General features: G+C 39.2%; 2 protein-coding genes, 1 long non-coding RNA gene and 1 pseudogene across 3 annotated transcripts; all 4 read left to right on the top strand.

The window, feature by feature from the left end:
* Positions 23,524 to 41,232, top strand: LOC109832088 (annotated as a pseudogene).
* LOC109834635 lies at positions 41,831 to 54,491 on the top strand. The gene is made up of 6 exons (XM_020402668.1): positions 41,831 to 41,988; positions 42,109 to 42,160; positions 50,818 to 53,225; positions 53,308 to 53,571; positions 53,648 to 53,750; positions 53,841 to 54,491. Exons 1-6 carry the CDS (start codon positions 41,831 to 41,833, stop codon positions 54,489 to 54,491), a joined length of 3,636 nt encoding a protein of 1,211 aa, XP_020258257.1.
* Positions 54,579 to 55,137, top strand: LOC109832089. The gene is made up of 4 exons (XR_002244634.1): positions 54,579 to 54,687; positions 54,774 to 54,833; positions 54,907 to 54,990; positions 55,060 to 55,137. It is a non-coding gene; the product is annotated as an uncharacterized LOC109832089 (long non-coding RNA).
* LOC109834636 lies at positions 55,485 to 58,095 on the top strand. The gene is made up of 6 exons (XM_020402669.1): positions 55,485 to 55,631; positions 55,715 to 55,921; positions 55,986 to 56,093; positions 56,176 to 56,277; positions 57,765 to 57,866; positions 57,988 to 58,095. Exons 1-6 carry the CDS (start codon positions 55,485 to 55,487, stop codon positions 58,093 to 58,095), a joined length of 774 nt encoding a protein of 257 aa, XP_020258258.1.

A 72,089-nucleotide genomic window follows, 5' to 3' on the forward strand; every position in this document is an offset into this window, starting at 1 on the left:
TATAGAAGTGAAGAAAGATGTATTTAATTGTTATGAAGTCTATAAACAATGAATGTAGTATTTTATCAAAATACACATATAATGTACTAAAACATGATTTCATTGAACTAAATAAAATTGATATTAATGAAATCATATATATGCATATAAGTATGAAACTAAAATATGTTTTCTAATTATATTTAATTGTTTCATAGTAAAACTTGAAAACTACCAAACCAAAATATATATGTATATATATAACTATATATATACATGGAAACCAATAAATGTGTGTGTATAATATTGAGCTTAAAGTACTAACACACATAATATAAACCTAAACTAACTATTACCCAAGCTTGATCTTGATCTTCATTGTAGCTCAACTTGGTAAACTTGGATGAAGCTTGTAATTGGATCTTTAACTTGATAGCAAGGCTTCACTCCACTATTCCGCCAACCTCCATTGGATATTATCGTTAAAGCGCAATCCATCCAACCTCCAACACGTTATTTGTCTAGAATAAATACGAAAACACAAATACTAGACAAACAATATTAGGAGTAAATTGTTTGTTAAACATCATCAAATCAAGAAGGCCAACAAATAGATCCAAAACTAAAAAGATAGAGTCTTTACCAAAAAGATCCAACCTTTATCACCAAACGAAGCCCTAGGCGAGCCTCCAAAACGACCTACTCCTCTAAATAGCCCAAGCGTAGCCCGAGCTCTGATATCACTTGTTATACGCTGCGGAAGCCAAACAACCAAACCAACATGCTATGAGAAATCAAATCAAACGAACATCGAGAGAAGACCAAACGAACCAAATCAATACCACAAACACAAACAACCAATTTTAACGTGGTTCGGCAAGTTGCCTACGTCCACGGGGTAAGAAGGGGATAGAATTTTTCACTAATAGAGAAGAAGAGTACAAACTGAGATTACAAATCACTCAAACTCACCAATTAATCTTACCAACAAATCTCCAATTCTCTCCAAACGAAACCCTAACCAATAGCTCAGAAAATACCTCTTTTCTGTGCTCTAAATATCCCCAATTTTCTTCTTAATTTTCTCTTTCAATTGTTCCATATATATAGAAATCCTAAAATCATAAACATACTAGGAATTCTAAAATAAAAAACAAAACATATTAAGAATCCTAATAACCTGTTACCAAAACAGATTTGGAATCATGTTACCAAAACAGATTTGGAATCATGTTACCAAAACAGATTAGGAATCCCAATAACCTGTTACTAAAATAAATTAGGAAACATATTAGGAACGTGCTATCCACACACACCAAAAAAAAAATCAAATGTAGTGAAATTAACAAAAATTTCACCCCCAATCTCACGCATGACTCACTCAAGGAAGATCTCCATCAAATCTTTCCTATTTTGGCGCTAATATAGAGCTTGTTGAAGGACATTAGGACTTTTTTGTGAACGAATGGATGGTGAAGATGAATTTCTTAGCTTTGGATTTTAGGCTAAGTGGGTTGTGGACTTAAACCCTTTAAGAAACATGGAAGTGTCATCATAGATGAGGGTATAATAAGGATTTCACCTAACTATTATAGTTGAGGAAATATTCCCTTCAAAACTAACTTATATTAACTAGATGTCAAAATTGCAAGAGCTTTACAGATTTGACGACTGATGAGCAACAATATAGATTTGATGGAGTAATATAGAATTATGGAAGATTTAAGAGACTAATATCTAAAAATAACCCAATAAAATAAGATGATAATCTAGTTGGGAACCAAAAATGAGAAACTCAGCTCAAGATCTATCGTCTCGTTTGGTACAGAAGAATCAGATCAAGTAAGAATGGAATGAAGCAAGGAGTGGAATGGAATGAGAGTGGGAATAGAATACTCATTTCTATTCTAATGTTTAGTTCAATTAGAGAATGAGGTGGGAATGCAATTTTTTTTATTTTTAGTATGGATAATTATTAAAAAACATGACATATTTGGTATTTATATTAATTTTTTTTTCATTTCCACTTAAGTGAGAATGTCCATTTCCTACCAAGTCATTGGGAATGCCCATTCCCAAAAAGTGAGAATGAAGTAGAAGTGAGAATAAATATTCTAGCTTTGAAAAACATGGTGTGTTTAGTATGCATGAATGACAAGTGAGAATAAGCATTCCTTTCCTGTTCATTCACGATTACTGAAGGAGGACTATGTGATAGTAGGATAAATGAAATGCGGAATAAACAATACAATATTAATAACAACACAAACTAAAAGAAAGCATGCTCCAACCACAACTCGGGGCTACGTTTGTAAGCAAGTAGAAAATTTTCGACTATACTAACAAGAAGTGTCAAGCTACAATGAAGAAATACAAGACATACATGTAATACCATACAAGCTCTGAAATCTGCAACCCGCATATAGTACCTTGCATGCTCCAAAATCCACAACCAACTGAAGAAAATTCATCCCAACAAAGAATCAAATCTTGTAAGGATTCCAAGTGTTAACAACACAATGGATGAGTAAACCAAAGATTGATAATATTAAAAGGAATGAAAACCCAAGGGAATAATCACAGAGACATAAAGATATATAAGATGCAGTCATGTGATTCCCAAAGTGTTGTGTATTTCAAGTACACAAAGGCAAAAATGTTTAGTCCCACATTGGAAAAAGAGGTGGGGTGTTTGTTATTTATTTTGCAATCTTTAGTTTTCCCAAAGTTTTTCAACTTTTGGTGTTCCCAATGTTTTTCAACCTTTGGTATTCCTAAGAGTTTCAACCTTTGGTTTTCCTACAGTTTCAATTTTTATCTATAAATTGAGACTTATTCTCCTCAGTTGGGAAACTTAAAACCTTCTGTGCTATATCTTCCTTCCTGTCAGAGAGAGAACTTTGTTGTTATTTGTAGAACATGTTATTAGAGTGCATCTTAACCTGTTGTCTGCCGTAGAATCCTGTGAGGAAAGACGTCACTGCATCCTTTTGCACCAAGGAGGGTCTAAATCTTTTCTTAAGGACAGTGATTATATGCCTCAGCAGTTCGCACACCTTGTGATTTATTCCAGTCATAAGCATTTTTCACCAACAATCTTAAGAGAAGATTTGTCCAATGGCTGGTTCAGAAGATTGTGTCACCAACCCCGATGTTGCAACCACAAACATCAATGGAGTCTCGACCGTCGTTCTGTAGAAGAATTTTTTATCTGGACGACTCTCCCAAATACGTCGAAGATCAAACAATTCTAGAGAGATCATTTTAAGCACTAGAAGGAAAGGGTTTTTGATGCCCTTGATGTTCTCAACTATGCTAAATATCTCACCGAAAAGGAACCTCTACCAGGTTCAATAGGTTATGAAGCAAAGCTAGCGGCTTGGCAAAAAGGTAACAAGGTATGTCGTCATACCATTCTATCTACCTTATCAAATGAGTTCTTCGATATTTACTACTCCTATAAGAATGCACATAAAATACGGGAAAATAAAAAACAAGTATATTATCGAAGATGCTGGTACACAGAAATATGCTATAGGAAGTTTTCTAAAATTCCAGATGAATGAAGAGAAAGATGTCTCCGCTCAAATTCATGATTTTCATATACTTATCAGTGATTTGAAAACTGAGGGAAATACCTTACCTGATTCCTTTATTGCTGGATGTTTGGTTGAAAAACTCCCTGAGTCCTGGGATTATTACAAAAATCATGTGAAACATAAGTGGAAACAAATGTCTCTTGAAAATATGATTGTTCACATCCATATAGAGGAAAAGAACATGACTCAGGATGTTAATTTAGCTAAGGAATTTGATTCCAAGCTAATATTGTTGTTGATAAACCCAACAACAAGTTCAATAAGAACAAAAAGAAGCCATTTAGCAAAAATGTACCTTCAAGAAGAAAAATAAAGGTAATTGCTATATGTGTGGCAAACTGGGACACCATGCTTTTTAGTGCAGGTACAGGAATGATAACAACAGAGATAAAGATGACAACAAAATTCCTCCAAAAGCATATTTTGCTCAAGGAGATGTTTTCGTGGTTGTTGTCTCTGAAGTAATCTAGTTGCTGGGGAGAAGAACTGGGTGGTAGACTCTAGAGCTAACCGCCACATTTATGGTGATGAATTAGCCTTCTCAGCATACACTAAAGTCAAGGACGGAGAAGAACAAGTCAACATGGGAGACTCTCATCATGTTCTTGTTAAAGGGAAAGGAAAGATCAATCTTAAGTTGACTTCTGGTAAAACCCTTGCTTTGACTAATGTCCTTCATATTCCTGAAATTCGCTCAAACTTAATATATGTTTCTTTGTTGGGAAAAGCTGGTATTAAGGTGGATTTTGAGGCTGATAAGTTTATGCTAAGTAAGAGTGATACTTTCATTGGTAAGTGTTACTGTAATTAGGGACTGTTTGTTTTGAATGTTTTTGATGTTATAAATGAAAAACCTTCTTCTTCTTACTTGCTTGATTTCTTAGAAATGTGGCATAGTAGATTAGGAAATGTTAATGTTCAATACTTAAAACGGATAAAAGCAAGTGAATTATTGTCTAAATTTTTTAATATCAATTTTGATAAATATGAAGTATATGCTGAAACAAAATCCATGAAGAACCCTAGCAAACTTGTTTCTAGAGATAAAACTGAGTTGCTTACCCTTATTCATACTGATCTTGGTGAATTTAGGAGTACTATGTCTAGAGGAGGAAAGTTTTACTATATTACATTTATAGATGACTTCTCTAGGTATACAAAAGTTTATCTTCTAACAAACAAGAATGAGGAAGGAGACATGTTTTTGAAATATAAAGCAGAAGTTGAAAACCAATTTGACTGTAAGATAAAGAGACTTAGGTTAGATAAGGGAGGAGAATATGAATCAAATCCATTTCAAGATTTTTGTGATAAACATGGCATCATACATGAGACCACTCCTCCATATTCTTTGGAATCTAATGGAGTCGCTGAAATAAAAAATAGAACATGTTATGCTATTCTCAATCACTAAAGTGCAGCGCTTCACCAGCAGCAGTACAAGTATACTTCTGCCCGCAACGTCCTAACTAGATTGGCAGCCAAGTTTAGCAAGGATCTCCCCTCAGCTGACTCGCCGAGTCGACATCCCCTTAGGAAAACTCAAGAGGCAGAACTTATCAACCCCTCTTTGTCGAAGACGACTCACCACGAGTCCACTCGGCCGTTTGCTTGAAAATATGATTGTTCACATCCATATAGAGGAAAAGAACATGACTCAGGATGTTAATTTAGCTAAGGAATTTGATTCCAAGCTAATATTGTTGTTGATAAACCCAACAACAAGTTCAATAAGAACAAAAAGAAGCCATTTAGCAAAAATGTACCTTCAAGAAGAAAAATAAAGGTAATTGCTATATGTGTGGCAAACTGGGACACCATGCTTTTTAGTGCAGGTACAGGAATGATAACAACAGAGATAAAGATGACAACAAAATTCCTCCAAAAGCATATTTTGCTCAAGGAGATGTTTTCGTGGTTGTTGTCTCTGAAGTAATCTAGTTGCTGGGGAGAAGAACTGGGTGGTAGACTCTAGAGCTAACCGCCACATTTATGGTGATGAATTAGCCTTCTCAGCATACACTAAAGTCAAGGACGGAGAAGAACAAGTCAACATGGGAGACTCTCATCATGTTCTTGTTAAAGGGAAAGGAAAGATCAATCTTAAGTTGACTTCTGGTAAAACCCTTGCTTTGACTAATGTCCTTCATATTCCTGAAATTCGCTCAAACTTAATATATGTTTCTTTGTTGGGAAAAGCTGGTATTAAGGTGGATTTTGAGGCTGATAAGTTTATGCTAAGTAAGAGTGATACTTTCATTGGTAAGTGTTACTGTAATTAGGGACTGTTTGTTTTGAATGTTTTTGATGTTATAAATGAAAAACCTTCTTCTTCTTACTTGCTTGATTTCTTAGAAATGTGGCATAGTAGATTAGGAAATGTTAATGTTCAATACTTAAAACGGATAAAAGCAAGTGAATTATTGTCTAAATTTTTTAATATCAATTTTGATAAATATGAAGTATATGCTGAAACAAAATCCATGAAGAACCCTAGCAAACTTGTTTCTAGAGATAAAACTGAGTTGCTTACCCTTATTCATACTGATCTTGGTGAATTTAGGAGTACTATGTCTAGAGGAGGAAAGTTTTACTATATTACATTTATAGATGACTTCTCTAGGTATACAAAAGTTTATCTTCTAACAAACAAGAATGAGGAAGGAGACATGTTTTTGAAATATAAAGCAGAAGTTGAAAACCAATTTGACTGTAAGATAAAGAGACTTAGGTTAGATAAGGGAGGAGAATATGAATCAAATCCATTTCAAGATTTTTGTGATAAACATGGCATCATACATGAGACCACTCCTCCATATTCTTTGGAATCTAATGGAGTCGCTGAAATAAAAAATAGAACATGTTATGCTATTCTCAATCACTAAAGTGCAGCGCTTCACCAGCAGCAGTACAAGTATACTTCTGCCCGCAACGTCCTAACTAGATTGGCAGCCAAGTTTAGCAAGGATCTCCCCTCAGCTGACTCGCCGAGTCGACATCCCCTTAGGAAAACTCAAGAGGCAGAACTTATCAACCCCTCTTTGTCGAAGACGACTCACCACGAGTCCACTCGGCCGTTTGCCAAACGACTCGAAAGGCGTTACTTCTTGACCAAGTCAGAGGACAACCTCTTCCTCGAGCTTATCCTTGCTGACAATGTGTCAATATCTCATCAATGCTTGTCAGGCATCATCATGGCTCTGCCCCCGACAAACTTCATGACTTTGGGTCATGTTGTGCTTAATGCGCCACACATCACATCATGTCAGCATCGATCACACAGCTAGTTGAATGATGGTTCTACCCCTTATATCAACAGGTATAAATAGAGGTACTATCCTAACTTATAGGGGGGATCAGATCTCAAGATCCAAACCCTCAACTTAGATCTGATTTCAGTCCAACATCGGACTCTGGGGATTCTCCACGAATTCCTTTGCATCTTACTACACACAAGAACTTTCACATATCTTCTCACCGCACTCAAATTCACCAGCTGACTTAATCATTGGAGGTATCATGGAGATCCAAGCCATATCCTCTCACGAGTCTTTTACTGGGCAAGTTGCGCAACTCCCCCTACTCAGAACTAGACATAAATTTGGAGAAGAAGGCGACCCCTCGTCTATCATCATCATCTCGTCCCATCGTGGATGCAATTTAGCTATTTAAACTCCAGCAGCATCAATAGTTTGGTGTCCACCGTGGGGACTTTTTTCCTTTTTTGAGAAAACATATCAAGTTTTGAACAAGGGTCTGATCAGCCTCACCCCATAGAACAACATCAGAGTTACGTTACTCAAGCTTAACTTGAGGAAACAGCTCACAAGCTCTCACAGTCTTTCAAAGAACAATTTGCTGTCCTTACAGATGAATTTCTCAGCCGGATTCCACAGCCACAGCGAGCTACCTCAGCTCTCCCTCTACCTTCTAGAGATCAACGGTCGGAGACTCATTCTCCTATCGGGGCCCAGCGAGTAGTCCAGCCTCGGACTCCTCATGTCACTGTCAAGCAAATGGGGGATCGCATTGAACGCACAGCCCCACCGCCTCGTCGACCGGCTCGTGCTGACGAGTCTTGTCGACAGCTTCACCATTATCAGGAGACCTCAGACGAGAGTCCCGGCCCAAGCCAGCATAAGGGGCACGCTAAGGGAGTAGTCTCCAAGGCTCCCTGTTGTCATGCCTCTCTAGCTCCTTCAGCTACCATAGGACTTCCGGATATGACCAAGTGTACAAACCGGTCGCAGATGCCATAGGGAGAAATACCCTATCTCCGATGACCTTATGAATACCCCATGTGAGAAATTTAAGATGCCTCATGTGGAGAAGTACAAAGGTGAGAGATACCCCTCCGAACATGTTCAGAATTATTATGATGTGATGAGCTTGCTCTAAGCATAAGAAGCTATCATCTGTCAATGCTTCCCCATCACTCTTTCAGGGAATGCCAAACTCTGGTGGAATGCTCTTGAGAAGAAGTCCATCAGCAGCTTCCAACAGCTCAGCTGGATGTTTATCCAACACTTTCTAACTGACAACAAGCAAAAACTCCCCCCTCATGTATTAATCCAGATGAGGCATGGACCAAAAGAGAGCCTCCGAGCCAACTTTAAGAGGTTCTAGGCGAGGAGGCTAGAGGTCAATGACCCAAGGAGTGCAGTTGCTATGTCAGCGCTCGTGGCCGGCCTGCAGAATAATGAGTTGGCCTACTCTCTTGCTAAGAAGCAAGTCACCAATTATGCGCAGCTGATGGCCAAAACTCACAGGTACATGGACATGAAAGATGCCTGAGCCTACAAGGTGGTAGCCAGGGCTACAGAGACCTCTACAGCCACAATTTTAGCACGAGCTCTGGCGCCAGCCCTTGGTGCCTTCTCAAGGTAAACCCAAGGTACTCTTGCCCTTCGGTCGGTCGACTCCCACATTTTCCACTCAACCATCACAGCAGGGCCTATAAGCCATCGGTGCCTTTTTAGGAATAAACCTAAGGCACTCACCATATGGTCGACTCCCACAGTCACCTCTTAACCATCATGGCTATATTGAAGACCCAAACCTAACGCAATTCCTTAGCACCCAACCTCAGGGTTGTCATATTACCTAACTACCATTGTAAGGACCATGAATTTTTAATACTAGTTAAAATAATTGTTCGGTATTTTAAATATTTAATTATTATTTTTAGAAGAGTATTTGTATTTTCTCGGCCTTCTAGAATTTTCTATGATTTAAAAGTTCAAATTTTATGATTTTAATATTTATAAAAATTATTTTGTGCGGTAAAAATTTCTAGAATTAATTTGTTTTGTTATCGGTACTATTACGTATTATTTTAAATAATATTTTGTATTATTAATATTATTACGTATTATTTCATATAATACATGGTATTATTAATTACGTATTTTTGGTATAATTTGTTGTATTATTTCTACTGTTACATATTATCTGTCGTATTAGTATAACTAGTACGTTTTACTATGTATATAATTATCCCATAATTATTTGATTTTAAATATGAGTAAATGTATTTTTATTATTAATTATTCTTGTTTATTTGTATAATATGTGTATAATTCGACTATTTCGTATCAACTATTGTATTAGCACAACAAGTACTTTTTTATTTGTAGAATTTTTTTTTGTAATTAGTTTAATTTTTAAATACCGTAATTGATTATTTTAATTAATTTATTGATTTAAATCTAAACCCTACCCTATGTAAATACACAGTATACAACCCCATCCTCGTTTTCATGCCCACGTTTTTCTCTCTCTCTCTCCCCACGTTCTCCTTCTCTCTCCATCACGTCACCATCTCCTCTCACCCGTACCCTCCTTCTCTCGCCTCTCTTATTCAGCCTCTTTCTTTTTTTATTCTCTCTCTTCTCCCCAAGAAACCCACAACGAAGCCAACCCCCCCTCTCTCTCTTCGTTCTTCTTCTCCCTCAACTCCAAACCACCGAACTTGCCGCTCCTCCCTCAACCATCCCGACAATCCGCAGAGCCAGCTCAACACCGACCTCCTCCTCTCTGCACAACCCGAGCTCGCCGCCCGAAACTACGTCACCTCCATCTCCTTAGCCAGCACCGACGACCCCCACAGCGCCACCCTCAGCCCCTCCTCATCAACTGTCCTACCATCCCTAAGGACGCCCGCTCTTTCCTTCCTACCGGTCCCAGGCTCGTCTCCTCCTCAGAAACTCCACCTCACCTCACTCACCACCTATGACCGCCAACACCAAACACACCGCCAGCTCCGCCACCTTTATCGATACTCGGCCATCCTGACCCGGTTTCTCTCCGTCGCCTGCCGCCTAACCTAGCCATGCCCTGCCGGTCAGCCATGCTGTTTGCTCCTCCTCTCTACCCCCGAAGCAACCCACCGCCAGCACGAGCCTCCTCTGTACCATAACGTCGCCACCCACTCCCCCAACTGCGACACCGCTTACCCCTCCTCAGCCCCAGCTCAGACCCACGGCACCTGAGTTCGCGTTCTCCATCCTCATCCCGCCGTTCAGCCCCGACCACATTCATCCCAAAACATCCGATCCCCTGCTTCTGATACGTTCTACGCCGCGCCTCCACGACGTCGACCGCCAACTCCTGTTCGAATCCCGATCTCCGAGTCGCTACCTTCCTCCTTGAGCTCATTCGAAGGGCTCATCTTGCACCAGGGGGCCGCCGACGCCGCTAGCCACACTCGCAGCTAACTCGTCGTAGGCAAGATCCCCTATCTTGTCTCGTATTAAAATTATTTTGATTAGTTAACAATAATTGTTAGATTATTTTATGTGATAATTATGTGTGGAATTACTTGTTGAATGATGATTAACAATAAGAAGAGTTTCGAATAGAAAGAACACTGAAGAATAATATGTTTAAAAAGAGTATTGTTTGGACAGTGCCTGAGTCAACCCGACCTGATGTGTCGACACGCGTGAGTCGACACGAAAGATGGAGTGTGACGACCGATCTTCGAGTTGACGTCGTAAGTCAACTTGAAGGGCGGAGAGACCCGGCCCGACAAGTCGTAGGATTTTATTAGGAGTAATGTCGACATTTCATGTGTATAAATACTACTAATTATGATCCCTCTTATATTGTTCATGTATAATGTATTGTTCGTAGTTCTAATCGCGTTTTATAATCTTTATTTTATTGTATTAGTATTAATTACTTGTTGTTACATGCAGTGATTGAGAAACTTTGTAGTTCATGACTTAGTGGCCTTGTGCGTCATGAACAGACTTATTGACATGTGTGGGTGTGTTGACTGAGTTTAGGTGGTGGACCAGAGTTTTAATTTGACTTAGAAACCGAGAAGAGTTGGGATGGGGAATTCTTGGTTCATGTGATCGGATGTGGATGTTTATGTATTTTTCCAAGCTCGCACCAGTGGATCGTTTCACTCTGGGGTGGGTCTGAGGAGCAGTGATATCGTGGTTGTATATCGTGGTTGTTGGTTATTTTCCAGGCTCGCATCAGTGGATCGTTTCACTCTGGAGTGGGTATAAGGAGCAGTGATATCGTGGTTGTATATCGTGGTAGTTGGTTATTTTCCAGGCTCACACCAGTGGATCGTTTCACTCTGGGGTGGGTCTGAGGAGCAGGGATATCATTGCACGCAGAAGTGAGTTTTGGACCAGTGGCCTGTTATAGGATGGCTAGTTACATGACATTGTTACTTAGATGATTATGGATTCTTGTGAGATGAGAACTAGTTATATTTCTTTTCATACATAGATCGGGGTCAATATTTAATTATCTACAATTTAAGACATATGGTATATACATGAGGGTTTCCTTTTTAGGATTATTTCGTTCGACGTACTACGTCTCTTGTTGTAGATTTTTAAATATTAATTCTATCTATTGTATGACCTTGTTGCTTGGATGGTTTCTGATCGCTACCTGCATGATCTTGTTACTTGGTTGATTTTTGGATTCTTCTGATTATTAGTATTCCAGTTGCATGCCTCTATCGTTATTACTATCACATCACATGTTCTATTTCTATTTCTATTATCGCATTGACCACACATATATTATCATTACTGTTATTGTATTTGTTCCTGCCTTAGGGGATCTTGTCGTGTGTTATACACGCTGACGTACTCCTATTTTCTGGGTGTACGTCTGATTTAGGAGACAGACAGCCTTAGTTCAGAATCGTACAGGAGCCAGATGATTCTCAGTAGGAGCACCTTGCAAGTGGAGTAGAAGAACAAGCTGAAGCGTAGTAGTTTTCTTCTGTACTAGCTGATGAACACTAGAACTCTTTTATAGTATATCTTTAGTTTGATGATGAATTTAGTTATTTTATCAGTACTTTTTATTATGGACTATGTATTTTATTCCTAGTTGGACCGTTTTTGTAATAAGGATATGTCTGACCCATATTTTATGTCTGGGATGTTTTAACATGGATGATATGTTAATTTCTTATTCTGGATTGTCTTTATATTCTTACTAATTGTGATCGGGGACCTGTGACTTCGCATTGTATTTATTTCTAGACGCTTAGCATATTGGATTGAGAAGAAAAGAAAAAAATAATAGTGTATATTTCTTCTCAATCTAATACGTCGCGGGCTTGTTCACATTCCGATTCCCGGGTATTTTGGGAAGCGGGGCGTGATAGGTTTTTTTTGGTGGCCCATGCAGGTCACGGTCCCGAGTCCACACTAGTAAGGATATAGTAGATAATTTAGATACATATTTCATCCGTAAGACTACAATTAAGTTCTTATATTATTATTTTTTACTACAATTAATTTCTTATACTATTATTTTAATAACTATGTTTTAGTTCTTATTTCCCCATATATTGTTTTGATTTTAACCTTAGTTTTTCTCTTGATCCTCGTTTTCCTTCAGAACCATGGTGGGTACTCGTAGTAATGGTAACCCATCCAGTAGCAGTGGTCAGATGCCTGAAGCAGATACGCAGCAGCTTTTAGTGATGATTCAGGGGCTTGTGACGAACCAGCAGCTCCTAGCAGGACAGCTACAACGAGAGTCTCAGCCACAGCATCCCCCTCGCTCGGGGCCTGGTGTTAGAGAGTTCCGGTATATGCGGCCTCCTTCATTCTCTGGTGCCGAGGGACCTTTAGCAGCAGAGGAGTTCCTCAAGGTTACGGAGACTATCCTTACAGTGACTTGTATTCCCCCTATAGAGTGGGTAGATCTCATAGATGTTCAGCTCACGGATACAGCTCGGATTTGGTGGACTGCAGAGAAGACTCATTTGGAGAGGTCGATTTCGTGGGAAACCTTAATAGACCGTTTCAACAGGAAGTACTTCCCTCAGTCGGCTCGGGATGAGCTTTTGCTTAAGTTTGTTGAACTCAAGTAAGGAGGTCGATCCGTTGATGAGTATGAGGCCGAGTTTTCTTCCTTGAGTCGATATGCTCCTCATCTTGTTACAGACCCCACTATCAGGAGGCATCAGTTTCAGAAGGGTGTGGACAAGTATATTAGATTGGCTCTAGCTGGTAGAGCACTTGTGACCCACGACGCCGTGTTGGATGCAGCATGCGAGATCGAGAGCGTTCAAAAGGAGCCTGAAGACCCTCATGTGATCCAGAGCAGGACACAAGTAGCCCCAGCTTGAGATGACGAGTGTCCACCTTCGAGGCAGCAGCAGAATCCGCAACGACATTATGTATCCCTATCAGCACCCTGGAGTGTAATCTCGTGGCCAGTCTTCGGTGAAGTGTTCTTATTCTGGGTATAACGGGCATACCCAGTAGGAATGCTGCAAGCACCTTCGTCTGTGCTTCAACTGTGGGTCCCCCAACCATCTCAGTTCGAACTGTCCTCAGAAGCAGCAGGTTCGTTTGCCACCTCCTCCAGTCCGAACAGCTCTTACAGCTCCCCCTCTATCAGTCCTAGCAGCTCCGGTTCAGCGTGGACCCTATCCTCGAGCAGGGCCTCTTCCTCAACAGCAGCAGGTTTATCAGGAAGCGCAGAAGCAGCAACCACCACGTCAGACATTCATGATGATGGTCATGGAAGCTGAGGTGAACGACCAAGTTATCACCGGTAAGAATAGTTCATTCTTAGTTTTATTTGCATATGAACTTTCTTATTTCGTATTGCCTTATGATATTATGATAGGATTTGTTTATGAGTTATAGCTTAGATGTATGTTCCTTCTATACTAGATAAGGTTCTTGTTTATTCCGTCCTTGCTTTATCACCCTTTGACTCTGGAGCTTCCCATTGTTTCTTATCTCGTCGAGTTGCGAGTACCCACTCTCGTTCTATATCTCTGTCCTTGGGTTTAATTCCGAGGACGGAATTTGTTTTAAAGGGGTAGAATGTAAGGACCATGAATTTTTGATACTAGTTAAAATAATTGTTCGGTATTTTTAAATATTTAATTATTATTTTTAGAAGAGTATTTGTATTTTCTCGACCTTCTAGAATTTTCTATGATTTAAAAGTCCAAATTTTATGATTTTAATATTTATAAAAATTATTTTGTTTCTAGAATTTTCTATGATTTAAAAGTCCAAATTTTATGATTTTAATATTTATAAAAATTATTTTGTGCGGTAAAAATTTCTAGAATTAATTTGTTTATTTTAATATTTATAAAAATTATTTTGTGCGGTAAAAATTTCTAGAATTAATTTGTTTTGTTATCGGTACCATTACGTATTATTTTAAATAATATTTTGTATTATTAATATTATTATGTATTATTTCATATAATACATGGTATTATTAATTGCGTATTTTTGGTATAACTTGTTGTATTATTTCTACTGTTACATATTATCTGTCGTATTAGTATAACTAGTATATTTTACTATGTATATAATTATCCTATAATTATTTGATTTTAAATGTGAGTAAATGTATTTTTATTATTAATTATTCTCATTTAATTGTATAATATGTGTATAATTCGACTATTTCGTATCAACTATTGTATTAGCACAACAAGTATGTTTTTATTTGTAGAAAATTATTTTATAATTAGTTTAAATTTTAAATACCGTAATTGATTATTTTAATTAATTTATTGATTTAAATCTAAACCCTACCCTATGTAAATACACAGTATATAACCCCATCCTCGTTTTCACGCCCACGTTTTTCTCTCTCTTCCCACGTTCTCCCTATCTCTCCATCACATCACCATCTCCTCTCACCCGTACCCTCCTTCTCTCGCCTCTCTTTTTCAGCCTCTTTCTTTTTTTTATTCTCTCTCTTCTCCCCAAGAAACCCACAACGAAGCCAACTCCCCCTCTCTCTCTTCGTTCTTCTTCTCCCTTACCTCCAAACCACCGCCACCTTGCGCTCCTCCCTCAAACCACCCGACAACGCCAGAGCCAGCTCAACCCGACCCCCTCCCTCTCGTCGTAACCCGACTCACCGCCCCAAACTCTGCGACCTCCATCTCCTTAGCCAGCCGCCCGACCGAACCCCCACAGCACCACCCTCAGCCCCTCCCTCACTCAATCGCGCCGCCCACCCAAGGACGCTGCTCACCTCCACTGGCCCAGCCTCTCGTTCTCCTCTGCGGAAAACCTCCACCCACCTCGTTCACCACCCTAGTGACCGCCGAACACCACACACAACGCCAGCTCCGCCACCTTCACGAACTCGCCACCGACCCACGTTTCTCCCGCTTGTCACCGCCTGAACCCTCGCCGTGCCGCCGTCAGCAGCTTCGCTCCTCCTCCTCTGACCCCGAAGCAACCCACCTCCAGCACGAGCTCCTCCCTCGTCACCGCCCAACTTCCTAACTCCGACCACCGCTCACCCTCCTTAGCCCTAGCTCAGACCTACGCCACATGAGTTTGCTCTCTGCTCCTCATCTCACCGTTCAGCCCCGACCACATCATCCCCGAACGCCCGCAGCCCCTCGCCGGAGATCCCTCCGACGTCATGCTCCACCGACTTCGACCACCAACTCCATCGGACTCCCGAGCTCGTTGCCTTCCTCCTGAGCTCAGTCAAAGATACAATATAATACACCCGCCGACGCTGCTAGCCACACTCGCAGCCGACTCGTTGTAGGCAAGATCCCCTATCTTGTCTCATGTTAAAATTATTTTGATTAGTTAACAATAATTATTAGATTATTTTATGTGATAATTATGTGGGGAATTACTTGTTGAATGATGATTAACAATAAGAAGAGTTTCGAATAGAAAGAACAGAAAAGAATAATATGTTTAAAAAGAGTATTGTTTGGACAGTGCCTGAGTCGACCCGACCTGACATGTCGACACGCGTGAGTCGACACGAAAGACGGAGTGAGACGACCGATCTTCGAGTTGACTCCGTAAGTCAACTTGAAGGGCAGAGAGACCCGGCCCGACAAGTCGTAGGATTTTATTGGGAGTAATGTCAACATTTCATGTGTATAAATACTACTAATTATGATCCCTCTTATACTGTTCATGTATAACGTATTGTTCGTAGTTCTAATCACATTTTATAATATTTATTTTATTGTATTAGTCTTAATTACTTGTTGTTACATGCAGTGATTGAGAACCATAGTAGTTCATGACTTAGTGGCCTTGTGCGTCATGAACAGACTTAGTGACATGTGTGGGTGTGTTGACTGAGTTTAGGTGGTGGACCAGAGTTTTAATTTGACTTAGAAAGCGAGAAGAATTGGGATGGGGAATTCTTGGTTCATGTGATCGGATGTGGATGTTTATGTATTTTTCCAGGCTCGCACCAGTGGATCGTTTCACTCTGGGGTGGGTCTGAGGAGCAGTGATATCGTGGTTGTATATCGTGGTTGTTGGTTATTTCCAAGGCTCGCACTACTGGATTGTTTCACTCTGGGGTGGGTCTGAGGAGCAGTGATATCGTGGTTGTATATCGTGGTTGTATATCATGGTTGTTGGTTATTTTCCAGGCTTGCACCAGTGGATCGTTTCACTCTGGAGTGGGTCTGAGGAGCAGTGATATCGTGGTTGTATATCGTGGTAGTTGGTTATTTTCTAGGCTCGCACCAGTGGATTGTTTCACTCTGGGGTGGGTCTGAGGAGCAGGGATATCATTACACGCAGAAGTGAGATTTGGACCAGTGGCTTGTTATTAGATGGATAGTTACATGACATTGTTACTTAGATGATTATGGATTCTTGTGAGATGAGAACTAGTTATATTTCTTTTCATACATAGTTCGGGGTCAATATTTAATTATCTACAATTTGAGACATATGGTTTATACAATTTGAGACATATGGTTTGTACAGTGATATGGTTTCTACGTCTCTTGTTGTAGATTTTTAAGTATTAATTCTATCTTTTGTATGACCTTGTTGCTTGGATGGTTTCTGATCGCTACCTGCATGATCTTGTTACTTGGTTGATTTTTGGATTCTTCTGATTATTAGTATTCCAGTTGCATACCTCTATCGTTATTATTATCATCACATGTTCTATTTCTATTTCTGTTATCGCATTGCCCACACATATATTATCATTACTGTTATTATATTTGTTCCTGCCTTAGGGGATCTTGTCGTGTGTTATACACGCTGACGTACTCCTATTTTCTGGGTGTACATCAGATTTAGGAGACAGACAGCCTCAGTTCGGAATCGTACAGGAGCCAGATGATTCTCAGTAGGAGCGCCTTGCAAGTGGAGTAGAAGAACAAGCTGAAGCATAGTAGTTTTCTTCTGTACTAGCTGATGAACACTAGAACTCTTTTACAGTATATATTTAGTTTGATGATGAATTTAGTTATTTTATCAGTACTTTTTATTATGGACTATGTATTTTATTCCTAGTTGGACCGTTTTTGTAATAAGGGTATGTTTGACCTATATTTTATGTCTGGGATGATTTAACATGGATGATATGTTTATTTCTTATTCTGGATTGTCTTTATATTCTTGCTAACTATGATCGGGGACCTGTAACTTCGCATTGTATTTATTTCTAGACGCTTAGCGTATTGGATTAAGAAGAAAAGAAAAAAAAATGATAGTGTATATTTCTTCTCAATCTAATACGTCGCGGGTTTTTTCACGTTTTGATTCCCGGGTATTTTGGGAAGCGGGAAGTGACAACCATCAACACAGTCCTCCTTAGGGCAAAAGACCTAGTCAACTTCAGTAAGTTCTAGGCATTCGACTTCGGTTGAATTCTGAGCCTTTGGTGCCTTTTCAGGAATAAACCCAAGTCACTAACCATATGGTTGACTCCCACAATCACCACTCGACCATTATGGGGATACCAAAGAGCTAGGCCCAACGTAAGTCTTGGGCACCCAACCTCCGGGTTGTTATTTTGCTAAAAGCCATTGGTGTCATCTTGAGTAAACCCAAGGCATGAAGTTCAATCACCCGATCGTCTTTAGCAAAAAGACTTAAGGTACTTCAACTTGCCAGTCTTCATCGATAAAAAGACCCAGACATCTCACCCAGAAGAGGCGTGATATGAGCCAGTCGTCTCGTCCCCTCAACATTCAGGTCGACACAACACGACCGACTCAAAGCAATTGCCACTTGGTTCTTCCAATCAGAACAATGCTACAAGCAACCAGTAGCCCCAACTTCAACACATGTAGGTGTTAGGACCACCCTCTCTGTTCTAAGGGGGGAGAATTGTTAATAACGACGACCTCTTTCGACCGAACAACTAAGACGGCCGACTGTTGCTCTTTAGACTTGTTGGCCTAGACCAACCCAGTCGACCTGCTGGGAATGCACACCCACATCCATCTAGAACTTCATTCATTTTACTCGAACCCGGCTCAAGCTGACTCCAAGAAAAAGGGGCCAACTGTTATGGTGTTCTCAATCACCAAAGTGCAGCCCTTCACCAGCAACAGTACAAGTATACTTTTACCTACAACGCCCCAACTAGATTAGCCTCCAAGATCAGCAAGGACCTCCCCTTAGCCGACTCGCCGAGTCAACATCCCCTTAGGATGACTCGAGAGGTAGAATTTGCCAACCCCCTTTGTTGAAGATGACTCACTACGAGTCCACTCGACCGTTTGCCAGACGACTCGAAAGGCGCTAATTCTCGACCAAGTCAGAGGACAACCTCTTCCTCAAGCTTATCCTTGCTAACAACATGTCAAGATCACATCAATGCTTGTCAGTCAACATCATGCCTCTGCCCTTAATAGTCTTAATGACTTATTAGGCCATGTTGTGCTTCGTGTGTCACACATCACATCATGTCAGTGTTGATCACGTAGCTAGTCGCCAGCCGACACCTGTAAAGCAAGTGTTGACGCAACCACCAGCACATGCTTCTTCATTGCCATCATGTGCTCAGCAAGAATAATGGTTCTACCCCTCATATCCACATGTATAAATAGAGGTACTATCCTAACTTAGACAAGGATCGGATCTCTGGATCCAAACCCTTAACTCAGATCTGATTTCAGTCCAACATTAGACCCTGGGGATTCTCCACGAATTCCTTTGCATCTTATTGCGCACAAGAACTCTCACAGTTCTTCTCACTCTACTCAAGTTTACTAGCTAACTTGATCGTCGAAGGTACTATGGGGGATCCAAGCCCCATCCTCTCACGAGTCTTTCCCTGTGCAGGTTGGCAACACCCCCAATTCAGAACTAGGCATAAAGTCAGAGAAGAAGGCGGCCCCCCATCTATCATCACCATCTCGTCCCATCGTGGATGCTATTTGGTTGTTTGAACTCCAGCAGAATCAACAGAACCCTTAAGAAAATGATGAATGCCATGCTTGTGAGTTCAGGTGCTCATGGAAAGGCTATACACCTAGCCTATAATATTTCAAAGTGTGGGGGTGTCTTGCCAAAGTCCATGTGAATGAACCTAAAAAGAGAAAAATAGGACCTAGAACTGGAGATTGTATGTTCGTAGGTTATGCTCAAAAATAGTTCTGCTAGTAGATTTCTTGTTAGCAAAAACAACAATAATCTAGTAGTTGAAAATACTATTATTGAAAGTAAAAATGCTATTTTCTTTGAAGATATTTTTCCTATGAAAAGTAGCTTTGAAAATTTTAAGGTTCATAAGGACTCACAAGATGTGGTTTGTGAAGACGCACAACAAAATCCAGAAAATTCTGAAATAAAAATTGGGAGGTGTAAAAGAGAGAGAAAATCCACCAATTTTGGTGATGACTTTTACATATTTGTTTTGGATAATGATCCAGTTACTTATAATGAAGCAATATGCTCTAAAGACGCACCAATTTGGAAGGATGCGATCAATTCTGAATTGAGTTCTATCATATATAATCATACTTGGGAGGTGGTTGATTTGTCACCTATTGCTAAACCTATAGATTGTAAGTGGATCTTCAAAAGAAAGCTTGAAGCTGATGGTTTAGTTAAAAAGTATAAGGCTAGGTTGGTAGTTAAGGGGTTCACCCAGAAGAAAGACATAGATTAATTTGACACGTTTGCTCTTGTAACTAGAATCTCTTCAATTAGAGTTATAATATCTTTGGCAGTAATTCATAATTTATTTAGTCATCAAATGGATGTCAAGATAGCTTTTCTGAAGGGCGATCTAGATGAAAAAATATATATGAATCAACCTGAGGGTACTATCATACCAGGAAATGAGCAAAACGTATGCAAGTCAATTAAGTCTTTATATGAGTTGAAACAAGCGCCTAAACAATGACATGAAAATTTTGATAATGCATTGTTATCCAATAGTTATTATATAAAGGATGCAGATAAGTGTGTTTACTTTAAAACATTTGAGAATTATCAGTATTTCATTATCTGCTTTTATGTGGATGATATGCACATCTTGAGCCCTAGTCTTGAAGTTATAAGTAAAATAAAGAAGTTTTTATCCTCCCAGTTTGATATGAAGGATCTAGGAGAAGCTGATGTAATTCTTGGGATTAAAATCCTCAGAAATACAGATGGTTTAACTTTGACCCAAGAACATTATGTGAAAAATGTTTTGAAAAAGTTTGAATATTATGATAGTAAGTCCGTGTCAACACCTTATGAGGCAAATGTTCAACTTAAGAAAAACAATTCACATAGTGTTTTACACCCTAAATATGCCCAAATTTTTGGAACCTTATGTACTTGATGAATTGTACAAGACCTGACATAGCTTATGCAGTGGGCAGATTAAGTAGATACACCCAGTGTCCTAGTCAGGAGCATTGGACCGTCCTGGAAAGATTGGTCAAGTACTTAAAAGGCACCATTAATTATGGACTAAGATTTGGAAGGTCTCCACTAGTATTAGAAGGGTATTCTGATGCAAACTGGATCTTAGATTCACAAGAGATCAAGTCCACTAGTGGTTATGTGTTTACCCTTGGTGGGGGTGCCGTGTCTTGGAAATCATCCAAGCTAAACTTGATAACTCGATCTACCATGGAGTCCGAGTTAGTTGCCTTAGATAAGGCATGTGCTGAGGTTGAATGGTTGAGAAACTTTTTAGTAGATCTTCCTATTGATTCTACTCCGCATCCTTCTGCATCTATGCATTGTGACTGTTAGGCTACAATTACAAAAGCCAAGAGTAATATATATAATGAGAAAAGTAGACACATACATCTAAGACATGCAAGTATTAAGCAGCTACCATTAGGAGTTGTAACTCTAGATTATGTGATGTCAAAGTTAATTTGGCCGATCCTTTGACTAAACCACTTAATCGGAGGCAAGTGGAAATTACATCGAGGGGAATTGGACTACTGCCTAATAAATAGAGCAAGATTGATGGCAACCCTACCTACGTGATTAGTGATCCCATGAAGAAGGTTCAAAGGGAAAAACAAGTCACTCCTTGTTTTAACAGTATTATCAATTTCTCTGTGAGACATCCCTACCTATGGTTTGATAGTACATTGTATACATATAATATATTTTCATATATACATGTAGTACTTGATAAACTGAGAAAGGATGAGTTAAACTCTTAATGGAGAGTTCATAAGCCCAATTTGTGGTGATGTATTCTATACACACTCAATGGATATCCACCTATGTGAGTGTAGAACTGGGTCAGTTTTTATAGGTACCTAGGCACGTACTCTAGAGCACTCATGAAGCACAAGAAGGGCACGGCCAAAAAGCGCACACCCGTATGAACAACAAAATAATGAAGGTGCAGTGTGGGCATGAGTCCTCTATTTCACGCTCAAGGGATATTAGTTAAAGAATTTATTCTACCATATTTCTGTGAGATAAGATTCATTCTCCTAGGACTAGTTCAAGTCGAAATGCACTAGTACCTAATGCATTGTATCTTCAATTCTCTTTGACATTTTCTTTATTATTCTTGGTTCCAAATGATGTCCAATTTTGTGTACTTTGAAATAGTGGGGGATTATTGTGTATTTCAAATACACAAAGGCAAAAATGTTTAGTCCCACATTGGAAAAAGATGTGGGGTGTTTGTTATTTATTTTGCAACCTTTGGTTTTCCTAACTTTTTTCAAACTTGGGTGTTCCTAACATTTTTCAATCTTTAGTATTCCTAATGTTTTTCAACCTTTGGTGTTCCTAACGTTTTTCAACCTTTGATGTTCTCAAGAGGTTCAACCTTTGGTTTTCCTACAGCTTAAATTTTCATCTATAAATTGAGACTTATTCTCCTCAGTTGGGAAACTTAAAACCTTTTGTGCTCTATCTTCCTTCCTGTCAGAGAGAGAATTTTGTTATAATTTATAGAACAGGTTATTAGAGTGTACCTTAATCTATTGTCTGCCGTAGAATCCTGTGAGGAAAGATGTCATTGCATCCTTTTTCACCAAGGAGGGTCTAAATCTTTTCTTAAGGACAATGATTATATGCTTCGGCAGTTCGCACACCTTGTGATTTGTTCCGGTCATAAGCATTTTCCACCAACACGAAGTACAAACATACAAAGATTATACGACAAATCATTGAAGGATTATAAACAATCTCTCAAATCTTAATCTCATCACCCTACAATTTCTAATTTTTTTTCTTTCTTCTGCATACAAGAAACAATATGCAGTTGTATACATATTTATAGCATAAAAATTTTATCTACAGAACCAAAAATATAAAAAACAATCTTGTATAAACATAGATTAAAATTTTCTTCCTACAACAGTACACCAGTTAAGCATGGTTTTCAACCTGTCAATAGGGCTATTACAAGAGGGATGTAGGTCGTAGAACCTTAATAATTAGTGTGCTAATATGTAGTGTCCAATTTGTGATACCCATGATATATATTCTTTGTAAATCAGACTTTACAAACAACTCCAAGAAGATGTGTATGTTGAACAAATCAATCAACATGAGCTTCTCAAACAAGCCCTAGTTTTGTTCCCACTTCCACTTGTTTCGGGTATTTTATATTGCAATTAACACAACTTATAATAAAAAAAGTAAAATCAAAACTAAAAAAAATTTATATTTCCTGGGGGTTCTTTTTGTGTGCCGATGGAGTATCGATCTTATACTCCATTGATAGTCCAACTAATACGATGGGTTTTTTGTTGATTGATGAACTCTAATATTTCGAAAGATAATGCAGTCTCCTCTAAATGAAGATAAATTAACAGATCATTTCTCACAAGAAGTATCGACTAAACTTGATGACTAGCTAAAGAGAACCACTAGTAAAAAATATAGTATCCTAGACGGATTATCCTAGACAAAATTTTTTTATCTAAGATGATGACAATATTGATGGAAAACATCCGTTTACGATATTCCATCTAGGATGAATCATTCTAGATGGAAAATCATCTACATAAAGTATTTTAGATGAAAATTTTTTAACTATTTTCTTCAAAAACGTGGGTCCCACCTTCCTAGATGGAAATTCCCATCTAGTATACTTCCTAGACAAATTTCTATCTAGGAAGGTGGGACCCATGCAAAGAAAAATAAAACATAGAGACTATCTACAGTTGCCCTAGTTTTTGAAAATTTGCACCAAATTTAAAATTTTCCTAGACGTGAGAAGAGAAACACACACAAACCCCCTTCAAAAAATGGCGCTCCTCCTCTCCTCGCTCACCTCCTCCCTCTCCTCTCTCTCCTTCTCCTCTCACGTCTCCCCTAACAAAACCCCCGTCTATCTTCAACTCTTCAAAACCTCTCCAAAATTACGAAAGAGATATTCCACCTCCATCGTCGCCTCTGCCTCCTCCACTGTCGACTCCACTGTGGTAGGCGGAGGGACAAGGTCCGCGACATAAATTGAGGGTCTGAGCCTGGAGAAGTTCGTGAAGGTGAGGTTACCTGGGAGATTCGTTGCTCAGACATTGATTAGGACTAGGAAAGGAAATGCACTATTGCTCGTGTCATGGTTCATGAGGGGAGTGGGAAGTTCATTATCAACTATCGTGATGCCAAGGTTTGATTTTGTTCTCCTTGTTTTTTGGGGGAAATTAGGTTTATTTTTTTTGTGAAAGTGGTTATGCCTTGAATTAATTTGTCTCTATATGTTGAATTGTAAACGTCCTAATTTTAGAAGAGAAGAGTTGCAGCTGGTTACTCTTTATTTGATTAAAAAAGTTTTTTTTTGTTTGATTTAGGTTTACCCACAAAAAAATTGAGTTTCTTGTCAAAAAGATTCATGTAGACCTATATAATACTTGCTCGGGTCGCATTTAATTGCAAGCATTTCTAATACATTTATATTGACAAGTGCTGAAGTAATTGTTGGGTCCCAAAAAAGACGAAATGACTGGTTCTCTTAACTATTTTAGTTATGAGGAGAGATTCTATCGCTTGGTAAGAATGTTTTTACAATTGCTCTTCTTCAAGTACAGAAGAGAAGAATGTTGATTTGACTTCTTCTTTCTTTAACACGGGTTTTGTGTGGGGATGAGATGCCCCGCTCGATACTCGTGTCAAGCTTACTTCTTGTTGACAATCGGAGTAAGATTACTTCGATTCAAGGAGAAAATAGCCTATTTTGAGTGCTTGAGCCGCCGCTGGTGGCTGAAGCTCTTGACATGCATGCGTCTAAGTGCTCTTTGAGTGCTCTCTAAGTTTGAGTTCTAGCTCGCCCAAAGTTTTAAGCTCTATTAACTGCCTTCTTCATAGCCGCCCAAGACTATTTATAGGCCTTTAGAGCGTAACTGACACACTGATCATGGGATTAAGGAGCATAAATGACTCCTTAAATTTAGCCCACGTGGGCTGAGTGGGTCTTCATAGTTGTTAGCCTCCTAGCATCAAGGTTCACTTAATAAGACGAGTCACGCTACGTGGCGAGCTTCGTCGGACAAGGTGAGCTTCGCTATATGATGAACTTCATCTTTTGATGGTTGAGTCAATCTACGTAGCAAACCTCATGGATTTCTTTTGACGAGCTTCATCTTCAGCAAAAGCATTGTCTTCACTGATGAGCTTCGCTTTCTAAAGGAGCTTCGTCTACTAGAGGATAAGGCATTAAGAGCCTTGTCTCTAGGAGAACTTCGTTTTCAAATAACAAACTTTATTTTTGGGTAAGCCTCATTTCAAATGTTGAACTTCATTTCTGGGTGAGCTTCGTCTCAAATGACGTAGTTCGTCTTCTGAGGGATGAGGCGCTGCTTGGAGAGGTTCGTCTACAGATGAACTTTGTATCCTGAATGGGTATCATTTCCTAGAGGATTTTTGTCCCCAATGATGGGCTTCGAACATCGTCTCCAATGATGAGCCTCGTCTTGAATGACGAACTTCATCTTTAATGATGAGCTTCATCTTCAATGACGAGCTTTGTTGGCTGAGATGAGGTTTGTTATTGTGAGGACCCTTTTCATGTTTGTAGTGAGGTTTGACCCTACTTTATTTCTTGGCATTTTTTAGTGCCTACAAGACCGCCTTCAAAGTTTTCGAATCCAAATTGGGTTGCATGGGTCTGGAATACTTTAAGCTCTCTTGGCTATGATGAGCTTGGTTCCTTGGTGAGCTTGGCCTCTTGGCGAGCTTCGATGCTTTGGGGTGAACTTCGTGGTTTGAAGTTAGTCATTTTTGGGCGAGCTTCGATTCTTCAAGATGAGGCTTGGCTATTTGTTAAGTCTCATCGCTCTTACGCAAGCTTCGTCAGACCTGTTAGACCCCAATGCCAATGGGAAAGAACCCTAGAGGGGGATGAATAGGGTTTCTGCTAATCTAATCCGATTTAATACCAAATAAAAACTAATTAACAAATATCCTACCAAATATGATACAAGCAAGATATGTGAAAGGATATTAAACTAAACAAAGGTAATATAAACATAGACAATATAATGGACAAAGTAAATAATGAGACAATGGCGACATAAGCAATGAGCACAAATATAAATGGACGCCAAAGCAAACTCAAACATAATCAAATGATCACGGAGTTCGGACCTTCCATCCTACGTCTCCGTTCCCCACTCCCGGGGAGAAATCCACTATCACAACCGGGTTTTCGACGCTCACCCGAATAATGTTTACACCACATAATATCGGTTTTCAACGCTCACCGATCAACATTCACAATCACTCACAATGTAACTACACAAATCCCACCTTAAGTATTGGCCTCTCATGTGTCTCCCTCAAGTGCTCGGAATTATGACCTACCCTCTAGGAATTATCACCGACCCCACTCCACTTAGGACAGACCACATCTCTCACCTCTACCCTCCTCTTGGTGTATTTGTATAATATAATACGACCTCACAAATACAAGCTCAATACAATAAATGATTGTTCTCTACTATGGATGAGAACACAACGAAAGCTCACTCTCAATGTCACAAACCCACAACCCCAAATTATACTATGCATGTAAATACAATAAGCTCAATGGTTATGGTGAACAAAGAGATATATTCAAAACAAGTCTAAACTCAATTAAAATCTAGCTTATGGAAATTATAATCAAAGCAATAAATTCCTAGAGATTGAGTTTAAGGAAAACTTCTCTAAGACAAGAGAGATGGAGATGTGAAATTGAAAGCTCAATTGAGTTTAAGGAAAACTTCTCTAAGACAAGAGAGATGGAGATGTGAAATTGAAAGCTCAAACCCAAGTTGATCTCTTCTTCTTGTCTTCTCTAAGACAAGAGAGATGGAGATGTGAAATTGAAAGCTCAAACCCAAGTTGATCTCTTCTTCTTGTGAAACAATCTTCACAAAACTAATTTTGTAAACAAACACTTAAACAAACTTAAACCACACTTAAAAACTTGTTTAGAAACTCTCTTAGGTAGTTTGGAATGATAAATGCAATGGGTAATATATAGGGTAGAAGAAACAACCCAAGAAAACCCCAAAAACACACTAAAAAACAAGCAAGTTACCATTACTGTACAACGGTAACATTGACGGTCGATCGTGAAAAGTGCACCGGTCGACCGACACTGTTCACAGGACGTGCACAAACCTGAAAATCTGCGTATCTGGCTCTGTAAATAAATCAAAAATAGTAAATCAACTCCAAAAATCATTAAATTTTGAGTGAAGTTTCTAAACATGTTAGAGAAATAATTTCTTAAATATCACCTCCTATTTGTGAGAAATAATTATTTGAACATTGATGTTATAGTTTCTAAAAAGCTGTTGAAAACTTATTTTTTAAATTCAATTGAAAATAATAAAACAACTCCAAAATTAGTAAAAATTGGGAAAATGTTTGTATATATGAAGATAAATATGTAAATGAAGAAATTCTTTAAATTGCATTTCCCAATTGTGAAAACTTATATGTTTTGCAAAAACATGCACGGACATGAACTTATTAAAACTTGATTTTGACAAAACGAGTTCAAACAAGTTTGGAACTTCTTTTAAATGGATTAATAGACTTTATAAAAGATGTAAACCAATTATATTAAGTCAATAATCTGAAAACACATTATTATCTCAAATGGATGTATAATAGTCAATAAATCAAAAAAAAAAAACGTGTACGTGCACCATTTGAGCGTAAAGCATAAGCACACAAAGTATAAACCTAAAATAATATACCCAAGACAATTGATCTTCATTAAGCTCGTCTTGATTGGGAATGAAGCTTGAACTTGAACTTGACTTGAATGTCTAGGTTTAGAAATGCTGGGAATTCTTCAAGTGTTTTCTTGAATTCTCTAGCATGACGAGCTGTTAGCTGATGATGAAGAGCTAAGGACGAGTCGAACTGTTCTCGATATGGGTTGCTTCTGGTGGCTGAGGAACATATGACCTGGCTACCTTCTCTTCCATGTGAAGAACAACTGCAAGATCGAGCCCTACTTTCCCTGCCGATTCACCCGTCAGTTTGGTTACGACCAACTGTATATCGGGAATCTGAACTCGAGCCCTACTTTCCCTGCCGATTCACCCATCAGTTTGGTTATGACCAACTATATATCAGGAATCTGAACAAAGCTCTGAAGGTTCATGGAGGCCTTATTGACGAGGCTCGTGTATGGTTCTGGAGCATTGCGGGCTATACCGTTGCCAGATTTAGCCTTCCCGCTATAGAGACTCGACGACAACTGACCTTCCTCTGCTACAAGTGGTTGATCGCCACCAACACATCCGCAAGAAAGAGAGATATCTCAGAGTTGGAGGCAGAGGTGGTGGCTAAATAGGTGTTTGATATAGTTTTAGAGGTTGTTCTCTCGAGGAGGAAGGAGAAAGAGCCTACTGGACCATCTAGCAAAGGAAAGCAGATGATCGAGGAGGAAGAGGAGATTCTCCTAAGTGAAGAGGAGGAGACTTCCAAAGAGGGTGCAGCTGGAGGTGAAGGCATAGGAGTAGAGGGCGACGAAGAGGAAATCGAGAAAGGTTTACCGGCCTCTTTATTCTCAGGATGGGTTATGACTATGCCAATTTCTTGTCGGACTCACCAATCCGATTTCCCTAAGTCCCCAACTACTCCAAAGAAGCCGAAGCAAATGTCTTGTTAACTTACCCTAACAAAATGACGGTTGACCTTCTAGGTGGAGCTGTAGAAGAAGAAGAAGAAAGGGAATCTGCTGAAGTTGGTCTCGTGCAAACAACGTACGAACTTCTGACAGGAGCGAGGTGTTACTTCTGAGGAGGCCCGACAGTGAAGTGCAAGAAGCTCGTGCATCAGACTCGCACCTCGCTTCCTGTGTCTGAAGAGGATCTGGTTAGCAATGCCCCTGTTGAGGGAGAAGGTAATGTTTTCATTTTGTATCACTTTTCATGCTTCAATTCACCAGTTTGCTGATTGTATATCCCTCGTTATCAGTTTGTAGGGGGTCTTGAGGAGGGTGAAGTTCCATACGATCCTCCTTCTCTCGTTTTGAACCACTCTGAAAGCTCACTCTTCACGCAACAGATGCGCGAGGCCATGGATGAAGAGCCCATGAGCACTGAAGCTGGTGTGGATGCTGGAGTTCTACCCAACCCAGTTGCTGAAACCACCGCAAGAACCTTTAGCCTAGGTATATCTAACACAGATCATACCCCATTCAAGTGGTGGTTAAGAGAATTGAATGATTTAGAGTCTGTGCCTCCTTTAATCATTTCTACGCTTCATGCTCTTTTAGAGAAATTGAAGGAGGTAGGCCCAAGTGTCGAGGTTGCGGAACCTGCTACAGCTACCGAAGGTAAATCTGATTTCCACTTATCATGAATTCTGGCTTTCCCTTCTTGTGCTTAACATTTAACTCTTCTGTAGATGTTGTGATGGAGGGATTAGCTAAGGAGGAAGCCTTTCACAATGCCAACATCAGGGAGTTTGACAAACATGTGTTTGATTCAACGACGAGCTTTTCCAAAGTTGATCATAGGTTGCTCTCCGATATGTTATCAGAGCAAGCCCATCATGAGGCTGCGGGAGCAACTGTTGAGGCTGGTTCATCTATAGGTATGGATCTCATCCTGACATCTTGTTATTCATTTGTTAACTCTTAATTAACCACAGGGGAGTTTTAGTTATAGGACCAGCCACTGGAGCTGATGCGGCTATAATTTCATTGGATGTGGACTAGCCTAAGGACTTAAGTATTTTGGGTTTGGAGAGAGTTGTTATTGAAGCTCAACCATGCACCTCTTAGCCTGAAGTTAGCATCTTTTCAGATCCGATGATTACAGAAGCCATAGCATAAATTGAGGCTAGTCTCGTTGTTCCAGTCACAAAACCAACTGGTGAGGCTGGTACATCCATAACTATTTTATCTACACCAATTCTAGCAGTTCACGAGGTTGGGTCAGCGGGACCAAGCATAGAGTGTTAACCCAAAGGACCCTCCGTTGGCGTTGGTAAGTTCTATCCCGTGATCACCTTAAAATCGTCAACATCTTTTTTGGAGTATTTATTTCTCATCCTTTCCTTGCAGAGCTTTCATCATCTCTATATAATTCCATCAAGGCCTTGATATCAGATAACGACCCAAAATGGGCTATACTTTGCATAGAACTCCATCACTTCTTTTCCTTCATGAGTGAAATGATTCACAAGCTCCTTCACCAAGGGTTTTCCTTCAACCAATTCAAATGTTCTCTTGATTGTTAGATGATGAGCATTAGAGAAGAAGGATATCCAGATCTGGTAGATTCTATTGTTGTGGATTTTGGCCGTTTGGAGCACAAGTTTCGAAAGTTAAGAGAGTTTCAGGCTACATGTGCTTCCTCATATGTGACCCCTCATATGGAATCCTGGCTGAAGGCATGACGCAATACCCGATCATCCACCGTACTTAAGCTTCAAGCACAACGGGGTTGCATAAGACAAACGAAAATACTTTTTGTCAATAGGCTAACAACCCTTCGCGACTTGCATTCATCTCTCGAGTCAGGTCGTGCAGAAATAGTCCGACTTCAATAGGAGCTTAAGGCAGTGAAGGATGCTCAAGTCGTCCTAGAAATGGTGATGGTCCATGCGGAGCATGCTCGAGTCCAAGTGTTCAAGAAATTAGAGCTCTCGAGAGAAAAACTAGCCAAGATGGAGAAAGAGGCAACAAAGGTATTGGCCACTACCGATGATTCTATAAGGGCTTATTTGAAGACCGAGCTTGAGCAGGCTTATGCAGAAGAGCTCTCTAGATTAGAGCAACAAATTTGTAGCCATAAGCTCCTTGTAGATTGATCACACTATCTCTTGTATCTTTCCTTTTTGATTTATTAATAAAATGAAATTTTTGTTCAATGCATTTTTATTATGATTTCTTATTCAGTTTGGAATAATCAACCATAATACTCATAGGATTTTTGACAAACCCACAGTCATCAACGGATTTGATAAGACTTTACCGACTACCATTTGAATCGGGCTAGCATATGAATTGTCTAAGTCTGTTCCACATGTAAGGTTGTGCTAAAAGAATGAATTCTCTTAGACTTATTGCTACAATACTGAATATATAGACTTTGTTATTTCTCACGGGAATAGACTACCTAACAACGCGTGTTAGGTGTAGTCTTATCTCTAATAAGAGATCAAGATAAAGTCCCCATGCAGGAAAGGCATGAATTTTGTCATTATTAAGTCGATAATAACAACTGGCTACGATATTGAATACGTAGGTTTCGTCATTTTCACGGGAATGTACCACCAGGCAACATGTGTGAGACGTAGACTTATCTCTAATAAGAGATCGAGATAACGTCCCCCATACATGAAAAGGCATGAATTTTGGTGCTGAGAAAATTGTGTCTTCTCTTAGGACAAAGACGAACCCTATGTTTTGTCTTCTCTTGGGGCAAAGATGAACCCTGTGTTCTATCTTCTCTTAAGGAAAAGACAAATCCTGTGTTTTGTCTTCTCTTAGGGCAAAGACGAACTCTGTGTTTTGTTGACTCTTGGGACAAAGACGAACCCGGTGTTGAAGAGGAAAAATGTATTTTCTTATCTTTCTCTTCAAAAGAGACTCAGAGTAGGATCTCCAATCCGAGAATCTTGTAAAGGAAACTAAGAGTTGGATCTCCACTCCAAGAATCAAAGAGATCCAGATAACTCTAACTATCAGAAGGTTTGATTACCTAATCTGAAGGTGGACCTCTCGTTTATCGAGAGGGAATTTTAGTTTTGGCCCTAACTGTAAAAAGGTTTGACCAAGGGAAAGTTTGAGATGACCCTAACAGTAGGAATGTTTGATTGCTTGATTTGAAGCGACCTCTCGTTCATGAAATGAATCGAGATGAGATTTTGGTTTTGGCCCTAACTGTTAAAAGGTTTGACCAAATAGAAGTTTGAGACGACCCTAACTGTAGGAATGTTTATTCGCTCAATTTAAGTGGACCTCTCATTCGTGGAATGAATCAAGAGAGGATTTTGGTTTTGACCCTAATTGTCAGAAGGTTTGACCAAATGGAAGTTTAAGACAACCCTAATTGTAGAGGTTTGATCACTCGATTTGAGTGGACCTCTCGTTCGTGGAACAAATCGAGAGGGGATTTTGGTTTGGCACTAACTGTCGAAAGGTTTGAACAAATGGGAGTAGGGTAGTACAAATAATAGTGGAAGTGTTGATTTGCACTAATTACTTTGTCAATATAGTGGAAACTTTTGGTGTCAAGTTGTGAGAAATTAACACGAATGGGGTTTGATAATCTCCATGGATCGGCAAGTTGAAATTTCAAGTACCATGTCAGGACTTCAACAGTGGGAGTGTTAAAGGCCTCGACACAGTGGGGGTTTGAGTGGATTTAACCATAAAAGGTGGAAAGAAGATGTTTTCTTATCTCTCGCTTTCTTTTGTGGTTGACGATTCTGGTTTGGTGGACCCATCGTCAATTGATTTGATCAGTGAGGGATTTTTTGGTAGAGGACCGTGAATCATCGAGCACTCCATAATTACACGGTAGGACTTTCGTGAGGGAAGATTAACCAGATGAAGTCATTGAATCTCATCTCAACGAAAGAGTGCTCAATGAGTCATAGTGGGAGGGTTGAGGAAATTGATACTGGCGATTGAATGTAACTAGGATTATAGATGAAGGAAAGAAGATATTTTGTTATCTTTCACTTCACAAGAAAATCTCAGTTATCAATAAGATGCCGATGACCAAGAAGGGTTTTGGCAACTTGTCCCTAGTGGGTTGAAGCAGATAGGATGTGCTTCATCCTTGAAGGAATTTAGGGTCACAGTGGGAGAGTTTTAATCACCTTAGTAATGATTAAATAACCACAGTGGGGGAATCTTAATTATTTTCATAATGATTAAGAATGAATTATTTAGATGGTTGGTTTTCATCTGAAATAATCTTTTGATCTTGGGTTATCCTTAAGAATACCATGTGTAGTATTCTCTAGGAACTTCCCATTAGGGGTAACACTATATAACAACTTACGTTGCATGTGTCGAATAGGTTATCCTGAATGTACTAGATATAGTAATTCTTCAGGAACTTTCCATTTATTAGCATCATGATTTTGTTACCATGTTGGGTGATCAGGCGATATGCATCATTTGAGTAGACTGCCTCTACTACAAATGGTCCATACCATTTAGGTTGAAATTTATCTTTCTTCTTAGAATTGAGTATCATTGGTCGCCGGACAACAAAAACCAAGTCTCCTTCCTTAAAGCTCCATTGTCGAACTTTCTTGTCAAAGGCCCTGGAGATTCTAGCTTGGTAAAACTCAATTTATTGTTGAGCTTCTAGGAATTCTCATTTAACATCTCGAATTCTGCGAGACGTTTCTGATGTTGTTCCTCTATTATCATCCCTGTTGTGACAGCAATGCGAATGGATGGAATTTGGATCTCCAATGGGAGGACAGACTCGTATCTATATACTAGAGAATACGGAGTTGCTCCGGTGGGTGTGCGGACTGTGGTACGATAGGCCCAGAGAGCTTCACCAAGTTTGTCATCTCAATCTCGTTTATTGGTTCTTACGAGCTTCGATAAGATTTTGATGATGGTCTTGTTGAAAGATTAAGCTAAGCTGTTTGCAGTGGGATTGTAGGCTGTTTACGAGACGTCTTGGATTCTGAACTTTCCATAGAATTTTATGAATGTGTCGTTGTCATGCACTGATTTGCCTTAGAGCACCGTATCGGTAGATAATAAAGTGTTTGATGAACCTAACAACGTCGATCGCCTTTACTTCTTTAAGTGGAATTGTCTCGGCCCACTTGGAGAAGTAGTCGGTGATTGCCAAAATAAAGCGGCCGTCTTTGGCTGATGGAGGGAAAATTGGACCGACAACATCCATTCCCTATGTCTCTAATTGTCATGATGTGGCCGAAGGGTGCAGGTGCTCTGAAGGTTAATGCATGTAATTGGCATGTATCTGACATGTGTGGCATGTGGGCATACGCGACTGCGTTTTTTGACCATAGTTGGATAATAATATCCTATTCTTCTGAGACAACCACATAGTTTAGGACTAGGTTAGTGTGCACCACAGGTTCCATCACGTGCTTCTTTGAGAGCCTCCTCTGCTTCTTTGGTCAAAAGACATCGGAGTAGCAAGCCATCATATGCATGATGATAAAGCGTCTGAGTCATTACATTGTAGTAGAATATCGGTGCTCTTCGTCGAACCAATTCTCTTTCTTTTATGCCTTTCGGTAATATACCATACAAGACATAATTAATAATGGGGAAACAACAATCTCGAGGTTTGAATCTGACTCTGGTCGCGTGCACCTCTTTGATGTGTAAGGCGCAGTCTGGTATGAAGAGTTGGTGAGTTCTCACAGTGATCAACTATTCTGTCTTATGAGGCTATGCCAGAGATATTACTAATGCTTCCAGTGCATCTGCTAAGCATTCTAGAGGCATAGGATATACTCGATGAAGAATTCTTCAAATAAGTCTGCCATCTCAATGGCCGCCTTGTGGTACGGGACCAGGTCTAGGTTCCTAACTTCGTATTCTCCTCAAACTTGGTTGATTATCAGTTGAGAATCACCAAAAGCTTTAAGATACTCGACCCCCAACTCTTTGGCAAAACTGAGTTGAATGAGCAGTACGTTGTATTCGGCCACGTTGTTAGAACATGGCTCGATCAGTGAATAGGCTCGAAGCATCACGTGTTTCTCTTGGGAAAATAAGACGACTCCAACTCTTGAAGAGATTTTGGAACATCCTGGAGCGCTTGACACATTAGTTGTCCGGGAAGCACCGTTGAAGTACAATTGCCACACCTATTGATGAGAGGTAGTGTTGACTTCGTGGGTTTCATCCAACAGAGCTTCATATAATTTGGCTATATCTTTCATAGGATTAACTGCTAGAAGATTACAAATTACTTGTCCTTTGACCAACTTCTATTGTTTGAAGTGAAGGTCGTACTAGGATAGAAGTAGGGCCCATCTCACTAGCCGTCAATTCATGGAAGCTGGTTGTGTCATGGACACTCGAATCGGATTGATGTTTGAAATGACATATATCGTCTATCCAACTAGGTAGTGTTGCATCTTTTGAATTGCGAACAACAAGGTGAGCCGCTCCTTCTCGATCATCAGATATCGAGATTTAGCTCCTACCAATGTTTGACTCAGGTAATATATTGTCTGCTCGTAACCATTGTCATCATCTTGTGCAAGTAGACCACTCAACGAGTGATTCGTCACCTTGACATAAATTAGGAACAATTTCCCCGACTTTAGTGCAACGAGAATAGGAGGATATGACAGATATACTTTGATATCCTCAAATGCTTTCTAACAAGCATCATCCTAGATAAATGACACGCCTTTCTTTGTAAGCTTAGAGAATGGTTGGTATTTTCCGGATCGGTTTAAGATGAACCGACGGATGTAAGCCAATCACCCTTTTAATCCTCTGAGTTCTTTGAGATTTCTCGGAGGTTGCAACTCATGGATCGCTTTTACTTTATCGAGATCGATGTGGATACCCTTTGTGGTGATGATGAATCTGATGAATTTGCCACTGGATATTCCCAGGAAAGACTTGGTAGGGTTCTCAAGTCTTTGATATGGTCATTTTTGATGTAGCTCTTCACGACCAAGTCATCAACATAGCACTCAACGGTTTTCCGGATGTGCTCTTGAAAAATCTTCGTCATGGCTTGTTGGTAGGTAGCACCCGTGTTCTTCAAGCCAAATGGCATAACCATGTAGCAGAAGATGTCAAACGGTGTTTTGAATAAGGTGTGCTTCTCATCGTCCGTGAACATCTTGATTTGATTGTAACCCAAGAATCCATCCATGAAAGACATTCTCTCAAATCTGCAGGTGTTGTCGATGATGACGTTTGTGATGGGAAGAGGAAAATCATCCTTTGGGCTAACAGTGTTCAGATCTCTGAAGTTGATACAGATTCTGATTTTTCTATTCTTTTTAAGGACTGGGACAATATTTGCTAACCAATCGGGATGTTGTTCCTCTCTAATGAAGTCTGAGTCAATTAGCTTTTTAACTTCAGCTTCAATTGTCTCCATAATCTACGAACGAAACCGTCTTTGTTGTTGTTTGAATGGTTTGACATCCGGTTTGATGTTAAGACGGTGCATTGCAACATTTGGGTCGAGTTCTAGCATGTCTTCATAGTTCCACACAAGGACATCTATGTATTTCCTGATGAGGAAAATCAACTCCTCACTCTCTTCTGGCGGTAGACTGTCACTGATGAATATGGGCTTCGGATTTGGTTTGTTGCCCATGTTGACCTGGACCACCTTATCCTCAGTAGGAGGTTCCCTTTAGTAGTTGGTTGCTGTTGGGGCTTGTCAGTCGGTTTAGGGGGAGTTGAAACCACCCCCAGCTCAGCCAAAGTTTTGGCATTCTGGTCAAAAGCCTCAGGGTATTTATACTGGTACTCATTTCCACTCCTGGTGGTGAAGGCCTATTCTCCGTCGACTGGGAAGGCTTCGTGCTCGTCTTCAGAAAGTGACAAAGTTGGGATATCTTCGTCATCTTTCTCCGGAATTGGTGAGACGGGGAAACAAGATTTTCCCTTGTTCTTGGACTTCTTCTTGGAAGAAGATCCCACCTATTGTTCATCTTTGAGGAGATCTGGATGGACCCAAATAATTTCACCATTAGAGGTTGTATGTGGCACAAGTCCCTTCTAGCATTGCCCATGAGGATCGTCATTAACAGTCTTCATCACCAACTTTGACACATGCCCTGGTTAAAACCGCGATAGAGGGACAAAGCCGAAGCTGATAGACACTGCGTTTGCACCCACCTTCTTCTCCTTTGGTTACTTTGTAGTTATAATGTCGGTGTCGACCAAGGCTTGGATTTTGTCTTTAAGGACATAACACGTCTTGGTTAGATGATGGATCCGTCTGTGGTATGCATAATATTTTAGATATGTGGTCCTTTTGGCTTCCTCCTAGTCCATGATTTGCGGCAACTTGATTTTGTTGTTGTCTAAGAAATACTTGAAGATGGAAAGAACTTCGACTTCCTTAAAGGAATATTCCTTTAGGAGCCTCGGTTCTAAAGTTCTCTACTACTTTTGTGGTTGCTGTGCTTGGTGATGCAACTGGAATGATGGCTGTTGTGGTGATTACTATTGCGGCTGTTGTTGTGATATTTTATGAGCATCGACCGTAGTCACAGGTGCCTTTCCTCTACCTCGAGGAACAAAGTTTTGTTTTGGAACACTTTCCGTCGATTGGCCTCTCTTGGCCTTCTTTCTTTTGAGGAAGCATTCGGCTTATTCTCCGTGCACCTTTAATTTCTTCTAGGTTTTAGATGGCACCACTCCCTTAGCTTCTAGCACATCCAGAGAAAGGTTATTGTGGGAAGTCTGCAAGATGAACTCCTCCATGACCGGATCTTAGTAGTTCATCACCTTGTTTCGAAAGCGCTTAATGAAGTAGTCAACTGACTCTCCGCCTTTTTTGCTTCTTGTCTAGCAGAGTTCCTATCGACACTTTGGCGTCGTCGTCGAAGAAGTTGCTGAGGAATAAGCTTTCCATATCGTCTCAGCTCTTGAGATGTTGGTATTAATCGAAGGTAACCTTGCGAAGGGTGCCTACGAATGACCGGACCATCAAGGGTTTGTGTCTAGAGATTATGCCCAAATGAGACTTGAAATAGATTAAGTACTGAGTAGGTGAGCCTCTCCTATCAAACTATGTGAAGTTAATTAGATTGAACTTTGCCGAATACGGAATTAACTCCTACTCTCTCGTATATGGGCATGGAATGCTGGTCTTCTTTACTTCTTGAGCAGACATCAAAGCATTAACTTTTCTCTCGAGGTCTTTCATCTTCTTATCCTCGCCTATATCCTTCTTCGGGTGATGTTGAGAAGAGTCAATTGGACCACCCCTAGCGTTATTATTGTTAGGAGGAAGGTCAGCAAAAATATGTTCATCCACATCTGCATCGCTGTCTTCAGTATTAGCCTGAATCAATATGGTATTACGGTGACTGGACTCAGCCTATTGACTAGGTTCAGGTTGATGTTATGGAGCTTACAATTCCCTCATCTGCTCCATGGTCAACTCCATCTCCATTTTTATTTCAACTCTGATTTCTTCTCGTTGCTTAGCCAGAGCTTCTTGAAGTATTTGAGTCAACTGGTCAGGAGTGATGGTGAATGCCTCCCTAGCTCACCCCATGCTGGATATTGTATTGTCGGAGGTGATTGTAGATCAAGCATCCAAAGGTTCATCATCGGAAGACAGCCCTTTGTGCATTCTTCTGTAATCTCTACATCTAGTGGATCTTAGTTAAAGTCGGAGACATTCACTAGGACAATCCTGAACCAGGATCGGAGTCATTTGGGTGTCGTTTTGACTTACCTTTATCAGCCATGTTGATGGTAACTTTTAGGAGTTCATCATCTTGGACAGTTGATCTTCTCTTACGGAAGCGTCTTGATTTGGGTCTTGATGATTCGGTGGAAAGCCTTTGGAATACTGAGACCCTCTGTGGAGCGGCCTTAGAGCAGCTACACTCTGATAATACTGCTCTGATAAGCCTCTCACATGAACAATAAGAGTTTGCTTATCGGAGGGTCCTCTTTCGGGATTTGTTCACACCTCCAGCCTAATAGTATAACTCATCGGCGTGATAACCGAAGCAACCTATCGTAGGTTGGTGTGACTTCCTAGGCATAACGTTGTCTTTTGACGGGTACATTTTCTTCTGGAGATGTGATGCCTTGCTGGCATTCTCGGGAGTCATGCATTTAGAACCACACCCTTACGAGTGTGGAATATTAACGGGTTCTTGGGCTTCGATACGAACCCCTAAGCGGGCGGTGATGGGAATTTTCCCAAGAAGGGAGGACTTTGGCTTGACGAGAGGATGTGCACGACCCCCAATCTAAGGAACTACTTAGGTTTTGTTTACTATACCAAAGCGTTCTTTAACAGGAGCTTTGCCTTAGTCTTCGTGCAAAGGACCAAGGCGATCTTCCATCATAATCTTGAATTTTGTTAGGTCCAGGCTTCCCTTAGGCTTTACCAGAGGTACGATAGCAGATGGACCAGGAGCAGACGTCGACGAAGGCGAGGAAGGTGTCGTGGAGTTGATTGTTTGGGCGAGATAGGAGGATGTGTCTTGGCCTTGGCTGAGACACCCTAGGCTGTCTCGGCTTTGAACGATACACCCTGCTACCTTTACACTTGGTTTCGGTGCAGTTCCGGACTTTGGCATCCAGATTTTATAGGATTTTAGTGGTTCTTTGTCCACCTCTTTCTTCTGTATTTCCTATGCCTTTTGCACAAGAGCACATGCGCATACGGCATATGCGCAATGCTTCTGGATGCATTCCTCGAGAGTTGAGCGAGTCATTTTAACACGAACTCATTCATCGGATGATGGTTTGGAGGAAACATCAGTATTCTGTCGTTGAGGCGGTTATAACATTCGACGCTTTCTTGGCTCCAGATCCGCGTAATAGAAAAATCTGTCAACCTATTCCAAGGCTTTGGCAAGCTGACGAGCGAGATGTTGGCGCTGCCTCTGACGATCCTACTTCGTCAGAGTTGTCGAGCTTTCATCTAACAACTCCTTGGCTAAGGAGGAGTTGTCGCTAGCAGAGACTTCGACGTGGTTAGATGCCGGAGAGGCGTTGCGAGGGGTAGCCTCAGCAACGTTTGGGTGAGACTCATCACCCTGGGCCTTTATCATAGTTGAAGACTAGCGAACCTTCTTTGAAGAAGAGATCTTTCTGCACTTGTGGGGCGAGGAAGATCTTAAGGAGAAGGATGAGAGGTACTCCTCGAACTTCTCTTGATCGAACTTGTACTCCACCGTAGAATCAACCGGGATATTGATTGGTTGCGATACTCCGGTCTCGGAAGCGAGACCGTTGACTCCCACTATGGTCGCCATCATGTTTGTGTCAGAATACGATTTCTTTCCAGAATCAATTACAATCATTTATCATTACAACGGAATAACAAGAGTGAGCCTTTTTATAAGACTTCTCTTTACAAGAGAAACAAAAAGAGAATTTCCAAGACACACGGAGAGATTGTTTATCAATCGCTGCTTGCATGGGATCTTTACCTCTGTCGGGGGTGCGTTAGCGTGTGGACCACCGATTCACAGATCCAGATTGATCGTGAAGAAGGTTTGATGTTCTTATTTCATTTTGGAAAAAAGAACAGAAGTAGATATCTCAGCAAGATAAGATAAATACTCTTCCAGATATCAAATCAAGGTTTGAATACCAAGAAAATAACTGAAGGCCTTTAGATATTTCGAAAACTTCCTATTTATGCATGAAGTTTGCCAAGATCTCCGCCTCTCTCTATGAAATTCATGAGTTTTTGCTCTCAAACCATCGATCTGGTGGATTTTTAGTTTATAACGACTTTCCCGTGTTTAAGGATATTCCCAAGGCAGTTATGGAGTCAGTGGACCGCACGAAAACCGAGGAAATCATCAAAAAACGCATCATGGGGCTTCAGCATTTGCGAGACAACCTGGTGTATCTCGGCACCCGAGACACACTGAGGTGTCTCGACACCCGAGACACATTTTTGTGTCTTAGGATTCGAGACACTTCAGACTGTCTCGCTGATTGTGAGACAGTTTTGCCGTTTTTCGTTCCGTCGTTTTGTCTTTTTGTACATTCCTTTGCTTCTTTTTGGCATCGAATGATCCTCTCTGACTCAAATAATGACATTCTTCGTCTTCTCTTCATCAAATAATGACATTTTTCGTCTTCTCTTCATCTTGAGCTGTGTTCGGGAACCTATAGGCAATTTTTTATGCTTACAACGTTTCCTCCTACAACCTAGTTATCATATATTATTTATATGATGAAATATATATGCTAGAAAATCCAAATCCACCTATTATTTTTTATCTTCATTAACTTTTTAAGAACGTATACAACATAATGAATAATTTGTATATTCTTATAGACTCTGTAATATATTCTTACTCTCTATATACAGTACTTTTTAAGAAAAAGTCCCTAGTTTTGTGGTTCGCGATTTGCCCTTTCTTAACTTTACAGCACAACTTCAGAAAACCTCTCTTTCCATTCTGTCCCCAAATTCAGAGCAAAGAGAGAACAAACTCCCTTACAAATAACAGTCTCCCACTTTTCCCTCACAACAGAACTTACAAAAGATTTGCCTTTTCCATGTACATGAATATATGCAAGGAAATCCATTATGGCTTCAATACATAAAGACTCCACTGATGACATTAGGCTATGAGAGCACTTAATGTGTTTGTTAAAGCTCATGGAAGTGGGCTTTCTGGTCAGGCTCAGGCGATTTCCCTGGGCATTGCACGAGCATTACTCAAGGTAAGTAAGAACCACAGGGCCCCGTTAAGGAAGGCAGGCCTTCTCACTAGGGATTCTCGTGTGGTTGAAAGAAAGAAAGTTGGTCTTAATTAAGAAGGCTCGCAAAGCTCCTCAATATTCACAGCGTTAATTAAGGTATAACTGAGATTTTAACTTAACATTCATATTTGTTACGTGTCTTCTGTATTTGTGAATGATTAGTAACTTATGTTGTGAAATTACGAATTATCTTTCACTGTGCATGCATTTGTGTTTGCTTTAGAGGATGACATGTCATTACTTGGTTTCAATTGATGTTGCTGCAATAATGTGTCATTTAGTAACTAATCATCTCTATTAGCCACTTTATTAAAGCTCTATTAAGACACTGATCATATCTACAATTGTTTGCCAAGGAAAATGCATCAAACATTAATTATATGGCCCAAGTCTGGTCTAGTTACACGCCTATCTTTCCTGTCAATGCTGCATTAAAAACTTCTGAGAAAAACAAAATGCAGATAAGCCTTGAACTGGTGTGACGACTACATCAATAGCTGCAGCATCAACAGCATCAGCTTCGTTGAATCCTTTTTGAATTTGATTTTAGCAAAACCTAGCAACATTGAAAATTTTTCGACATTGAATACTACGCCCCCATTGTACTAATACAAATGTATGCTATATAAAACCATGACCATGAGCGTGGATCATGAACTAATTATTTAGGTGAAGAAGAGCTATAAGAAATGGCTGAGAAATCATTGGCAATCACCCTTCTCTTGCTTAGGATCCTCACCTTGGCTTTTCACATTGTTTCTCTTGTTGTACACGTTACAGATACAGTTAATAATCCTGGTCCTGATTCGGATGAGAAACTTACGTTCAGAGCATTCTGTGGCTATAGGTTAATTAAGTGATTTTGATATGGGTTTTAGCTTTTAGGCTATTAGTACTTGAACTAGTTTAGTGGATAGCTTGGATTGCCATATTAGCACCATTTTATTTCGGGATTATTTTTTTGTAGATATATGACTGATTTATTGAATGAGAGGCAGAAGCTGGCTCCATTTATTCAAGTTCTTCCATTATGTGCTCGGCTTCTCAATCAAAGTATAAGAGATTTTGATCAATATTTCAAATATTTTTTATTTGATTATACTGCTGTTAGAAAAGAAATTAGATTCAATTATAGTGATAATAGAGAGATTATTGTGGAATTAGCTTTAGGCATGATTATTAAGTGGTACGGCTATGGATTTTGAAGTTATGAATAATACACTTGTAGTTTGGAAACAGTAACTTTTAAGGTATCTATATTTTATTATGTGAAGTTAAAATTTTCTCCATATGAGAAGTTACTTGGCGAAAGAGCTTGCTAGTTTATCATTAACCAAATCCATTTATTTAATCTCCATGCATGCCCCAACTTTATTCTTTCTTACATGGTCATAAGGTTTGAAGTTGTGCAATTAAATTGTTGTTTGGCACCGTGATATGTTAACTTCTCCTTTACTAAAAATTTAACATGTGTATAGTATATGATGCAAAGTGTAACTTTCATGTAGGCTTCATCTTGGATAATCAAGGATGAGAATATGACGAACTCGTAGAGAGTTTTAACTGGTGGCATAGATTCTCGAGAAGGAGATGCAAAGGAGTCATGCAATTGTACTCATTTTTTGTAATGAATTATAATTTTTGTTATTGTACTATTTTTTCAATGTTGGTGAACATTAAATTGTATGCTATATTTTTCTAATTATTAGGAGAATTGAACTAATACTTGTACTTTTGATTTTTGTGACATTCAATAATATACTCATTTTTGTAAAGTTTTATAATTTGTATTATTGTTGAAGAGAATTGTATTGGTGTTTGTAAGTAGATACTACTGATAATCAAGTGGATTAGTGTGGTTGTATAGGAGCAAATATTATTTATTATATATATTTTAAATAATTACTACATTTAGACGGAATTTCCATCTAGGACGTTCATCCCAGGCAGAAATTCCATCTAGAAATATTCTAGATGGTATTTTGTTCCGTCTAGGATGTATTTCCATCTAGGATAGCTTTTTTAGATGGGATTTCGTCTAGAATAATGCATTCTCGACGGAAACTTACTAAATCAACATATATCCTACACGGAATTCTATCTAGGATGATCAATTTAGACGAAAATCTAGCTATTCTAGATTAAAAATTCCGTCTAGAATTCTTTGTTTTTTACCAGTGAACAAATTCTTTCTCCCAAGTATCGTTGATCGGGCCAAATGATTAGTTGATGATAATGATCTATAAAGATCAATGAGAATAGAGGAGAAATGAGCTTTTTGCCAATGTAGCATCTTATAGTTAGCTTATTTATTTACCTTTATTTGCATCTTATAATTAGTTTCTTTTCTTATCTTTTTATTCATGCTTTATTTATTTGCTCATAATTTAAGAGTTAAAAAATACGTGGTTAAAATTCTTAGGATAATTAGGATAAGAGGAAACTAGTAGAACTTTTATTACAATTAGAATTGCTCTCATTTATACCTTAATTATTTGTGTAGAGATTAATCTATATCTATACTACTATAAAAAGAGAACTGGGATGTTAAAACTTTTAATTTCCCTTTTTACCCTCACAAATTTTAACAAATTCTATCCATGCCATTAGCTCTAATTAATCTTTCATTAAAAAAATTTACCACTTATTAATTATGCACCCCTCACCTTCCTAAATAATTATAATTATCAATAATATTATAACTATTAATTGTTTAAAATTACTAAAATTAAATAATTTATAAAATAAGTATACACAATTATTAGTAGTAACCAATTAAATTATTATAACAATTACTTATGAATTATAATAATATAATCAAAATAATAGTATAAATAGAATAATATATTCCTAAATACTAGTAAGAATTATACTATAATTCAATAAGCAATAAAATAAATAGAATAAATTTTGAATCTCATAAATAAAATAATTATTTTAATAATATCACATAAATTATGAATTACACTATTTATTTAGTATTATATTATTAAATAAATTAAATAAATAATCTAATATTATTTTTAGTATTTTCTCAAAGATTATTACATGATACTGAATAATCTAAACTTAGTAGTGATTGATAACTAACGTTTTCATAAAAAATTTATTTAGTAGTAATAATAATGCTATAATTGTTAATGATAGTAAAATAAAAATTTATAAAATATTTATAATACTAAAATATTTAAGAGCACAATTAAAAAAATTAAATTAGATAAATATTTATAGCATATAGAAAGTATATTTTAATAGTATTACTTGAACTAAGAATTATAATATTAAATAAGGTAAATTATAGTAAACCCTGTGAACTTTTAGCATTTTAAGGTAAGTAGACCCCCAAGAACTTTTGAAATCACACTGAACCCCTATTAACTTTTACAGAAAGCCCCAATACCTTTTACATAAATTACACCAAACCACGAATAACTTTCAAAATGGCTTTTTATGCCATTTTCTGGTTCTAATTTATAGGGATTATCTACAAAATTCAAAAAGTTATTAGGGTCTTCTTGCAATAGAAAAGTCATTAGGGCTTTAGTGTAATTTTAAAAGTTCATATTGGCTAAAAATTCATATATGGATTAGTGCAATTTATCCTATTAAATAATTATAATGAGAAGTAACTATAGCAATATGTTGTAGGTATCAAGTGTAACTATCTAGGGAATATTAGTAAAAAGCTAACAAGATTAATGCAGCTTAGTTAATTTAGAGTTAAATTAATAACTTTTAAGTTGGAGGAACATATTTAATAGAACTTATAGAACTAGCAGTTTTATCTAAGAACAATTTTAGATTTGGTGACTTGTTTTAAAAAAGGTTAACAATGGGCGATCATTATAAGAAAAACATTCAATTATAATAAGTACACAATAATAGTTAATTCATACTTTTCTTTTTAAGTAAGCTTATTATACAATTTTATTTATTAACACATATTTTTTACTATTTAATAAAAAAATTTAAAATTTAAAATATGTACATTTACATGAAAAGCACGTGCATTATACTAGTCAATTAAAATAACAGTTGATAGAATATTTTTATTTGATAAGTTATAATTTCCTTAAGTTGTTTTATACTTTATGCTTATTAGTATTCTAGGATTATTATTTTCAATTTATTATTTGTACACAAGTTTTAATTTCTTTTTAAGTTATTAAGGTCTTTCTCTCTTTTAGTCACTAATTTTGTTAGTTTTCATCTTTTTGTTCTTTTTCTAATTCTTTTAGTTTTTGTATTTTCTTTCTAGTTTACTTACCACTCCATTTTCTGTCAAGTTTTTCTCTCTTGTTTTTATTTTTATTTCTTTTATTTTATTTATCATTTTCTCTTTTCATAATTGCATTTCTATTCTCACCTCTCTCTCTCTCTTTCAGTTTACATATTCTTTTCTTTATCAAAAATCCATAAACCCACTTTCAACCTTTTTGTAAAAACTTATTTTCAAACAACTTCATTAAAAAAATTCCAACTTAAAAAAATTAAAGAAACCCCTCCTCGTGGTTCTACGTTTTCTACACTATAACTTGTTGTGTATTTGTACAACACACATTTTCGCACACAAAAAGTTTTTGGTGTCATTGCTGCTGTCCAAAAAGAGAATAAATTAGATTAAATCTGAAATTAAAAGAGTTAGAACACCAGGCCTGAACGGGTGTAGTCATGATTCACTGCCCTAGAAGATAGAGGACTCGCCTATCGCCCGGGCGCAGTCGATCCTCTTCCCCGTAGCGGTAAAAGCCCACGGAAACGGTCGGCCTCCGTACTCGGGCGAGAGCACAAAGCTTCTGCTCAGACGAAGAAGGTTGCCCAAAATAAATAACAATATCGAGAATATAGTAGCACAAAACCCCGTTATAATTATCTCTCTATTTCTTGTTCTTTTCTTTCTCTCACTGTTTTCTTTTTTTTTCTTTACGTGAGATGAGAGGAGAGAGAGTAGGTAGAGAAAGTGAATGTGTAAATATGAGATGCTGATGCTTTTATATATAACCACGTCGTCTCACTATTAATAGGCAGGCATGCCCAGTGGACGCATGATGCATGGCAGAGATGCTTTTATATATAACCACGAAGTCTAACAGGCGCCAACGCATCCTCCTGAGATCATTAATGAGACTCTTCACATCCAAGTCTAATTAACCACCACTCGATGCTGAAAGAACAGTCTAGGTCGTCTCAATTGCTCAATTAGCTGTACACCTATATGAAAAGGCTACGCCCGGGTCAAATAAAACCATACACAATACTTGAAGAAATAAAAAAACAACTAATTTCTCATTAAGATGATGGGTCTTCTACAATAGCTTGATTTTATAAGCAACGAGTAGCGAAAAACAAAGAGAACCAGCTACTCCCTCTCTGAGTCTTCACTCGAGGAGCTTTAAGGATCCCTGCAAAGGCACCACCGAAGTCTCCAAACATTCCTCCATAGATCCCAACACTGAGATTGCCACAGAAATTTGTCCTTGACTTCCTCCTGCATTGACTTTGACTGGTTTTCTATGAACTGCTCGAGGCTTGCCTTCCTTGCTAGCAGAACGTCCATCAGTTGATGAAGGACCTCATTCTCTTCCTCAGGCCCGCCGGTGGACAAGGTCAGCTATTTTTTTGGGCGCTCGATCTCCAATTCCATGTAGATGAAAGGCATTAGAACACAAGGTGTAGTAGATGAAGGTATCATCACTCCGTCTAAATACCCATTTATAAGCACACTCTTCCAATTGGCGCGCGACGAGTGGCTTGATTACTTCATAATCCAACCCCATAATTATGATAAAAGAAGTCTAGTTGTCAATCTCCCATTATAAGGAAGGTGATTAGACTACTCAAAAGAAAAAAAACCCACTTCAAGTCTCAATTCGAAGCCACACCATAGCCCATGTGCGGTGCATGCATACACCCAACACGCTCATCACCACTCCCAAAAAGTCACCCAGGCGAATCTCAAGAGGGCATCCCTTGTCAACACAACACCCAATCAAGCTTTGAGAGTCATCAAAAGGGGGAAACTACATGCTTATCATTACACATGCAAGATGATATCATCAAACTCCTTAGTACGCACTAGTAGAAAACAGGGCATTGGCGACGGGGTATTGGCGACGGATTTGAAATCCGTCGCCAATACAAACATTGGCGACGGAACATTGGAGACGGGGTTATCCCCGTCGCCAATGTTTGTATTGGCGACGGGTTTCAATCCGTCGCCAATGATTTTCCGTCGCCAATAACTTTAGGCGACGGAAAAACATTGGCGACGGATTGACTCCGTCACCAATAAGTATTGGTGACGGATTCAATCCGTCGCCAATAAGTATTGGCGACGGATTCGATCCGTCGTCAATGATCCGTCGCCAATACGTATTGGCGACGGATTTTATCCGTCGCCCATAATTATTGGCGACGGATTCGATTCGTCGCCAATAAGTATTGGCGACGGATCATTAACGACGGATCAAATCCGTCGCCAATAAGTATTGGCGACGGAACATTAGCGACGGATTGAATCCGTCACCAATACTTATTGGTGACGGATCGAATCCGTCACCAATAAGTATTGGCGACAGATTTGTTCCATCGCCAATACATATTGGCGACGGAACATTGGCGACGGATCAAATCCGTCGCCAATAAGTATTGGCGACGGATTCGATCCGTCGCCAATACTCACATCTTATATATTAAAAGGAATAATTCTTATTTATGAATTATTCTTTAATACTTGAAAGTTAAATTCTTTAAGTATTCGTTTAGAGAAAATTATGACTTTGATTAGTTTAGAGAAAATGATGCGGAAAGTGAAAATAATGAGAAAATGATGAGATACCTAGGATATCATTTTTAGTTATACGTGTCACGAACATGTAACCATATTGATATTGCTAATGATATAGCAAAACTTATCATAGCCCTTTTTAATTAATTAGGAATATGATATATATTGGAGAAAAAAGAAGTTTTTAATGAATTTGGGTTTCCACGTTGTAATGAGACAACTATATATAGGTCCAAATGGGTTGGATTTTTATAATTAAAAGTTTAGAGATATACTGGTAATAATAGTTAGATTTAAAGGTCCAAATGAGTTATATCGAATCCGTCGCCAATGAGGATATCATTTTTAGTTATACGCGTTACGAACATGTAACCATATTGATTTTGCAAATGATATACCAGAACTTATCATATATCTTTTCAATTAATTAGGAGTTCTATGTTAGTTTAAATTTTGTTTTTTACTCTTTATGCTAGAAAATCCGATGAGCTCTACTACTCTTTATTCTTTATGCTAGCAGATTCGATATGAGCTCTACTATTCTTTATGCTAGCAGATTCTATGTCGCCCTCTACATCATTAATGAATTTGAGATGAGCTAAATGATATTTAATCACTAAAGAAATGAATGAAAATTGTCACGCTCCAAAACTTCAGTGAATATTCATAAACACGGGTTACGAGACAACATCGACCCTTGCACAAGACAAGTCCCGTGTACGAGTCAAGCCTGACACTTTATATCACGTACCTCAACTCAAAACATATACATCCCCCGCCCGCTCGCCTCCCACAACCGAAGCGCGCCCCCCTCTCGCCGCGCGCCCCCGCCCGCCCCGTCGGATCCAGCGTCCAGCCCCCCTTGCACCGCCGCCGGATCCAGCCAACTGTTTTTCATCTTGGGTACTTCAACTGCTGCTGGGTAAGAAAATTTCCTGATCAATTTTTATCATTGTTGTCTTAGTTTGACTGGGATTCTCATGGAAATGCTTACTCTGTGTTCTTCAATTATTCTATCTTTCCTTGTCCATGGGAATGTGATTGGGAATTGATTTTACAAGTTTACTGATCAAAAACTCGTCCCTCCGTTAATTAATCATCTGCCTCAGTTTGCTCTACTTGTTCTCAATTGTTGTTGGCAGCATTTTCTGTTTTAATTCATTTAGATCATTAGTTGTAGTTTATGATCTGTGAATTGGAGAGCAGATTTTGGTATAAATCAAGGGTTTTATTACCTTCTGTTGGGTAAAAATCAATCCGGAATTGTATACCATTTTTCGAGCTTAGAAAGAATTGGAGAGCAGATTTTGGTTCGTTTATGATCTGTGATGTTACTTTTATAGCACAGAACTGAGGAGCACGAATCTCTTTAGGAATTCTTGTTTGATGAACTAATTCCACACGGATTGGTGTTGGTGAGGAATTAGAATTGGAGCGATGCAATATAATTTTACTCATAATCTTATTTTTAACAGGTAAGCTTAATTGGATAGAATATGACTTCGAAGAGAAAAAGAGTTTTATTACCTTTCTTTCGCAGACCACGTTATCTGAATCAAATAAGTAAACAGGATGTATGCATGCTAATTCTCATAAGTTGTTACAAGTTAAGCCCTTGTTTTATACTCACAAGAGAAGTTGATAATTTGTTATATAACATTATGATCTTAAAAAATTGTTATGTGACCTTTTATGCCTCTTTCTAAGCATGACGTGTGTGTAGTCACGTGATCAGATAGCATGATTTTGTCCTTTTTAAGTCAATTTTAAGTCAATTTGAAAGATAATTTTTATTCTTTAACTAACTAATTAAATATTTTGGACTTTGATTATACTAAATCGCAGACTCATTATTCGAACGCCTCCATCCTCAACTCCAACCACCGTCGGCATTCTCCACCTCCTTGAAAGGTTTGTCTTCACATATTTCTAGTTTTTTGTTTTTTAATATTATAAACTTATTATGCAATTTAATGTTGTTAGTTGATCATAATCATGCAAATGTAGTTATCCTAAACCTAAATGACCTATTTTTAACTCTACTTTCACAAAAAATCTAATATTACCCTAATCATAACCTTAATATCGTAATAATCCAACAATAACCAATACTATTCATGCCTTACTAAAACTGAACTTAAATGCTACTCTAATGCCAATTATACTTAGTGTGATATATAACACAAAAAATATGTTATATATCCATTATAGGTGAATAAAAAATTAGTTAACGACAACCGTAGATCCCCGTCCAATAATTACTACCAATTTTTTTGGAGTTATAAAATAAGATAGACGACTCAAATTTCGGTATGAAATTTAATTCTATACCGAAATTGATCGTTTACCTTATATTATAAGTAGAAATAATTGGTACGTAACTATTGGATCTGTCCAGTTCGGACGGGTTAGGAATATAGTAGTGCACACATCTAACTTTGTATACTTTGTGCATTTTTATTTCTAGAAAATTTTGGTCGCACGTACTCGTTGTTCTCCGTGTACAATAAGCGTATGTTGTTATGCGTTTCGGTCTATTATTTATCGATTTTGATCTATTATCGATACGCATAATAACATCCGTACAGTGTACTCGGAGAACAGCGGGTAGGTGCTGCCGAAATTTTCTAGAAATAAAAATGCACAAAGTATTCAAAGTTAGATGTAAGCACTACTATATTCTTAATGGGATAGAAGTCTTCCTATGACAGCCGAGAAAGTTTTAGACTAACCTATTGTTTGTTCAAATGTAGACAATGAAGTTTATTACGTAGAGAGTGTTTAGTCCAATTTACTACAACAATGATTATTACATAGACCAATTTAGTCCGATTTAGTAAAACGTTTTATGAGATATTAAGATAATTAATAATTATACTTAATATACAGATGAGAGAAGTTCCTGACAAGTCGTGGATTGATATACCTATTATGAAAAGAAGAGAGGGTGGTGACACTCGATATCGTGAAGGATGGGAAGCGTTCCTTGAGTATGCGTATGCGAATCCGAGGAAGTTAGAAAATGATTTGCTGTTTTGTCCATGTAGTTTTTGCAGAAATAGGGGTTTGGTGGATAGAGTTACTATACAAAAACACTTAGAAAGATGGGGATTTGATGAAAAATACAAATATTGGAGATTTCACGGAGAAGATGACGATATTGAACCAGCTGACGGAAATATAAATCTAAGAATAGACGATACACATGCAATGTTCAATGATATTGCCGCAGTTACAGAAGTTGCAGAATTTCCGGAGGTTCTTGAAGTTCCCGAAGATGCAGAAGGTGTCGAAAATGTTGATGATGTGCGTGATACCGATAGCTTTAAAAGTTTAATGAAGTTATTAGAAGATGACGAAAAGGATTTGTATGCCGGTTGCTCAGAGTATAGTAGATTGTCGTTTATTCTTCAACTGATGCGTATTAAGACCCTCAGCGGAATGGCAGATAAATATTTTCAAATGCTTCTTAATTTACTACGCAAGGTAATTCCGGATGGAGAGAATAGCATACCAGAAAAATGTTATGATGCAAATAAGATCGTTGGCGCTCTCGGTTTAGATTACACAAAAATCCATGCGTGTCCTAATGATTGTATCCTGTATTATAAGGATAATGAGAAGCTTGAAGAATGTCCAAAGTGTGGAGTGTCTCGTTGGAGAAAGAATACACGCACTTCAACACGAAAGGCAGATGAGCCTGTTAAGCAGCCGAAGAAAATTCCAGCGAAGGTGCTCCGACATTTTCCCTTAGTACCGCGTTTACAGAGGTTGTATATGACAAAAGACACAGCTAAAAACATGCGGTGGCATAAGGAAGGACGCGTAGTTGATGGTAAACTCAGGCATCCGGCAGATGCAGATGCATGGGAGCATGTTGATCAATCTTTTCCTTGGTTTTCCACAGAGTGCAGGAATGTTAGACTCGGTCTATCTAGTGACGGATTCAACCCGTTTGGCATTATGAGTTCAGGTTGGTCTACTTGGCCCATTGTGTTAATACCTTATAATTTACCACCTGGACTTTGTATGAAGCAACCGTATATGATCCTTTCATTGCTGATACCAGGCAAACACTCACCCGGTAATGACATAGATGTGTTCATGGAGCCGTTAATTGATGAGTTAAAACTTCTCTGGGATGAAGGGGTCCAAACGTATGATGCATTTTCCCGTCAAACGTTTAATCTTCGTGCTATTCTTATGTGGACCATTAATGATTTTCCAGCTTATGCTAATCTCTCCGGTTGGTCTACAAAAGGAACATTTGCTTGTCCCGTATGTGGTCCAAACTTTGAAGGCTTTCATTTACAACACAGTAGAAAGATGTGTTATTGGTTTAACAGAAGATGGTTACGTAAAGGACATAAATACAGAGGGAAAAGGTGGGCGAATAAGTTTGATGGCCAAGAAGAGAAAAGAGGAGAGCCGCATGTAATGACTGGAGATGAAATTGTAGAATTATTTGAGGGATATCCTAAAAATAAGTTTGGAAAGAGCCGATATACAAGAGAAGATATTCTAGCTCCAAGACGCATTTCCATTATGAAGAAGGCACCGAAACGAAAGAGAAAAGTGTGCATTACGGATGAGACACGTGATGAGGAATTACCAAAAGGATGGACAAAATTTAGTATATTTTTTCAGCTACCGTACTGGCAAAAGCTAAAAATTCGGCATAACCTAGATGTAATGCATATTGAAAAAAATATATGTGATAACCTGTTGTCCACACTCTTACAGGATGGTAAGAAATCAAAGGACGATTTACGAGCTCGGCGAGACTTGAATGCATTGAACATCCGACATGATCTGCAAGCACGAGAAGTTACTGAAGGCAAATTTGAGTTGCCCTCATCTCGCATTACGATGACAAAGGTTGAGATGCAAAGATTCTGTGAGGTGCTCAAATCGGTAAAGTCGCCAGATGGTTACTGTTCTAATATTTCAAATAATGTCCAGGTGAAAGAGCGAAAAATTTTGGGACTTAAGACTCATGATTATCACATCCTTCTTCACCAATTGCTTCCCGTGGCACTCCGTAACAATATGGCTGATGATGAAGTAGCAAAGGTTATAATTGAATTCTGTGGATTTTTTAGAAAGTTATGCTCAAAAGTTATCAATGTTACAGAATTTAAGACACTAAAAGGAGAAATGAATGAAACCCTTTGCAAAATGGAGTTATTCTTCCCTCCCTCATTTTTTACTATTATGGTCCATCTTACACATCATCTTGTAGATGAGGCATTACTCGGAGGTCCAGTTAACTATCGTTGGATGTATCCCATGGAGAGGTTAGTTAAAATTCAATAAAGTCACTTTACCTAACATGTAATTATTTTATCTTAATAACTAAAGTTATTTTTGTTTTTTTAGATATTTGGGTTTCTTGAAGCGCATAATGCGCAATCGAGCTCATCCGGAGGGTTCGATTGCTGACCATTACGTTGCAAATGAATGCATGTCTTTTGCCTCTCGATATATGCGAGGTGGAGATGCAAATAATAATACACAAATTAGTAAAAGAGATGCCACTTTTCATGGCAGTACCAAGATGAACAAGGATTACTCCAGAATAGACTTGGAACAAGCTCATGCATTCGTCTTGCACAATCTGGAGATCTTTGAAAATTATCGAAAGTAAGTATATTAACTTTAATAAAAGTGATAATTTTTTTATTTATATAATTATTAATCTCTTATATTGTATCAATAGTCAACATTTGGAGGAGTTGCAGTTAGAAATAACTGGGCCGTCAGCACGGAATCAAATTGCCAAAATACATGAAAAAAAATTTTCTGAATGGGTTTCAGCTGAAGTAAGTTTTGTGAATTTTAATTTTAATTAACTTTGAGAAAACTTTAGAATAACTTCTTAACGATCGTTTGTTTATTTTGTTTAACATTAGGTAGAAAGACAAATATTTGCTGGTTTACCAATATCAGAAGAGATAAGAATTCATGCACACGGGCCACACTACACAGTTAAACAATGCAGCGGATATCGTGTGAATGGGTTTTTATTTCAAAAGTTGGGGATTGAGGAGGAGAGAGTTACTCAAAACAGTGGGGTCATGGCTATCTTCTCTCAAGAATGTTATGCAAGCTCGACAGATCAGAATCCAATACTTAATGATCTAATTTATTATGGACAACTAGAAGATATCTTGGAGATGTTCTATGCGTATGGTACAAAAGACGTACGTAGTTATGTGATGTTTAAGGTTCGATGGTGTCATGCTGAAATAACAAGAGATGCATATGGCTTTAATCTTGTAAATCTAGACAAGGAGATTTACTCCGATTTGAAGTTCATGTTTGCAAAGCAGGCTACTCAGTGCTTTTATGTCAAAGATCCTAGACAGCCGAAGGTTTGGGTCGCATTGTATAAGGAGCCGAGAACTCTTGTTGAACTTTCTCTCGATGAAAACATAGAGGGTTCTGATGATCCAAATGAGACTGAAGGAGAAGTTTTTCCTAATTACTCATACCCGCAAAATGTCCATCTTAATATGTATACTCCGCAAAATCGGCTTGATATTCGTAATGTAGGAGATTGAATGTCGAAATATTAGTACTTTTAAAATTTAAAGTATTAACTTTGTCGTTTTAATATATATTTTTTATTTTGTCAATGCAATTTTCAACATTCACTTATTTTGCTTCAATAAATTGAATAATCATTTAAGATGCAGATGAGCCGAAGGATAAAGCGCATAGGGGAAGTTTCCCACAATCAAGCAAATTCATCATCAGGTATAAATATTAATTTTTTCAAATAAATTGTGTTTGTGATATAAATATGCAAATTTCGCATTTATAATTATATTTTTTACGTGTAGGAATGTCCTCATGACCTTATAGTAGTCCATTATCTCTACATGGATCCTCACCCGTTGAAGGTATTAATTTATTTAATATCATTAAGTTAATTGAGAAACTTATTTACCTATATTATTTTTATTACTTTCGTAGATATTGCGGGGACAGATACACATGCATCTCCTATGAGTCCACCTATGAGTCAACGTCATCATCGGGATTCATCGCCTGGTCTAGGTATTAATTTTAATGTCCATGGATATTTTATGTTCCATATAAATATTTATTTCACATTTTATATTGCAGACAATCATCATGATGGATCCAGTGATGACGAGATCCAACACGAGTCTTTTGCGAGATCTTCTCAGTCGGAAGTTGAATGTCTCCGTCCATGGACTGAAGCAGTAAATTCCATCCCCTTACCAGAAAAGGCTATCACATTGCAAAAGAAATGCGATAGGAACTATAAAAAAAGGAGAGAAGACATTAAAAACAAGGATAGTATAATAAAGCAGAGACTAGAAAAGGCGATGTCAGATAAGTTGAGGGAAATGGGTAAGAATATCATGTAAAATATTGATCAATCTTCGTTATTTAATTATTGAAGTTTTTAAAAAAAATCTCTCTTTGTCTTTGTAGGGAACAAGGACTACGAGAAGGCCGGTAGACACGGCAGTGATCTGTTTACGAAGGTACCTCCTAAAGGTTATCGAGCCATTTTGGGGTGGATGGGCAACATTCCAGTTGGAGATTACGCCGTCAGATTTAATAATTTGATCGGTTGTTTAATCAGAGACCCACACTACATTAACATCGCTCATAACTTTGATGAACAACAATGGAATGGAATAAAGAAGATATGGGAGAGGCTCATGGTAATTATTCGTTATATTGTTTTTTCAATAAATATTTATTTAATTTTTTAATATTGCATGTTTTTGTAACACCTAATTTGTAGAATCACTATTGCCTTGAGGACAACCCGGACTCTTGGGATTACGTAATGAGTAGAGCGAGCAAGATGCTTCGGGGGTGGAGGAGTAGACTTAAGAGTCAATACTTTACAGATATAACCATTGATTGGAAGCGGATTCATCAGCTTGATAAGAGGGTTCCTCCTTATAATTGGATGACTCTCATTATCGAGTGGGAGGGCGAGAAGAAGGTGAGTTATTTTTTAATTAATTATATTACCACCACATATACTGAAAAATTACTTTATTTTGAAGGATAAATGTTCGATAGCATCGGCTAATCGCGGTGCAAAGCTATATGATCACTTTCTAGGAGCTACTCCCTACGCTCGGATCGAGCATAAATATTTGCGTGAAAATCCGGTTAGATCAAAATATTAAAACTCAACTCATGTTACTATTTTCATACGTTATTAGAAATAACTTGAAATTTGATTAATCATAGGACGCCTTGACTATGCCGCCAACTCTTCTTGCTAGAAGTGCATATACACCACCCGAGGGCTATGATAAGGAGGGAAAGATGACGAAAATTAAGGATATGCATGTAAGTATAAGCTTAATTTCATATTGGCACACATGTATTTCTAATTAGAATTCATCAATGTTCGAGATACCAATTTATAGTGTAATGCATTCATGATCTGCTTAAGTTATTCATTCAATGGTGCTTTTGCTAAACATCATGGAACAATTGATGTTTTTGCTGGGAATTGAAGTGATAGCTTCATCAATACAAGTTTACATATATTTTCCAAATGACCGCTGACCAATGTCCAACACTAATGCTTTAGAGCCGATATACGGCTTGGCTGGCTGTGGATTATCTTTTGCCGTAATTTAATGCTTCAAACTATGCTACTTTCAATATTCAATGAAGACATAAGTTTGTTGGCGGGTGAAACCTAACTCTAATTCAGGTTTGTAATTATTTGATCTTTGGTCAGCTCGGGCTTTTAGCAAGATATTTGTGGTGTCCATTTTCTCTGGTTAGAGATAAGTCATGCTAATAAAAGGTGATCCATTAAGATTATAGCCTAGTCTATATAATGTTAAAAAAACGAGCCAAATCCTTTGTATGTTAAATTCTTATCTCGCGCTAGTGTTTTTGCTAGGTGGAGATCAAAGCTTTTCTGGCTGTGCTTTTTGAACGGAAACAGGCGCCGGGTGAATAGTTTTTTACGGTCAAAGCTTCAATGAACTGTACGCACTTGAGTTTAGTTTTGCAGGAGCTTTTGACTGAAGCGGATGGAGATTGAATTCGATATATGCAAATATGTAAACAGGGAGGGCCTTATCTGGGCAAATTTGCTCCCGTACTTCAAAGCGCTAGCTGCTTATCTTCGCGGTATTTGTAACGAGAGTCATTGAACTTCAGCCTAGCTGTGATGTATTTGTAACAGTCTGAACTTAAAGCCTAGGCTGCACGACTCATATTAATACGCAGTATGCTTTGTACGAAGAAGGTAAAAATCATGTCCAGTGACATATCTTTTTTCTTTCAGAATCATAGCTGAAAATGTCGACTATAAATGAAATAGAAAGTGAGTCATATATGCTTTGCAGCTTAATTCATACATTTGTCTTATTTATTTATTTTCTATTGGTTTGAGTTGCGCATTGCTTAAGAGCTGCCTAATTTATTTATTTCTATTGCTATAATGTTATTTAGGAAGGCGGCTTGAAGCTTAAACAAGACTTTTGTCTTGTCCCAGTCCTCAGAGCATAGAGAACACTCCTACCGATGCCTAATCCGCATGACTAGATGAGCAATGGAGGGAAATTGTTGATGGAGTTTATGGCCTAACCAATCAGAAAGGGAGGTGACTTTAAATCAAGTGCAAAAGTTAGGATAGTCTCCACTTAGCAGGAATATACACAAATGGACTCGTACCGCTGGATCAATGCGACACAAGTGTGACATCCGTACGTCGTGGGCTAAAATTGGACAGTATTTAATGGCACAATGTTCAACCCTGCGATGTTTTTTCAAATTTATTCCATTATTACGCGCGAAGCTAGTTTGGGGTGCAGCAATCGACTTGGGATGTTGTGCAGCGCCTCAGTGATTGTCCATACGCGTTGAAGGAGATTCTTCCTGGAGTCGATATACTTAGAGATGCTTCTAAGTTGGAGGTTTGCCGAGCACTGAAAGCATCAAGGTTGGTGGAGAGGTATATTATGAGCGCGACATATTTTTATATTATTATATTTTTGGTATATAATATATCTTATGTGGAGTGACCTATTCTTTCAGAATGGAGGAGGGTATTGTAGGGAGCAAGGCCGAGTAGGCGATAGCGACGTTCTATATGCGACCGATGCTGATAACAGGGATGCCGACGATGAACGAGAGAGTGAGTGAGACTTGTGTTAAGACATATCATGACTTTTGGAATTTTAACATATGATAAAATATATACTGTGATTTTAATTGCATAGTGAATGAATATTATTTGAGCTATCGCGAGATCAGTATTGTGGATTGTGATTATATGACGAGTATTATTCGCTATTGTGGAATTGACGGATGAAATTGAATGTGTGTGGAATGTGAATGTATATCATGGTGGTTTTATGATATATTTGTTAAATATTGTCATTGACGATTACAGGTTATATGTGTATTCTCTGCGTATGGGAGGCTACCAGAAAATTAACAATTTTTTGCGTAAATATATAACAATTGGCGACGGGAAAATCGTCGGCAGATAAACATTGGCCCGCGGGGTAATCGTCGTCAATGTTAACAACATTCGGCGACGGACTACCCGTCCCAATAAAGATTGGCGACGGGTGATCCGTCCGGCCATCGTTCAAAACATTGGCGACGAGCTACCCCGTCGCGCAATGTTATTAGCAAGACGGGGTGATCCGTCGCCAATAGTTTAAACATTGGCGACGGATTTTCCCTGTCGGCCACATAAACATTAGTGACAGGGTGATCCGTCGCAATGTCAAACATTGACGACGGAGCTACCCCGTCGCAATAAACTTGGCGACGGGGTAGCCCGTCGCCAATGTTTGAACATTGGCGACGGATCACCCCGTCGCCAATAAACATTGGCGACGGAAGTAACCCGTCGCCAAAGAAATCCGTCGCCAATAGTCGTGCGTCGCCAATAAGTATTGGCGACGGGGTAACCCGTCGCCAATACTTATTGGCGACGGATTTATTGGCGACGGAAATGGGCCCGTCGCTAATATGTATTGGTGACGGATTTTGGGGCATTGGTGACGGATTTCCCCGTCGCCAATGCCCTGTTTTCTACTAGTGACGCCTTTGAACGATGCCATCATGACCCAAACAGCCGACTCCATATGTGATTGGGATGAGTAGGGTCAAGTTTGAAAATGTTATACATTACATCTCTTCTAAGACAAACATACATCAAGCTCATCAGTGTACCTCTAAACGTTGCTACTCGACGACATTGTTGTGATCCTCAGTATGCCTCTTAACGACATCATCATGACCTGAACAGCTGACTCTACATGTGAGTTGGGCCGAGTAGGCTCAAGTCTCAAAACATTACACATTACACCTCTTTCAAGATAAGCATCCGTTATGCTCATCAATATGTCTCTGAACATTGCTACCAAGAGGATATCATCATGCTCCTCTGTATGCCTCTGAATGACATCATATGACCGAACAGCAGACTCCACACGTGAATTAGGCTAAGTAGGATCAATGTTTAGAATGTTACATATTACAGCTCTTCTAAGACAGGTGTCTATCAAGCTCATCAGTACACATCTGAATGTCACTACCCGGATAATATTGTCATGCTCCTAGTACGCCTCTAAATAGCATCATCGTGACCCAAACAGCTGACTCGACCGACTCCACACATGGTCGAGTCAAATAGGGTCAAGTCTCAGAATATTCCATATTGCACCTCTTTCTAGACAATCATTGATCAAGCTCATCAATACGCCTCTAAAGACGACTCCTGTTGACACGTTCAGTAAAACAACTATGTTAGACCATCTCCGAAAGACCAATGAAATGCATCCTCGAAGATAATTCAACATGCATGCTTTTTGTAGTAACACCCCCTCTATACATAACACCATCCCTACCAAGCGCTATAAAATATGTTAATGGCAAAAAAACTGCCTGAAGAAATTTAAAGTTTTTGAAGATCCAAGAGTCATGTAGGTGGTTAAAAAATACAAATTGTTCAATAAAGATGAGTCATACATGAAGATGAACCTCCTAAAAACACTTGGTTGTCCTAAGTAAACCCAACAAAGCCAAAGCAACTTGTTAAATGAAAGAATAAACTAAAAAAATCTACATATCTACCACGTGTTCCTTCCCTTGCCCTAGAGACTAACCATTTCATGTGAAGTTTGGCCTAGAGACACCTTTTGATTAAGAGTATGGCTTCCTCTCGTGGATTTTGATCTAAAGATGACCTTTAATTCAGACTTGGAACTATTGATTGGGCCAAACTTGGCTAGCAGGGACTTGTCTATATTCAAGACAGGTCCCTTGATCACTTAATTTTAGCCATATGAATCACATGTGGCTGACTCTGTATAACCCAAGGAAACACAATTTAGCATAGACCCGAGAACCCATGTGGACCTAAACCGACATGTACACTAGCAAGAAGTATGGAGATATGTATGGACCAACTATACATGCCATATAGAAGGTGAGGCACCATTGACACGATCTAACATGTCCCACACAAGTCTAATCGCAATTGACACCCATTTAATGCATTAACATCTGCAAGCCGGTGACACACGTAAATCAAGGTGCATGGTCTAAGTCAAATGCACTACCAAACCTAGTGTGTCACTTGAATTGCTCACAATGGGGCTGGGCGGTTACAATAAAGTCTATTGATTGGAAAAAAATTTATTTCCCTTAAACTGAAGAGATAATTTATCATCATGGGATTTCCTTGTCATATGAGAGAATTCCCTTGTATATATCGACATAACACAACCAAGTACTATTTCTCATATAATAATGATGTTATTCACCCTCAACCAAGTGATAATGGCTGAAAGAAAGATAGATCCTTTAAATCAACTAATTTTGATCTCACATAATTATTCAAAAAATGGTGTTACTTTGCTCATATGGTCTATGGAGCCAATATCTAGTCTCTATCGGCATCGCTTTCTAGAGTATCAAGGTTAACTAAAGACACTTTAACATTATTTTTTATTTTGCAAGAGATTAATAAAAGAAAATCATGAATCTTTTTGAATCTTTTGACTAAAAACACCTACCACCACGACATTGGACATGATACCAACGAATGTCGTGCCATTAGAGTAGACATGGAAAACCTCATCCAAAAAGGAAATTTAAAGAAGTCTATTAACAGCCGCCCCTAAGAAACGGAACATCTTTCGAAGCAAATCGACCTCACAAAGGTGATCAGCTGGAATGTTCCAGAACTCCTCCTTGACGCCATTAACCAGAATCTCAAGGAAAAGTTATCCACTTCATCCAAGGAGGCCCAGAGATTCTAAAAAGAAGTAGACAAAGGAAAAGATGTGTGAGCGATAGCAATGGAGTTGTTTGTGGAAAAATTTATAGTAAAAAGAAATAAAAGAAAAGTTGATTTGTATTCTCTCAAAATCGATTACAATTTGGATTTCCTGATTACAAAAGAGAGGAGAACGAATTTGATTCTTTCCTTTGTTTAAAACTGGGTTCTTCTTGGTAGCGATGGAGTGCCTTCTTCGATTGCTTGCGTCGAATTTGCTCTCCGTTGACGATCCGACCGTCTTTTATCTTGTGGGAACAATGAACTTCTGTGAAAAGTTTGATGAATAACTCTTAACGAGTTTTAGAACTCAGAACGAGTTAGAACTCTATGAAAACTCTATGAAAAGAGTTGTTAGAACCAAAAATTCGGTTAATGGCCAAGCAGATTTTCTGTTGTTGAAGGATTCTTTTAGATTTGATCCTCTGAATCTGAGTTAAATTTTCTGTTTCGAAGAATTCGCCTCTACTATCTCCAGAGAAAATCCTAAGCTCCGAACCTCCTTGCGGTTTAGATGCTCCAGATCCAATCCATCAGCCCACCCTACTCGGTTGAGTTTTTATAAGTGGATAAGAGGTTATAACTGCCATCTAAATCCGCTCCTAAGTGGGTGTGATTTCCTCAGATCGTGGGGAAAACGGTTCTGAAACCGTTCAACTCATATTTGAATGAGTCAAACGCCCAATTTGGCGTTCAGAACCCTAACTTCGCGTCTTGGAATTGAGACGCGAGGTTGGGTATTGACTAAATGTCAAAAACACGAGGGCCGCTCGCGTTTTGCTTGTTGCAGCTTGAAAACGCGGGGGTCGCCTTCATTTCAAGAATTGTAACACGAAGATGAGTTCCGCGTTTTAGAAGGAGCTAGTTGATTTGTAACTTCTTCTGTAGAGCGTTGCAAGGAACATTGTTCAGTAATCCTCGCATTAGCTGTTGTGGGGTATGAAAGTCGACATATTGTAACTTTCATTGTAGATTGTGAAGACTACTGAATAGAGTTTTTATCAGTTGTCAGAAGTGTCATTGAATTGTAACTCTTCTCGCTCTACGTGAAAAGTCCTCCATTTGCAGCTTTCGTTTATTAGCATGAAAGCTATTTGATTATAACTTTCATTGTTGGAGCTTGATGGGATTAGCTATCCATTATGATTTTTAGACAGCCTACAGGAGTCCACCTAGTCTATAAATAAAAAAAACCTCAGGAGAATGGCCCTTAAATTTTAAAAAAGAGATTTAGAAGGGGTAAAATCACATCATGATGACGCACTCGCCATCCAAGTTGATGTCGCTAACCACATCCTAAGAAGAATCATGATTGATACCAACATCTCAGCTAACATTTCGTTTCTTAAGTCTTCAATCAAATGGGAGTCAACAAAAGCTACAATTCTGCCTGAAGTGCATAATTCGTTTTACCAGACATGCCATCAAAGATGAAGGTATCATTTCTCTACCTCTGACCATCGAAAAAACCCCAAAGCCATAATCATCAACTTCTTGGTCATGGACTTAAAATCTCCATATCCGGTCCTCAGATGACCATCGCTAACTAGCGTGAGGGCTGGGATAGCTCCTTACTGCCAACAGATGAAATTTTCAAACCCTTGGCGAGAAGGTGGGCCTAAAAGTGACCAGCACCAATCCCACACGTGTTATGCCAATTCTATGAAGGGCAAAGGAGCAATCAAAGAATCATCCCCTAGGAAAACAGTAAAAGAGGAGGAAACAAGGAGCGGACCAGTTTTGTTGAACCTCTACAAGAAATCACACTAGAAGGTGGAAAGAAGATACAAATCAATCCAATCCTAGTCAAACACCCCAGAAGTGAAATTATAACTTTCCTCTAAGCAAACTCAAATGTTTTCTCTTAGGGACTAGAAGATATGCTAAGAATCAACCCAACATATTGGCACATGAACTAAGTGTAAACGAACACTATAAGCTAGTATGACAAAAGAAAAGGCATTTAGGTCCCGAGCGCCAGAAAGCAGTAGCAGAATAGGTTAATAAACTTCTAAAGGCAGGTTCATTTGAGAAGTCTGATACAAGATTGATTGTCTAACATCATCCTCATCAAAAATTCCAATGGTAAATGATGCATGTGGATCGACATTACTGGTCGATGGGAGCTCAGAGCACAAGATGCTCGGTTTCATGGACACTTTATGAGGATACAATCTGATTAGAATGGCCCCACACAATAAAGAGAAAACATCCTTCATCATCGACCAAGGAACGTATTGATATAAGACCATGTCTTTCGGCTTAAAAAACAAAGGCAACCTACCAAAGGCTGGTCAATAAAATCTTCAATAACTAGCTCAGCCGAAATGTAGAAGCATATGTCGAAGACGTCTCAGTAAAATATAAAATGCAAGGTTCCCGCATAGAAGATCTGGGAAAGAATTTCTCAGATTTAAGAAAATATCAAATAAAATTAAACACCGTCAAGCGTGACATTAGAGATCTTTTCAAAAAAATTCCTAGGCTTTATGATCATATAAAGGGGAATAGAAGTTAACCCTGAGAAGATCAAACTCCATGCAAGAGATGAAAGAACTTCAAACAATGAAATATATCCAAAAGCTCAATGGATGAACAGTAGCTCTTAGCCATTTCTTGGCCATGTCTTGAAATCAACTAAGAGTTTACCTTTCTTCAAGATCCTGAGAGGACCTAAAGACCCAAGAAGATTAAGTGAACCAACGAATATAGTTGGGCATTCTCTGACTTAAATGTTCATCTTAGCTCATCTTCATTGTTAAGCTCACCAGTAGAAGGGAAAACCCTCTACATTTATTTGGCCCTTTCATTAGAAGTAGTCGGTTCAATCTTGATACAAGCAAACGGATAAGTCCACAAACTAAATGCTTATCTCAGCTCATCTCCATTGTTAAGCTCACAAGTAGAAGGGGAAACTCTCTACCTTTATTTAGCCATTTCATCAGAAGCAGTTCAGTTCAGTCTTGATACAAGCAGTCGGTTCTGTCTTGTTTATTACGTGAGCAAAATCCTGAAGATCGCCAAACTAAATTATTTGCTAATTGAAAAGTCCTTGTTCACTCTCCTCGCCACCTCCAGAAGGCTCCGGCTCTACTTTCAGGCTCACACTATAGTCATACATACTAACTTCAACCTGAAAAAGATATTTGCAAGCCTCAACCGACTTTTAAGGCCCAAGTACTGGCTGATTTTATTGTTGAATCAATCGTCATAACTCTAGTCAAAGAACCGCAAAGTAAATAGGAAACGGAGAAAATGCCCTCCAGCTGTGCAACATGACCTATCTAACTTCACAACATGGTGGAAACTCAAAAGTATATGGTTCATCTAATGAAACAGGGAGTGGGGTAGGAATACTGCTGGAAAGCTCCGATGGATAAATCTTAGAATTCGCACTGACATTCCTCTTCTCAACTTCCGACAATAAATCCAAATATGAAACCCGTAGATTGAACGTTCATCATCAATTGAAATAGAAACCCTTATCTTATTCATGAGATAACATGGGTTTATATAGGCCCCTACAACTTACAAATAAGCCCCTAAATCTATTAATATTTCAACACTCCTCCTCAAGATGGCGAAAGATATCCACTAAGCCCATCTTGTCACATCCTCTAATCATATCTACTGAGCTAAGTCCCTTAGTCAGACAATCTGCTGCCTGATCCTTAGTTGGAACATGACTTAACTCCAGTAGTCCATTGTCCAACTTCTCTTTGATGAAGAACCTATCGATCTCGATGTGTTTGGTACTATCATGCTGCACTGGGTTGTTGGCGATACTAATGGCTGACTTGTTATCACACCACAACTTCATCTTGGCTCCTTGATCCAGCTTCAGCTCCACCAACATACTCTTCAACCACAACAACTCTGTAACTCCTAAGGCCATGGCCCTATACTCTGCTTTAGCTGTTGATCTCGCTACCACCGATTGCTTCTTGCTTTTCCACGAGACCAAGTTGCCTCCTACAAAGATACAATATCCTGAGGTGGATCTTCTGTCATCAGCACAGCTAGCCCAATCAGAGTCGCAATAACCCTCGATGCTCATGTGTTCATTTTTCCTGAAGATTAGCCCTTTTCCGGGGGCATTCTTCAAATACCTTAGTATCTGGTACACTGCGTCCATATGACCCTTCCTTGGATCATGCATGTAGCGACTCACCACGCTCACTGCAAAAGAGATATCGGGACGTGTGTGACACAGATAGATCAACCTGCCCACCAGCCTTTGGTATCTGTCACGATCAACTGGTTCTCCAGCTTCAGCACCCAGCTTAAACTTCTGGTCGATCGGTGTAGTTGCAGGTTTGCAACCTAACATTCCTGTCTCCTTAAGAAGATCCAATGCATACTTTCTCTGGGATAGGACGATCCCTTCCGCTCCTCGAGCTATCTCTATTCCAAGAAAGTATCAAAGCAAGCCAAGATCTTTCACCTCGAATTCCTTACCCAGTCTCACTTTGAGTTGGGCAATCTCCTTCTCATCATCCCCTGTAATAATCATATCATCCACATATACCGCAAGTATGGTAATATGGCCTCCACTCCGTCGAAAGAACACGGTATGGTCGACGTTGATCTGTTGGTACCCCATACCAATCATAGCCCTTCTGAATCTGTCAAACCAATCACGAGGAGACTGCTTCAGCCCATAGAGAGACTTCTTTAATCTGCAGACCTTTCCCACTGTCTGATCTGTACTGAATCCTGGTGGTATATCCATGTATACCTCCTCCACTAGATCTCCATGAAGAAATGCATTCTTCACATCTAGTTGGTGTAGCTTCCATCCACCATTTACTGCCAGAGAGAGTAAGGTCCGAACAGTGCTCATCTTCGCCACCGGTGCAAAAGTCTCATCATAAACGATGCCATATGTCTGACTATACCCTTTTGCCACCAGACGAGCCTTGTAGCGCTCAACTTGTCCATCTGGATTCTTCTTCACAGTGAAGACCCACTTGCACCTAACTGCTCTTTTTCCTTCTGGTAATTTTACTAACTCCCAAGTGCGGTTCTTCTCAAGAGCTCCTAGCTCCTCATGCATAGCTGCTTTCCACTTTGGGTCCTTCTTACCAACCTGCCAATTGTTAGGTACAGTAACAGAGTCCAATGATGTAATGAATGCTCCATATGTAGGGTGGATATTAGAATATGATACAAACTGGGCAAGATCCCAACCATATCTATCGGGAGGATGTCCCGCATTGCTGCGAGTAGTCCTCCGTACTAACATTGGTGTGGGAGGAGTAAGGAGAGGAATGATATCACCTTGGGAGGAATCTGATGGTGGTGTAGGTGTCTCAGGAGTCCGGACAGGCGTTGATAAGGGACCTGACACTAGTGGCACTGTAGGTACTGTTTCCGCAATTTGCTTCCCCTTCCTACTATAGGTAAGTAGCTCTCCCTGAGCCGTGGGCCTAACACCTCTTGTCTCTTTATCCTCTTCTTCTTTATTCTCCTGCTCCTCCTCAACCAATTCTCCTTCCCAAGGAATCGTTAGAGAAATCGATTTCTCCACATTATTCATCTGCCTCTCACCATTTTCCCCTTCTCGCCTCATACTTCCAGTATTGGGCGAGTCACCAACGGATGAGGGTACCTTCTGTGTATAATATGGCTCAAATTCACGAAAGTACACATCCATGCTCACGAACAGCCTTTTCTCCACCGGGCTCCAGCAAACATATCCCTTTTGAGTAGCTAAATATCCCACAAAAATGTACTTCACCGCTCTAGGGGCAAGCTTCCCGACGGATGGTCTGTTATCCTTCACAAAGCACACACAGCCAAATACCTTCAGTGGAAGAATCCCACCATTATCTCCTTTCAATGTCTCACACGGAGACTTCCAATCTAGTACTCTCGAGGGCATTCTGTTGATCAGCGCCACTAGTGTCAGGTCCCTTATCAACGCCTGTCCCGACTCCTGAGATACCTACACCACCATCAGATTCCTCCCAATGTGATATTGAGAAGGTGAAGGATGTCTGGGAGAAGTTGAGGAGGACATATGATGGAGTGGGGAATAACCTGAGGGTATTCCAGATTAAAGGAGAGATCGACGCCACAGTCCAGAGAGAGAGGACTGTACAGGAATATGCTACAGAGTTGGAGCGCCTGTGGCTGGATTATGATCATTTCCCCCCCCGGGCTAACTGCAAGGACCCAGGATGTAAAGAGCGGGAGGCCTTTCTACAGGAGAGGACTATGGTGTTTCTCAAGGGATTGACATCAGAGTTCGCTCAGCGAATCGTATTGCTGCTAGCTCAGCCGAAGATTCCCACGCTTGAGGAAGCTGTCTCTGCTATGATCCACGCTGTGTACCAGACTCTGATGTCAATCCCTTGAGAAACACCATAGTCCTCTCCTGTAGAAAGGCCTCCCGCTCTTTACATCCTGGGTCCTTGCAGTTAGCCCGGGGGGAAAAATGATCATAATCCAGCCACAGGCGCTCCAACTCTGTAGCATATTCCTGTACAGTCCTCTCTCCCTGGACTGTGGCGTCGATCTCTCCTTTAATCTGGAATACCCTCAGGTTATTCCCCACTCCATCATATGTCCTCCTCAACTTCTCCCATACGTCCTTCACCTTCTCAATGCCATCCACCGTGGTGGCGATCGTCGGGACCAACGAGTTGAGATAGAAACCCTTATCAGGAGTCGGGACCAACTAGTGGCTCTGATACCAAATTAAAATAGAAACCCTTATCTTATTCATGAGATAACATGGGTTTATATATGCCCCTACAACTTACAAATAAGCCCCTAAACCTATTAATATTTCAACATCATCAATGAATCCTAACTAGTTGTAAACCAATCTTGGGAATTTACGATGCAAAAGATCTTGAATGATCCAATGCTTGCAATTAGTCTGAAACCTACTCTGAAAATTTAAAGGCACTGAGATAATGAGACAAAAATGCTAGGGCTGATGCACTCTCAAAGCTCGGTTTTCCTGCTCAAAGGAAGGAACGGTACCTATATACATACAAACTCAAGCACAACCAAATATCAATAAGGAGGGTGCTTAGTAGCAAATTTGTATCGCCAAAGTCACTATCTCTTCTCAATGAAGAAATCTAATTTCCTTCAAAGAGGACTCTACATTCCTAAGCCTAAGTTCCACTAAAGCTAACTCATCGATAAAATACTTACCGCACAAATGGAGTCGATGCCCTTGGTCATGCGTATTGCACGGAAAGGGTCACTCCTTGTTCATGCCTCCTTTATTCCAGAGCCTGAGTTCAGTCAACACAAACTCCTCAGTTGAATATTTATTGCATAAGCATAGTCGACACCCCTATTCATGCTTATCATACGGGAAGGGTAACCCCCATGGTAGCATCTACTATACATTCCTTAGCCTAAGTTTGGCTAAGTCTAGCTCTTCGATCGAGTACTTACCCCACAGGTTGAGTCGACAACTCCAGTCACGCTTATCGTATGGGTGGAGCTATCCTTGTTCCCACCCCCTCTACATTCTCAAGCCTAAGTTTAGCCAAAGCTAACTCCTCGGTCTGATACTTACTGTACAGGCAGAGTCGATACCCTCAGTTGCGCATATCGTACCGGAAGGGTCACCCCCTAGTCGTACATATTCTACGATCCCAAGCTTCAGTTTGGCCAAGGCTAACTCCTCGATCAAATACTTACTGCACAGGTAGATTTTATATCCCTAGTCGTTCACATTGCATGGAAAGGGTCACTCCCTTGTCGCACCTATTCTATACCCTTGAGCTTGAGTTTTGCCAAGGCTAAATCCTTGGTCAACCGATCAATCTACAAAAGGATACCCCTAACTCGACATTCCCAAAAGTTCAAAAAACACACAGAGAAATAAGCAAAATAAAAGCATTTTATTTAAAGGTTACATGAATTTAGTAAACATTCCTTTGTTATGAAGTTAGATCCAATAAGAAGAAACAGCCCAGAAAGCACAAATCGCCAAAGAAGTCATGTTCTAGAAACTCTTCGGAGGCACTTGTGAGGATAATGTCGACAAACAAAAACTCTTGAGCTATCAACATGTTCAAGAACGTCTCGTCTGAGAGTGAGGCTCCGCCAAACAAGCAAGGGAGAAGGTCTGCTCAGGGACAGCAGAAGGGCTCCTGACCTTAGAGATTCAATTCCACCTCGAAAAAACATAGGAGAGCCAAGCTCAATGAGCTTATCTTCAAGAACCAGGTACCCAAGTGCAAAAGCTAACTTCCAGCATAGACGGATCATCGATAGGGAAACCTCTCGGCTCATGATCAGGCTCCACACTATGAGAGAAGGATCGGTGGAAAGATCCAACCAAAGGCACTTGAGTCCTTTTTATTGACCAGCTAGGCCTAAAGAGGAGATCTCAAGGGTTTGGGTTGCGACCTCTAGAGCCATAGAAATAATAGAGGATTTAGAGAACCAAGTAAGTGCACAATAAAGACTTTCATTGAAAAGCAAAAGTTATGTCCAGTGAAGACTGACTAGCCTTAAGAAAGGTGGCGAGGCACATAAACATTTTCTGAATATGGTTCGTGCTATTCCCTCTACTATCGCGGGTGATACGTGCCCCCTTCGCAAGCTTGCTTTCGGACCAGAAGAAAAATCTCCAATCCAAGACCTGAGTCTCCCAAATCCTCCTCCTCTCATAAACAAAATGTAATTCTAATCAATTGAGTCGCCTCCTTCCTAGCCTTCAATTCACCAACTCTCATGCCATTCCATCCTCTAGTTATTCTGGTGGTTTATGCCTTCTTTGGCACAACCAATCAATCTACGCCCTCAAAATTTGCTCGACACATTATATTGTTGCAGAAGCGGAGCATCCTAATCCTTGGAGACTTTGGTTTGTGTGTATGGGCTAATATCAAAAAGGAAAGAATTATGGAAAGAACCCTTCCAAGTGACTGCCAACAAAACCGCACCTTGGCTATGCATAGATGACTTTAACGCGACCATCAATCAATTGGTGGCAATACACCATCCGTTGCTGAGCTGAGGGATCTCAATCATTTTATTGACACTGCAGGCCTTATGGACCTTGGATATGTGCCAGACCAGCATTTATGTGGTCAAACAAAAGACAAGCTCATTTGAATGTTAAAGAGAGACTTGACCGGGGTTTAGCCTCACCGGATTGGAGACTCAACTATCCACGTGCAGCTATGCTCCATCTCCCAGCTACTGGATCAGATAATTGGCCGATATTGCAGGTATCTCTCAGCAATAGCAAAACCTCCTTTTCACCTTAAAGCAAGATGGATATATCACTCAGATTTTATAAATATTCTTAGAAATTTGAAAATGGAAGGCAAAAATCTTTGACGAAAGTAAAGAAAAAATTGCAAATTTGTGCTTGCTTGCAAATTAGGACGTTAAAAAACTTCCTCCAACAAAAGATAGTCTAGAAAAAGAAAAGGCTATGCAAGAGAATCTCGAATAACTCCTTGACGAAGAAGAAATGCATTGGAGGCAACAATCATAAATTCAATGGGCGGTGGATGGAGATCATATTACGAAATTCTACAATCTGTACACCATGAATAGATCCAAAACCAACCCAATTTTAGCAATTATGTAAGAGAATAGTGTGATTTCTGTGGATCCAGATATGATAAGGAACACTCTCATTGATTACTTTGAAATACTCTACAAATCTGGTGACGATGGAATTTTGGAAATTCTCAGGTTTTGGCACGTTGTTCCACTAACAACAACTCAAGAAAATACCGCAATATCCATCATCCCCACAACAATAGAAATCCATGCCACTCCCACTACCATGGCCCTAATGAAATATCTGGGATCCGTGGTCTCCCTGCGTTTTTATCAAAAAACTTGGAACGTCATAGGGATCGATGTTGTTCCTCTTGTCCAAAATTTATTTTTAACTCACACCTTTCCATCTGGAAAAAACCACACACATATCGCTCTCATACCCAAAACCACAAACCCACAAACCCACAAACACCAAAATATTATCGTCCAATTAGCCTAACCAATGTCACATATAAACTTACCACAAATGTTGGGCACAGAGTCACGCCCTCACGCCGCGGAAGCGATATAACCTGAGAGAAAGTCATGAATTTTGTTTTCACAAAAACTCAAGTCAACCTCTATATTCCCGTTTCACAAAGGAAACAAGAACAGAAGTGAAATATCTCAACAAAGAGAGATATACACTCTTCTTCTCAGCAGTTCTAGGACTGAATGTCGAGAGAAACCTACAAGCAATAGCCAACACACAGTTTAATATACGAGATTTACGTGGTTCGGCAAACTTACCTACGCCACGGAAGGAAGGTTTTATTATGAGGAGAATACCAAACTTATACAACTCACAAGCTCTCTCTTTTTCTTCTATTCTCACTCACTCTTCTCACTTCCTCTCCACACCACTTTTTCTTTTCTTCCCCACAACTTCTCTCTTCCTCACCTCTCCTATTTATAGGCAAAGAAGATGGGACAAGAGAGTATGGGTGAGCATGGGGAGTATGGGTGAGCATGGGGGAAGCATAGGTGAGCATGGGGGAGCATGGGGGTTCCACCATCTCTTGTCCCACCATCTGTATATTCTGCTGTGGTGTTGATCTGATTGTCTAGTGTCTAGCAATGCCTTCCTGATCACATAACTCCTTGAAAGCACCATCTGTATATTCTGTACCATTGTCAGATCTTAGTGTCTTTAATTTCTTTCTTGTCCTATTTTCAACCATCGTCTTTCACTTCTTAAATGTTTCGAATACCTCATTCTTATGATTAAGAAAATAAATCCAAGCATATCTCGAATGATCATCTATGAACGAGACAAAATACCAGAAACCATCCTTGGAAGTTGTCT

The sequence above is a fragment of the Asparagus officinalis genome, chromosome 3 (genome assembly GCF_001876935.1).
Source record: "Asparagus officinalis chromosome 3, Aspof.V1, whole genome shotgun sequence".
In the NCBI taxonomy this organism is placed as follows: Eukaryota; Viridiplantae; Streptophyta; class Magnoliopsida; order Asparagales; family Asparagaceae; genus Asparagus; species Asparagus officinalis.

Excerpts from the sequence above, each read along its gene's own strand:
- LOC109834635 (XM_020402668.1), top strand. The coding sequence starts at position 41,831 with ATGGCTGAGAAATCATTGGCAATCACCCTTCTCTTGCTTAGGATCCTC. Across the intron at positions 42,161-50,817 it reads AGCTGGCTCCATTTATTCAA|ATGAGAGAAGTTCCTGACAA; the intron begins GTTCTTCCATTA and ends CTTAATATACAG. Across the intron at positions 53,226-53,307 it reads TGGATGTATCCCATGGAGAG|ATATTTGGGTTTCTTGAAGC; the intron begins GTTAGTTAAAAT and ends TTGTTTTTTTAG.
- LOC109834636 (XM_020402669.1), top strand. The coding sequence starts at position 55,485 with ATGGGCAACATTCCAGTTGGAGATTACGCCGTCAGATTTAATAATTTG. Across the intron at positions 55,922-55,985 it reads AGTGGGAGGGCGAGAAGAAG|GATAAATGTTCGATAGCATC; the intron begins GTGAGTTATTTT and ends TTTATTTTGAAG. Across the intron at positions 56,094-56,175 it reads AATATTTGCGTGAAAATCCG|GACGCCTTGACTATGCCGCC; the intron begins GTTAGATCAAAA and ends GATTAATCATAG.